Source organism: Nomascus leucogenys, chromosome 13 (assembly GCF_006542625.1).
Source record: "Nomascus leucogenys isolate Asia chromosome 13, Asia_NLE_v1, whole genome shotgun sequence".
NCBI lineage: Eukaryota > Metazoa > Chordata > Mammalia > Primates > Hylobatidae > Nomascus > Nomascus leucogenys.
In genome coordinates, this window is record NC_044393.1 from 33,472,116 (window position 1) to 33,539,541 (window position 67,426).

Sequence of the window (67,426 nt, forward strand, 5' to 3'; positions counted from 1 at the left end):
GCAGTGGCTCATGCCTGTAATCCCAGCACTTTGGGAGGCTAAGGCAGGTGGATCACAAGGTCAGGAGATTGAGACCACCCTGGCTAACACGGTGAAACCCCATCTCTACTAAAAATACAAAAAAAAAAAAAAAAATTAGCCAGGCGTGGCGGCATGTGCCTGTAGTCCCAGCTACTCGGGAGGCTGAGGCAGGAGGATGGCATGAACCTGGTAGGTGGAGCTTGCAGTGAGCCGAGATCGCGCCACTGCACTCCAGCTTGGGCAACAGAGCGAGACTCTGTCTCAAAAAAAAAAGAACTTTCAAGAGCTTACCAATCAGCCAGCCCTTGTTCATCCCTGAGCAGATGTGTGGTGGTATTGTGGTGGACCTTTACTGGACACTCTGCCAAATAACTGGATTGGCACTTGTGCTTTAGTCCAACTAGCTATCCCTTTTACCCTGGCATTTCATCAACCAGAGGAAGGAAAAATGAGACATCGTAAAGTGAGAGAAGCCCCTTACGGGTCTTTAGACTCTCACATCTATTTAGATGCAACTGGGGTCCCACGGGGAATACCAGATCAATTTAAAGCCTGGAATCAAATAGCTGCAGGATTTGAGTCAATATTTTGGTGGGTGACAATTAATAAAAATGTAGACTGGATGAACTACATCTATTATAACAGTGATTTATTAACTACACTAAAGATGCTGTTAAAGGAATAGCTGAGCAAGTAGGGGCTACTAGCCAGATGGCTTGGGAAAATAGGATAGCCTTAGACATGATATTAGCAGAAAGAGGAGGGGTTTGCATCATGATTAAAACTCAATGTTACACCTTTATCCCAAACAACATCGCCCCTAACGGAAGTATAACAAAGGCATTGCAAGGTCTGACTGCTCTATCCAATGAGTTAGCCAGCAACTCAAGGCTAAATGACCCCTTTACAGGATGGCAAGAAAAGTGGTTCGGTAAATGGAAAGGAATAATAGCCTCAATTCTTACCTCCCTCATAGCTGTAATAGGTGTATTTATTCTTGTTGCATGCTGTGTCATACCATGCATCCGTGGGTTGGTGCAGAGGCTCATAGAAACGGCACTTACTAAAACCTCCCTTAACTCTCCTCCCTTAACTATCCACCTTATCCAGAGAAGCTTCTTCTTTTGGAAAATCAAGCAGAACAACTAAGTCAAGACATGTTAAATAAGTTTGAAGAGAAAGCCGTAGGAAAAATGCAAGAGGAGGAAGTTGTTAAATATGAATTCTGAATTTCTCTTCAAATAATTAATATGTCAGTATGTTTAATTCTTTGCCTTCTACTTTTAAACTTAATTTCCTCCTAAAGCAACGTTTTTCGATTACTTACTCCACCCTGGTTCATTCCAATCACCTGCTCCACCCTGACTCATTCCGATTACCTGCTCCACCCTGACTCATTCCAATCACCTGCTCCACCCTGACTCATTCCGATTACCTGCTCCACCCTGACTCATTATTCTCCACCCTGCATAACCATTTTTTTCCCGCCATAGCACTGACCCCGTCACTCTCTTTAAATTAGCCAATCAGAATTAGTTTAGCCTGTGCGGTCTAACCCTAGCCAATAGGGGAATGACACAGCAGCAGGGGCCACGTGCTTCAGGGATAAGAACACCTTTCCCTCCCTTTTCCAGATGTGCACTAACCATTGCTCCATCTGTGAGGGTGCACCCATCTATAGAAGTACCTTTCCTTGCTGAGAATTAAAAAGAAAATTTTATATTCGAATGCTATTTATTTTGCGGCACTGAAACTTTATATATAACAATATAAACCCGAGACCTTGGCGGGCACACAAACAAGCAGCTGAATGTCAAGAGGAGCAGAGGTACGGAGTGGCAGAGAATGGCAGAGAGTGCTGGAGAGTGGCAGCGCAGCACGGCAGAGAGGGAGGGAAGAGGCGTCTGAACGTTGGAAGCCACCTTCACTGCTCAATAAAGTCTCCGCATGTATCACCTTTCAAACAGTTCATGTGACCTGATTAATCCAGGATGCCAGACAAGAATCTAGGGAAGTTAACATTCAGCCATCCCTGGATGGCAAGGCTGAAGGAGCACGCTGTAACATATGCCCACTTGGGCTCCAGCACCTGTCCATCTGCGTGCTCCCCCTTCCCTCAGGGGTTTGAGCAGTGGGGTGACCAAACAGGTGAGCCACACCCCCTGTTGCATGTCCTGCAAGGAGAATCAGGGAACTCTCCTGTTTCAGTTGGAAGAGCAAGTGTCCCTCTCTCTCTCGTGGTGGGGGGGCCACCTGTTCCTTCTGGGCTATCACAGCCACAACCTCACCAACCTACCTGACAAGGGGGGTCTGGCAGAACAAGGGCAAGGGCAGAGAGAAGCACCTCTAACTCTATTCCTGGATAATAATCAAGCCTCTAAAAGTCATCCTGGGGCCGGGCGCAGTGGCTCATGCCTGTAATCCCAGCACTTTGGGAGGCTGAGGCAGGTGGATCACCTGATGTCAGGAGTTCGAGACCAGCCTGGCCAACATGGTGAAGCCCTAACTCTACTAAAAATACAAAAAAAAATTAGCTAGGCATGGTGGCAGGTGCCTGTAATCCCACCTACTTGGGTGGCTGAGGCAGGAGAATCACTTGAACCTGGGAGGCTGAGGTTGCAATGAACTGAGATTGTGGCACTATGCTCCAGCCCAGGCAACAGAGTGAGACTCTGCCTCAAAATAAATAAATAAATAAATAAATAAATAAATAAAGTCATCCTCTAGGGCTTTGAGGCCATTTAAGCCCCTATTTTTTCCATCTCTGTGGATGAGCCTCTGTTAAATCTGATTGATTGTGGCTGAACAAGAGATAATGTTTCTAATAGATACAGGGACCAGTTATTCAGCTGTAAGTGTTTATTACAGCCCAATGTGCTAATCCTCCATTTCATTGTGGGTATTAATGATAAACTTCAACGGTGCTGTTTCACACCGCCACTCCCTTATAAAATGAAAGGCTATTCCTTTACCCTCTCTTTAGTCCTGCCAAGCTGCCCTGTTTCTTTTTTTTTTTTTTTTTTTTGAGATGGAGTCTCGCTGTCGCCCAGGCCGGAGTACAGTGGCGCGATCTCAGCTCACTGCAGTCTCCGCGCCCCAGATTCATGCCATTCTCCTGCCTCAGCCTCCTGAGTAGCTGGGACTACAGGTGACCGCCACCTCGCCCGGCTAATTTTTTGTATTTTTAGTAGAGACGGGGTTTCACCATGTTAGCCAGGATGGTCTCGATCTCCTGACCTCATGATCCACCCACCAAGGCCTCCCAAAGTGCTGAGATTACAGGCGTGAGCCACCGTGCCCGGCCTCTGTTTCTTTGTTAGGTCACAATTTACTCACAAAATTACAAGCGAATTTACAGTTAAGACCTCACCTTCTAGCTGTATTAACTCACACTTCACCAAAAAAGCTGCTGTGGTCTATAGAACATCACATTTTAAAACAAGTGCTGGCCAGGTGCAGTGGCTCATGCCTGTAATCCCAGCACTTTGGGAGGCTGAGGCGGGTGGATCACTTGAGGTCAAGAGTTCAAGACCAGCCTGGCCAATATGGTGAAACCCCGTCCCTACTAAAAATACAAAAATTAGCTGGGCGTGGTGGCACACACCTGTAATCCCAGCTACTCAGGAGGCTGAGGCAGGAGAATCACTTGAACTTGGGAATTGGAGGTTGTAGTGAGCCGAGATTGTGCCATTGCACTCCAGCCTGGGCATCACAATGAGACTCTGTCTCAAAAAAATAAATTAAAAAAAATTTTAAAGTGCCATTTGTGATTTAAAATACTTTTGTTCCTGGACATTCAAGATCAGCTGCTCCCATCGTCATTCAGCTTAAAAATGCCACTAAGATCGTGCCACTGCACTCCAGCCTGGGGGACAGAGCAAGACTCCGTCTCAAAAAACAAACAAAAAATGCCAATAAGTTCCCCAGAACCCCCAATATCCCTTGAAATCAGAAGCACAAAAAGAGTTAAAAGCCCCTAATAACATAATTTTTAACCCATTGATTATTGCACCATGCAACTCCTGCAACACTCCCATTTTATCTGTAAAGAAATAAGATGGGTCCTACTGACTAGTGCAGGACCTTAGAATTATTAATTAAGCTGTTAATCCTATTCATCCTATTGTCCCAAACCTTTATACCCTTTTAATACAGATTCCCTTCACCACAGCTTGGTTTATTGTACTTGATCTCAAGGACACCTTTTTCTGCATTTCTGTACACCCACATAGCCAATTTTTGTTCACTTTTGAATGGCAAGACCCAGATACTCAAATAACTCAACAGTTAACTTGGGACAATCATGCCCCAGGGATTCAGAGATAGCCCCCATTTTTCTGGGTACGCCCTAGCTGAAGACCTGTGCATCCTACACCTTCTCTCAGACAGCAATCTATTCCAGTACGTGGATGGCCTACTAATCTGTAGTCCTAACAAGGCTGTTTCAGACCAAAATACAGTATTAGTACTAAACAAACTTGCTGATGGTGGGTACAAAGTATCTCCTTCTAAGGCAGAAATATCTACACAATGGGTTCAATCTTGGGGTCTTATTTTAGCCCCCAATACAAATAGCCTCTCTAGTGCTCCTAAAGATCTTAAACATGACAACCCCAATAACCCCAATCATTTTGGTCCTTCTGGGGTGTGGCTGGATTTTGTAGAATATAGATTTATTCCTTTGAATAATAGCAAAACCTTTATATGAAACCCTCATGGGAACTGAGGAACAACCTCTGTCCTGGACTAATGATATGAAGTATGCTCTAAACAGTTTAAAACAGGCTTTAATCTTGGCCTTGGCCTTAGCTTTACCAAATCTGGCTAAACTGTTTTTTTTTTTTGGTATATACATGAACAAGGGGAAAAAGGCTTGGTAGTTTTAGCCCAAGATCTGGGGTCCTCTAAGTGCCCTAATGCATATTTTTCAAAAACTTTAGACCTAGTATCCCAGGAACGCACTCCATCCCACTCCCCTCACCACCTGCTTAAAGCCTTAGCAGCAGTGGCCCTCTTAGTCCAAGAAGCCTCAAGAATATATTACCTGCCCCTTCTGAACTCTTATGGCTTTTCAGCACTGCCAATAATTATTTAAACCCTTTTCGAGCTTTGGCCTTTTGCCACCTTGATAATTCTCTTCATTATGGTGATTGTACTCTGGGAATAATAGCTCTCACCCAAATCACTGTCTTGAACATAACTTCCAATCTATAATTCCATTCTAGAAGAAAATGGGCCCTAGGATTTATTGTGGCCATAGTTATGCAAACTATCACAACTCTTGCCCCTTGAGGAGGTTTTACTTACTATGAAACCACACTATGAGAACTTACCGCCTGTCTTGAGATATCCTTAGCAAAAACTGGCACGTCTATCAGCGCTAGAAAAGTCTTTAGTCTGTGAAAGGAAAATACATCTCGACCCCAAAATCACTAAGCCTAAAGGAAAAGACAAGCTGGGAACTGCATCGGGCAAACTGCCTCCCATTCTATGCCTAAATAAGATAGCTACAAAGATTTTAAAAAGCTACATACCTCCCTCACAGTGTTCCCACAAGGAAATTCCTTGTGGACATAGAACAGACAGAACTCAAAAGTCATCCCTCTGCTCATGGGAGACAAATGCATATCTGATGGCTTCCTTTGCCCTATTGTTTCACTAAGCCAGACTAAGGCATATGTGACTATTCCTGTAAATTGCATATTCAGTGAAATGTTAATCAGAAGCTCAAAAGAATGCAACCCTTTGTCTTTTATCTACTTATGATCTGGAAGCCCCCTCCCCACTTTGAATTGTCCCACCTTTCTGGACCAAACCTATATACATCTTATATATATTGATTGATGTCTCATATCTCCCTGAAATGTATGAAACCAAACTGTGCCCTGACCACATTGGGCCCATGTCATCAGCACCTCCTGAGACTGTGTCAAGGGTGTATTTATAACTCCGGCAAAATAAGCTGTCTAAATTGATTGAGACTTGTCTCAGATACTCCTGGTTTACAAATTGGCCATCCAAGGAAGGGACTCAGAGTGGATATGGCCCTGGCTTTTGACAAATCTATTGGTGCTTGGTGCTGGGTTGAGCCATCATTATGGCTCAAACCAATAGGACAACTGGCTGAGGCCTGGGAGCCCTCTCCAGATAATTCTTGATCTCCCCAAATTTGGTCAAGATATAAAGTTTATTTTGCTGTACAACTCTTTTTTCTTGAGTTTTATTTGCTTCCAACGAGGAAGGCAAGGTTTCCTGCCTCCATGATGATGGAAGGCAGGTAACTCCTTTCTGGAGTTTGAGCTTGCTTCCAAGAGGGAAGATGAGTTTGAGTTTTTCCTGCTTCTAGGATGGTAGAGAGCAGTCTTCAGCCTGAGACTCAACCCTAGGTAACTAGCTGAATTGGGAATTTTGTCTTGATAAAGTTAATATTAACAACCAGCTAGTCTTAATTTCTTCTTACCATTAGACTGCTCGGTAATCATATTGTTGGGTTTTTTTCTTGTTTGTTCTGTCTTTCTTCCATCAGATTTTAGCAAGTTTACCTGGCTTCATTGAATCTGAATGAGAATTTCAAATTTTGGGGAACAAGGCCTCTCTGAATTGGCTAAAATTCCTCACAGCTGGAAAAAAAAAAATAATCAACCACCATGAACTTGGTTTCTGTGTTTGCTTTCTGTCTTAAGAAAAAAAAAAATTGGCTGGGTGTAGTGACTCATGCCTGTAATCCCAGCACTTAGGGAGGCTGCGATGGGTAGACCACCTCAGGAGTCAAGAGTTAGAGAACAGCCTGGCCAACCTGGTGAAACCCCGTCTCTACTCAAAATACAAAAAAATTAGCTTGGCATGGTGATATGCACTTGCAATCCCAGCTACTCAGGAGGCTAAGGCAGGAGAATCACTTGAACCTGGGAGGTGGAGATTGCAGTGAGCCAAGATTGTGCCATTGCACTCCATCCCTGGCAACAAGAGTGAAACTCTGTCTCAAAAACAAAAAATTGTTCTTTTGTTTGCTTTTCTTTCACCCTGATTCCTCCTTCTCCCTTTGCCATCTTCAGTACCAAGCTACAAAGTTAGGGGTGGCTGAGAACAGTAAACAGAATGTGGTCTTAGCTGTTTTTTTCCCTCCTGGGAAGTTGTTGTTTAGGATCCTAATTCTAGTTCAGAGGTGCATTCTAAATCGTCTTCTCCATTGCCTTTCCCCCTAAAATTAATCTCACACATTGGCTTGTGTGTGCATTCACGTGAGGAACTGAACTGTCATTTTTGTAGATAAATAAGAGATTGAGTTTCCTCAGCTCCAGAGAGAAAGGGCATTTTGCTCCTCCCAGTAGAAAGGTACCCGAGTGACTGGAGGACCCTGTGGGAGTGTCTGGGGGGTTGAGCCCCTAGCGACATGAAGTGGTTCTGCAGGGAACTCACAACAAAATTAGTTTTAAAAAGGCTCATCCTTGAAGCACATATAGGAACTGGTCACTCTGAGTTTTGAACCCTCTTCGAGGTGCTAGACCTCCAGAGAAAACACCGAGACACCTAAGAGGGTGGTGGCAATGATTCAGTGGTGACACACTGTGGAGTCTCACCCACAACCACTACACTTTGACCTACTCCACAAAAACCCTAGGCCACAGCTCAGTTACTCCTTTAAAAAAAAGTGGGAAACAAATAATCTAAGAATAAGGAAAAACAAGGTGTTGACAAAAAGAGTTAAACTGTGTAAAATAGTTGAAGATATTTATTCTGAGCCAAATATTAGTGACCATGGCCTGTGACATAGCCTTTAGGAGGTCTTGAGAACATGTGCCCAAAGTGGTTGGGGTGCATCTTGGTTTTGTATATTTTAGGAAGTCATGAGACATCAATCAAATACATTTAAGAAATACATTGGTTTGATTCAGAAAGGCAGGACAATTCAAAGCAGGGGTCAGGGTGGGGGTGGCTTCCAGGCTATAGGCTATAGGTAAATTGGTAAATTTAAACTTTTTTGTTTTTGTTTTTGTTTTTTGTTTTGAGACAGAGACTCACTCTTTCACCCAGGCTGGAGTGAAGTGGCACAATCTCAACTCACTGCAACCTCTGCCCCTCCGTGTTCAAGTAATTCTCCTGCCTCAGCCTCCTGAGTAGCTGGGATTACAGGCACCCACCACCATGCCTGGCTAAATTTTTTATTTATAGTAGAGGCAGGGTTTCCCCATGTTGGCCAGAGTGATCTTGAACTCCTGACCTCAGGGGATCCACCTGCCTCAGCTTCTCAAAGTGCTAGGATTATGGGTGTGAGCCACCTTGCCTGGCCTAAATTTAAACATTTCTGATTGACAATTGATTGAGTTTGTCTAAAGACCTGGGATCAATAGAAAGTAAATGTTTAGGTTAAGATAAAAGATTGTGGAGTCCAAGGTTCTTTTGAAGTCTTATAGTGGCTGCCCTTAGAGATAATAGGTGACAAATGTTTCCTATTCAGTCCTTTAAAAAGGTGCTAGACTATTAGTTAATCTCTTCAGGATTGGGAGGGCCTAAAATAAAAAGCTCTAGCTTTGTTAATAGAGATTCTTTACAGTTGCAAATTTTCCCCCACAAAGGACAGCTTGACAGGACCATTTCAAAATATGGCAAAGAAACATGTTTTGGGGTAAAATAATTGACTTTCTTCTTGGTCATGTAGTGTTATGCCAGAGTCAGATTGGAAAGTAGTCATGATATATAACATTAAATAAAATCCATCTGATGAGAATTTATGATTTGTAGGGCATGACTCCCCAGACCCCTTAGATAGGAATTTAGGCAAGATAAAAAAAATCAGAGCTTAGTCTTCTCACAAGAGAATGACCCCCTTTTAGGCACCCCATTGGTTTTATGGCATCTCTACTTTGCAAGTGTGTGTATAAAATGGAGATATTATGGTCTCTTTGTGGACAATTATATCAAGGACATTTTAGAGCTTGAAGGTTGACCTCCAACTGTAAAGTTCCTACGTTCTCTATCTCTCTGCTTTCTTTTCTGCCTGTTTTATGTCTGCTATTATTTTTCATTTTTTTTGAGACAGAGTCTTGCTCTGTGCCCAGTGATGCATCTCAGCTCACTACAACCTCCACCTCCCAGGTTCAAGCAGTCCTCCCACCTCAGCCTCCTGAATAGCTGGGACTACAGGCATGTGCCACCACTCTTAGCTAATTTTTTTTTTTTTTGAGACAGAGTCTTGCTCTGTTGCCCAGGCTGGAGTGCAATGGCATGATCTCAGCAAACCAATGAGTTTGTATTAATATCTCATGGCTAGAGTTCTCAGGTAAAAGGTATAGGATCTTTGGTTGTATGAGTATGTATGTGTGTGTTTATGCATACATACACTTATTTCATTGTGTTTTCTAGCCACAAGGTACTGAATTGGTTTAAAGTTAAAGAATACTCATAAATTAAATAATAAGCCTAAATGCTTTTCAAGTTCACATGACTTAAGTAAAATCTTTAATAAGCTAGCTTTAAAATTATTGGTAAAGTTAATATTAGAAATGTCTTAAAAATTGTTAGCATAAATTTTTGTTTGCATTTATTGATCAAGGGATTTCATATACTGCCAAATACTATATGGTGTCAAAATTTGGCATAGGGTTATAAAACTACAAACCCAGCTCAAAACAGAATGATCTTTGCCTGTGTAATTTTTGATAAATAAGACATTGATATTGGTTTAATGAAAACAGCTAAATCATGAATTATTTAGTAAAATAACCATATATTTAATCTTCAGATTCTTACTTAGAAAACACCTGAAATTCACAGGCTATCAAATGGTTGACAGGGAAATAACTTTAAATGATGACTATCACAGTTTTCATAAATAATCTGGGTAAACTATTAAAATAAAATATTTAGGTAAATGTAATGGGATAAATACTTGTAGACAAACTTGTCATAATTTAGGATCTAAAGTTATGTTAAATTAAATAATAGATATTCCATTAACTGGGTATTTTTTAATTAAAAATATATTGTAGGAAATCATTTTTTTCTAAAAAATGTGTTCTTATTAAGAGGAGGATAATTTTTGTCTAATTCAAAGCTTATTTAAAGGTTATATGTAAAATAAGGTAAAAGAAACAAGAAAATAAATGTAAAGAAATTAAAAAAATAAAAAAGTATTTTTGGTAAGAAAGCTTAAAGAAAAATAATTTTACATGAGAAAGAATCTTGTATGGTACATTTTTGTCCTAGAATAAAATGACTGGTTGTTTAAGAAAGAGGAATGTTCATACAAACCAGAAAGTCCAAGCATGTGGTGAATGGTCTGTTTAAGTTATAATAAGAGCATTTATGAAAAAAACCCACAAACTTTTATATAATCAAGTTGTGTATAATTAAAGGGAAATTATTCATAACGATCTTTCGAGAGATTGAGTTTTGATATTAAAAAACACTTAGACACTAAAGAATTGGTTAGAACAACATTTTCTTAAGGTATTGCTTTACTTTTAATAAATTACAAGACTATATATATATATAATATTTTTTTCTGCAAAGTTCAACTTTTATTGCATCTCACTATTTTCAGCTTTCTCTCTCCTTTTAAAGCACCTGAAATAATAATTCTATCTTTCAACTCATTTTTAGCTCCTGTAAGTTTTTTATTTTCTCCTTTGGGTTCTAACTGTTATGGCCTGATGCTAATAAATGTTTTATCTTTGTGGTCTAAAGGAAACATTTCTTCCAACATAATATTCCCTGTAGGGAACAGCAGTTGAAATGCAGAAGGTCTTTTGTTTTCCCTTTGGGAAACTGGCCTAATAAACAGATTTTATGCTTTATTGAAATAATTCCTATGTCATTATTACTAAATTTTGGTTTGTTTAGAAAAAAACCTGAGATTAAATTTTTTTTAATTAAGATTATTACATCCATGTAACACTCTGTATGTGCTTTTAAAGTCCTTGTGCCATTAAGTTACAGAGCTCTGAGTCCTTGGTCTAAAAAGAACCCCAAGTCCTGCTAAATATTAAACACTGACAGCAGTTAAAATCTCATTTTCTGACCTGGTAGAAGATGCCAATCAAAATAAACTGTGTTCATGAGACAGAGGGCCAGAAATTAAAACTATTCAACTCCTGAAGGTCCAGAGACTATCACAGAAGAGGTGGGTGCATGAGATTGTAAGGGCCGATTTTGAGAGATCAAATGATTATAAGGCCAATTTTGAGAGATAAAATAATTGAGTTTCTCTATAAATTAACCATTAATCTCAAAAGCACACTGATGCAAGACTAGCATATGGGCTGCTGTGTCACATTAACAAGTTTTTCTTGGAGAATTAACCCACTCTTTAATAAAAGGTTATAAAGGTTATAAAAAGGCTTATGGAATGTTTATCTTGTGGTCAAGATGATTAAAATTTTATAGATTGTTTATAAATTTTGAAAAGCAAATTTAATTGGCCTCATGTTGTTTTTATTAGGGCTTGTTGTTTAGGAAATTAAGTCTTCTCTTTCAAAGAATCAAGGCTTTTGCCTTTTTTTTTTTTTTAAATCTTTGAGTTATCAAGTTGAGTAAATGAATGACTTATTTTACAATGACCTGATCTGTGATCCTATTTTGTGACATCAAGCATTTTATTTATTTATTTATTTATTTTTGAGATGGAGTCTTATTCTGTTGCCCAGGCTGGAGTGCAGTGGTGTGATCTTGACTCACTGCAACCTCCACCTCCTGGGTTCAAGCGATTCTCCTGCCTCAGCCTCCCGAGTAGCTGGGATTACAGGTGCCTGCCATCATGCCTGGCTAATTTTTGTATTTTTCATAGAGATGGTGTTTACCATGTTGTCCAGGCTAGTCTTGAACTCCTGACCTCAGGTGATCCACCCACCTTGGCCTCCCAAGTTTTGGGATTACAGGCATGAACCACTGCGCCCAGCCAAATCAAGCATTTTAAACTTTTTATTTTTATTTTTAAAATGTTAGTTTTTTGAGATGGAGTCTCTCTCTGTCACTCAGGCTGGAGTGCAGTGGTGCAATCTTGGCTCACTGCAACCTCTGCCTCCCAGGTTCAAGCAATTCTCATGTCTCAATCTCATGAATAGCTGGGATTACAGGCATGTGCCACCACACCCAGCTAATTTTTCTATTTTTAGTAGTGACAGGGTTTCATCATGTTGGCCAGGCTGGTCTTGAACTCCTGACCTCAGGTGATCCACTTGCCTTGGCCTCCCAAAGTGCTGAGATTACAGGTGTGAAAGGTGTTTGAAGGCCACTGTGCCTGGCCTTTAAACTTTTTATATTTGACAAACTTTCCAAAGTCAAATTCTAACTTGGTTCCTCAATGGTTTTTTGATATTAGTCCCCTGAAGTCCAAAAGAGACATAGTCAGCTTATTTGGTATAAAAATCATACAGGAAGCATTGTCAAATATGAAATAGTGTTTGGCTTTCTTCAAGCTGTATTTGTATAAATATGTTATTGGCATGTGTTCCAAAATTATGGGAAAATCCCATAATTCTGAATGACTTAGTATATGTTATTAATCATTATAATTATTATGTAAAATTGTTGTATGCTATGGAAGTAACCAAGTTTCTTTGTCAATTGTGTCTTTAAGTATGACTTTTCTAAAACTTTTGTCATCCACAGTTGTTTTACTTTTATACTTTTCAAAAGGATGGTTTTATAATCAGCATAGGACTCTGACAGTTGCTCTTGAATACAGGTTTTGGAGACTGTGACACTAAAATAGAGAAAAAAAATCCAATACTCCCATAAAGAGCTGAAATATTCATGAATATCGAGCAGAACAGGGGTTAACTGCATGGACTGAGCTAATAGAAGACTGAAATAATCCTTTTATGACTTTTTGCTTAAAATGTTGCTAATCCTTTCTTTGTTTTTCAGAGCCAAGAAAACATTTATTTTGAGCTTTTAAAAAATTTATGATTATAATTATTTACAAAAAAAAACTTTCTTTTTTTAAATTTTTTCTCTGCAAGGCAAGTTCTGTATTTACAGCTTTTAACAATTGAGGAAATTATACTCTACTCCTATAAACAAAATTTGGAGCATATTTCTCTCTACCTGGTTTCTCTAAAATTTGGAAACTAGTTGTGAGTATTCTTAACTTACAGCAATATATTTATCTGCACAAGTACAGGAAGACTCTGTTTTCTTTTGTAAGAGGACATAGTTGGAGACAGTGGTCATTTTACCAAGGTTTTGACTGGAAGAACATGCTGTCAGATGCAGACTGCTTTAAGGAATCAAAGTTGATTTACAGAGCTAATAAAAGCCCCTTGGGAAAGCTGGCCTTCTATCTTTTCTACACAGTCCCTGTACAGGTTCCTGACCTGTGGTAAGTAAAGAATGTCACTTTCTAACAGGCCCAGGAGCCCCAAGTCTTCCTGAGGTGAGGAATTCACCCAGTTAATACAGGTATTTGCAGGCACAGGCCGGGCTTAAGACATTAAAGTTGAATGTGAGATTACTTATGGAATAAAGTTCCAGCAAAGCCAATTAAAAAAAAAAAGCAGCCTATATGGCAAATAATTATTCTTGATGATTTTATGAAAATACTCCAGCCAAATATAATAAGACAGAAACTTATTTTGCAAATGAATTTTATCCTGTAATTTGTCCTCAGTGAAAGGGGACTGGAGAGAGAAAAAATTATGTTTCAAAATCACCTGTAGTATACCTGTTGTTAGATTTTAGTCTCGCTTAATGTTTTTAAATTTTTATTATTTTCTATAGTTTGGACTAAACTCTAAAATTTTTCCTGGCTACAAGTCTCCAAAATAATTATTTTCATTTTTTTCTTTTTTCCTTTCCTTTTTCCCCCATATTTTTTCCTGATTAGAAATCACTAAACATTAAACTATGCTTTCCTAAAGCCCTGTGAACTAAAGCTAGAAAATCTATTTACATACACAAGCTACTTTCGTACCTGCCTACTGATGTATGAACTTCAGAGTAATATGGTCTATATTGATTTTCCAGGATTGTTGTTGGTGTTGTTGTTTTCCTCCCTTCCTCCCCTATTTTCTCTTAGGACGTGAGACTTCACAACCTGCTAAAATGAGCTTTCCTAATAATGTGGAACCTACCTGTCTATGAATAAACTGTCCTAGTCATGAGAGATCAGACAAAACCTGAGACCAGAGACTAATTTTCTTCTAAAATGCTTTTAAAAAGAAAAAGGGGGAAATGTGAAAGGAAAATAAACTTCGGACCCTCAAATCACTAAGCCAAAATGAAAAGTCAAGCTGGAAAAGGCATCGGGCAAACCTGCCTCCCATTCTATTCCTAAATAAGATAGCTACGAAGATTTTAAAAAGCTACATACCTCTCTCACAATTTTCCCACAGGGAAATTCCTTGTGGACATAGAACAGGCAGAACTCAAAGTCATCCCTCTGCTCCCGGGAGACAAATGCATATCTGATGGCTTCCTTTGCCCTATTGTTTCACTAAGCCAGACTAAGGCCTAGGTGACTTACTCCTGTCAGTTGCATATTCAGTGGAGGGCTAATCAGAAACTCAAAAGAATATAACCATTTCTCCTTTATCTACCTATGACCTGGAAAACCCCTCCCCACTTTGGGTTGTCTCACCTTTCTGGACGGAATTGATGTACATCTTACATATATACTGATTGATGTCTCATGTCTCCCTAAAATGTATAAAACCTAGCTGTGCCCCAACCACCTTGGGCACATGTTATCAGGACCTCCTATGGCTGTGTCACTGGTGTGTCCTTGACCTTGGTAGAATACATTTTCTAAATTGATTGAGACTTGTCTCAGATAACTCTTGATTTGCAGTAAGTAGCATTTCTATACATCTCTGGAATGCATGCATATTGAAACTCATTATGCAACCCTTGCTGACATCAAGGCAGGAAAATGTCTACAAATGTAATCATTTAGCATGACCTATGTGGCTAATGTGGTCCAAATTATCCTTGAGCTCCTGCTTTAAGGTCCATAAATGCCTCTGAGGAAAAATCCACCTTGGCACTCTCCATCCTATCTTGCTGAGATGCTCCCCTGCACTCTTCTACAGAGTTCTTTCTTTCTAATAAAACTTTCCTGTTTTCAAACCAATGCTATCATCCATAAATTCTTCTTCTTCTTTTTTTGTTTTTTTTGAGATGGAATCTCACTTTGTTGCCAGGCTGGAGTGCAGTGGCGTGATCTTGGCTCACTGCAACCTCCGCCTCTGGGGCTCAAGCAAGTCTCCTGCCTCGGCATCCAGAGTAGCTGGGATTACAGATGTCCACCACCACGTCCAGCTAATTTTTGTATTTTTAGTAGAGACGAGGTTTCACCATGTTGGCCAGGCTGGTTTTGAACTCCTGACCTCAAATGATCCACCTGCCTTGGCTTCCCAAAGTGCTGGGATTATAGGTGTGAGCCACCATGCCCAGCAGTAAATTCTCCTTACTAATCCATGAGTGGACCACTTTCCAATGCTGAGGCTCTGACACCTCGCTAGGTAGCCACTTTTGATTATTTTGGGTTGTCAGGCCTCAGGGACACAAGAACTTGCTCCCTAGGGGAGCTGGAGGCCTGGTAGGGATTGCTTGTTCTCCATCAGGCCCCCAGTAGGGAGGCCTCTCCTGTCCCCAATCCCTGACTCCCAGAGATGCTCCCCTCCAAACCCCAGCAGGAAGTTCCCCCTTAGGTCTGACCCACAGCCCTGCTGCTGTGGTCTCACTGCAGGTCATATTCTCACAGCAGCCTCTTATATTATTTTAATTTTAATTTTAATTAAATTAAATTAATTTTTTTTTTTTAGATGAAGTCTTGCTCTTATCACCCAGGCTGGAGTGCAGTGGTGTGATCTTGGCTCACTGCAACTTCTGCCTCCCAGGTTCAAGTGATTCTCCTGCCTCAGCCACCTGAGTAGCTGGGATTACAGGCATCCGCCACCATGCCTGGCTAATTTTTGTATTTTTAGTAGAGACGGGGTTTTGCCATGTTGACCAGGCTGGTCTCAAACTCCTGGTCTCAAGTGTTCTGCCTGCCTCAGTCTCCCAAAGTGCTGGGATTACAGGTGTGAGCCACCATGCCTGGTCTTATATTATTTTAATTTTTAATTTAAGAATACATTCTTAACATCAACCTTCAAAGACTCCCTGTTGCTTATCAAGTTAAGAAAACTACTTGAACTTCACATATAATTCCTTTCTCAACTGGGACCAATAAACTGTGACAGCTTTATTGAAGGGGGCCAGCACCTCCACACCTGTGGGTATTTCTCGTCAGATGGGACGAGAGACTGAGAAAAGAAATAAGACACAAAGTATAGAGAAAGAACAGCGGGCCCAGGGGACCGGTGCTGAGCATACGGAGGACCCACACCGGCGCCAGCCTCTGAGTTCCCTCAGTATTTATTGATCATTATTTTTACTATCTTAGCAAGGGCAGTGTAGCAGGGCAACAGGTGGGGAGAAGGTCAGCAGGGAAACATGTGAGCAAAGGAATCTGTATCATGAGTAAGTTCAAGGAAAGGTACTGTGCCCGAATGTGCATGTAGGCTAGATTTATGTTTCATTTTACCCAAACATCTCAGTGTAGCAAAGAGTAACAGAGCAGTATTGCTGCCAGCATATCTCGCCTCCAGCCACAGGGCGGTTTTCTCCTATCTCAGAATAGAACGAATGGGAATGGTCGGCTTTACACCGAGACATTCCATTCTCAGTGACGAGCAGGAGAAGAAGCCTTCCTCTTATCTCAACTGCAGAGAGGCCTCCCTCTTTCACTCCTCCTCCTCAGCACAGACCCTTAACGGGTGTCGGGCTGGGGGATGGTAAGATCTTTCCTTTCCCACGAGGCCGTATCTCAGGCTGTCTCAGTGGGGGGAAGCCTTGGACAATACCCAGGCTTTCTTGGGCAGAGGCCCCTGCGGACATTGTGTCCAGTGCATTGTGTCCGTGGTTAATTGAGAATGGAGAATGGCGATGACTTTTGCCAGGCATACTGCCTGCAAACATATTGTTAACAAGGCACATCCTGCACAGCCCTAAATCCATTAAACTTTGATTCAATACAGCACATGTTTCTGTGAGCACAGGGTTGGGGCTAAAGTTACAAGTTAACAGCATCTCAAAGCAGAAACAATTTTTCTTAATACAGATCAAAATGGAGTTCTTATGTTTCCTTTTCTGCATAGACACAGTAACAATCTGATTTCTCTTTCTTTTCCTCACACTTTATCATGTGTTCTTTCTTTCTTTTCTTTTATTTTTTGAGATGGAGTCTCCCTCTGTTGCCCAGGCTGGAGTGCAGTGGCATAATATCAGCTCACTGCAACCTCTGCCTCCCAGGTTCAAGTGATTCTTGTGCCTCAGCCTCCTGAGCAGCTGGGATTATAGGCATGCACCATGACACCCAGCTAATTTTTGCATTTTCTGTAGAGACAGGTTTCTCCATCTTGGCCAGGCTGTTCTCCAACTCCCGACCTCAAGTGATCCACCCACCTCAGCCTCCCCAAATTACTGGGATCATATGCATGAGCCTCCATACCTGGCCCATGTGTTCTTTCTTGTACTTTAGGCTTTGCTACTTACAATCAGAACTGTTTACCATTCTGTCAGAGGTCTTCCAATCAGGGCAACTCCATCTTGAATAGGGGCTGGGTAAAATAAGGCTGAGATCCACTGGACTGATTTCCCAGGAGGTCAGATATTCTTAGTCATAGGATGGGATAGGAGTTTGGCAGGACTGGTATCACAAGTACAGGTCACAAAGACCCTGCTGATAAAACAGGATGCAGTAAAGAAGCTGGTCAAAATCCACCAAAACCACGATGAGGATGAAAGTGACTTGAGTCGTCCTCACTGCTCATTATATAGGAATTATAATGCATTAGCATGCTAAAAGACACTCCCACCAGCACCATGAGAGTTTACAAATGCCATGGCAATGTCAGGAAGTTACCCTACATGGTCTACAAAGGGGAGGAACCCTCAGTTCTGGGAATTGCCCATCCCTTTCCTGGTAAAACAATGAATAATCCACCCCTTGTTTAGCATATGATCAGGAAGTAACTATAAGTATATTCAGTTGAGCAGCCCATGCCGCTGCCCTGCCTATGGAGTAGTCATTATTTTATTCCTTTACTTTCTTAAATAAACTTGCTTTCACTTTACTCTATGGATTCACCCCAAATTCCTTCTTGCGTGAGGTCCAGAAACCCCGTCTTGGGGCCTGGGTTGGTACCGCTTTCTGTTAATAATTCTGTAAGTACATTTGAGCTACCAAAATTTCCATACAGATCCTTCCATTAGAATATCCTTTCTGCCTGTCTCTTTCTGGCAGGATCTGATCCATATTTCAAAGCCAGTCTCAAATGCCACCTTTTCCAAAGAAACCTGTCCTGATATCTTTATCTAATATAAACAGTATATATTGGGAGCCTAATAAATGCTTGCTGCATACATAAATGAATGAACCCAAAACCAATGTATTTCTCCCTTCCTTGTAATCTCCAGAAATTTTTATAACCTTTGTTGTTTATTTATTTGTTTTATTTTTATTTTTATTTTGAGATGGAGTTTTCTTCTTGTCACCCAGGCAGGAGTGCAATGGCCCCATCTCGGCTCACCGCAACCTCTGCCTCCCGGGTTCAAGTGACTCTCCTGTCTTAGCCTCCTGAGTAGCTGGGATTACAGGTGTGCACTACCACGCACAGCTAATTCTTGTAGTTTTAGTAGAAATGGGGTTTCACCATGTTGGTCAGGCTGGTCTCAAACTCCTGACCTCAGGTGATCCACCCGCCTTGGCCTCCCAAAGTGCTAGGATTACAGGCGTGAGCCACTGTGCCCGGCCTGTTGCTATTTATTTAATATACTTTATTTTTTGAGCGATTTTAAGTATTTATTTATTTATTTTTGAGACAGGGTCTCCTTGTCACCCAGGCTGGAGTGCAGTGGCACGATGTTAGCTCACTGCAACCTCTGCTTCCCAGGCTCAAGTGATCCTCCCACCTCAGCCTCCTGATTAGTCGGGACCACAGACGTGCACCACTATGCTGGGCTACTATTTTTGTATTTTTAGTGCAGACAAGGTTTTGCCATGTTGCTCAACCTGATCCTGAACTCCCGAGCTCAAGCAATCTGCCCGCCTTGGCATCCCGAAGTTCTGGGATTACACTGGTGAGCCACTGCGCCCGGCCTTAGGTTTACAGAACAGCATTCCACCCATGTTATTTATGCAGGGGAGCACACCACACACATCACTTTGCAGCTTCCTTTCTCCTCTTGTATGTCTTAAAGATCTTTCTGTGTTCTGTACATTGAGACATTCATTCACTGGCTTCACTCATTCATTTGAATTCATTCCTTTCTTCAACAGATATTTATCGTCAGCTCTATGTCAGGCACTATGAGAAGTGCTTGGGATATAAAACTGAACAAAATAGACAAAGTCCTTTCCATTGGAGAGATGACATTCTAGTGTAAGGAGATAGACAATAGATAATAAATACAGCAAATAAATACATGATTTAGTATGTTATAAGATGCTTTCTGTAGGAAAAAAGTGAGAGGGACCTGGAGTGGAGGGAGGACCAAGTGGGGACAGGTGCAGGGTGGGGGCAGCCAGTAGAGCCCCTCTGAGGAGGAGTGGATCACAGGAGGGGGACTGGCAAGACCTAGAGGTGGGAAGCTGTCTCTGGTGCTGGCTCTGAGAGCAGGATAGCTGGAGTAGAGTGAGGGAAAGATGAGGTCAGAGGTGAACCTGTAGGGCAGGTGGGGCTCCTTCTGCTAGCACATGGTGTTCCATTATCCAGATGCACCAGGACAAATGTCACCCATTGCCATTACTAGGTGCTTACCATGTGCCATCAAGAACAATACCGCAGGCCAGGCGCGGTGGCTCATGCCCATAATCCCAGCATTTTGGGAGGCCAAGATGGGTGGATCACTTCAGGTCAGGAGTTTGAGACCAGCCTGGCCAACATGCTGAAACCTGGTCTCTACTAAAAATCCAAAATTAGCCTAGCATGGAGTTGCACTCCTGTAAACCCAGATACTTGGGAGGCTGAGGCAGAAGAATCTATTGAACCCAGGAGGCAGAGGTTGCAGTGAGCCTAGATTTCGCCATTGCACTCCAACTGGGCAAGAGCAAAAATCTGTCTCAAAAAACAAACAAAAACAATACTGCAATAAACATTCTGTCAGTCTGTCATTTTGCCCATGGGCAGAATATCTGCAGAATTAATTCCCGGCAGTGAACTTGAGAGAGATCACCCGATTGCCCTCCACAGGAGCTGTGCCTGGACCACCAGTTTCAGCACAAAGTGCTGCTCCCTCCAACTTGTGGACTCTTCTGGCAGGTCACGGTGGAGCTCACATTCTAGCGGGAGAGTGTCCAGGGCAGAGATATTCCATTCCGTGTCTTTTCTCCCAGGGCTCACACAGAGGGTTCACGCGGTAGTCAGTAGGTGGGCATGCATTGATGGGTGGAGGGATTAAAGGATGAATGAATGGATTAGGGGCTGAGGGTGCCGCTGCAGTTACTCAAAGGAGCCACCAGGAGGCGCAGGGAGCCCACATTCTGGAGACAAATCTTTTAAAAAAAAGCATCTGGTGACTTAGGACCTTTTCACCAAGGGCTTGTGTGTGGGGCCTTAATGCTAGGGTGAGAAAAAGGTGGGAGACGGAAGAAAGGGGAGTGGTAAAAGGACATGTGGGAGAAGAAGGCAGAGAGAGGGCCTTCTGAGGGGGCCTCCACGCCAGGTAAGGACCATTTAGCTCCCCATAAGAGCCTGCAGCACTGATGCAGACCCCAGCAAAGCCAAAACCCCCTTATGCCCACGGTTGAGCCCAAGAGCCCAGAACAGAGGGGAAAAATAAATTTCAGGATAGGCCGGGTGAAGTGGTTCATGCCTGTAATCCCAAAACTTGGGGAGGCCAAGTGATCCCAAGTACTTTGGGAGGCTGACAGGGGAAACTCTATCTAAAAAAAACTAAGAAAAGGAATTTCCAGGATAAATATATACAGTATAATCCCATTTATGTGAAAAAAAAATCTCCACTAATAAATTCCTGTGTGTGTGTGTGTGTGTGACAGAGTCTTGGTCTGTCGCCCAGGCTGAAGTGCAGTGGCGCGTTCTCGGCTCACCGCAACCTCCGGCTCCCAGATTCAAGTGATTCTCCTGCCTCAGCCTCCTGAGTATCTGGGATTACAGGAGTGCAACACCACACCCAGCTAATTTTTGAATTTGTAGTAGAGACGGGGTTTCACCATGTTATTCAGGCTGGTCTCGAACTCCTGACCTCATGATCTGCCCGCCTCAGCCTCCCATAAATTCTACATATTAGTTTGGGGTGTGTGTATTTACCACATACACATCTGGGAAAATCTGGAAAGGTAAATGTCAAATTGACAACAGTGGTTACTTTTGTTATTGTGTGTATAGAGAGGGGCAGGGGACAAAAAGGAAAATGAGGAGTGATCAAAGGGGACTTTAATTTTCTTTTTATTTTTTCGAGACAGAGTCTCGGCTCACTGCAACCTCTGTCTCCCAGGTTCAAGTGATTCTCCTGCCTCAGGCTCCCAGGTAGCTGGGATTACAGGCGCCCGCCACCACGCCCAGCTATTTTTTGTATTTTATTTTAGTAGAGACAGGGTTTCACCATGTTGGTCAGGCTGGTCTCAAACTCCTGACCTCAGGTGATCCGCCTGCTGCGGCCTCCCGAAGTGCTGGGATTACAGGCATGAGCCACTGCACCTGGCCCCCAAAGGGGACTTTAGACTAAACTGAAACATTTTAACTTTTCAGGAGTCTGTAACCCTGCTATTCTATAACCACAAATTAAAAATTACTTTAAAAAATGAAAAAAAAAAAAGGCTGGGAGCAGTGGCTCACGCCTGTAATCCCAGCACTTTGGGAGGCTGAGGCAGGCAGATAACGAGGTCAGGGGTTTGAGACCAGCCTGGCCAACATGGTGAAACCCTGCCTCTACTAAAAATACAAAAATTAGCTGAGCGTGGTGGCACATGCCTGTAGTTCCAACTACTCAGGAGGCTGAGGCAGGAGAATCGCTTGAACTTGGGAGGCAGAGGTTGCAGTGAGCCTAGACTGCGCCATTGCACTCCAGCCTGGGCAACAGAGCAAGACTCTGGCTCAAATTTAAAAAAAAAAAGAGGAAAAGAGAAAAAAAAGGAACAACAACAAAAATAAACGCTATCTTGTGTTGCATCAATAGAAGTCTTACATGCAGCTCAAGGGAGGTGGCAGCCCCCTCTCCTCTGCTCAGACCACACCTGGGACCTCCTATCCTCTTCTTGGCCCTGTCCTGTGAGAAGAATAATGACAGCCTAAGGCATGCTGGGGGATGGAGGTGGCGGGAGGCTGGGGCCATCTGCACATGATACAGATCCAGGAACAGGCCCTTTACCCAGGCGGGAGAAACTGGGAAGGTAAGCAGCTTCCAGGTTTGTGGATGGAAAATGGAATCCAGACTTTAGGATAGGAATCCAGGGGTGCAGGGAATGGAAAGTCCAGCCCAGGATGGGGCAGAGTTTTCCCACCCAGCTAGGGAGGGCGGGTAGGGGCTACTCTGGAGTGTCAGGAGTGCCGAAGCCTGAGATAGGTGCAAGCCAGGCAGCATGCCAGCATCCTTCCAGAGGGTGTCGTGCAGCTGTGGAAAACAATAGCTGGGAGGCCCGCAGCGGCAGTGGTGGAGGAGACCAGAGCTCAATTCTAGGTGGGTCACAATAGCCTCATCTGTAGAATGAGTGAGGGGTGGGGCGTAGTTTCAGATTTTTTTTTTTTTTTTTTGAGACGGAGTTTCACTCTTGTTGCCCAGGCTGGAGTGCAATGGCGCGATCTTGGCTCACCGCAACCTCCGCCTCCCGGGTTCAAGCTATTCTCCTACCTCAGCCTCCCAAGTAGCTGGGATTACAGCCATGTTCCACCACGCCCGGCTAATTTTGTATTTTTAGTAGAGACGAGGTTTGTCCATGTTGGTCAGGCTGGTCTCGATCCTGATCTGCCCGCCTTGGCCTCCCAAAGTGCTGGGATTACAGGCGTCAGCCACCGCGCCCCACCAGTTTCTGATTTATTTAATTAATTAATTTATTTATTTTGAGGCGGAGTCTCGCTCTGTTGCCCAGGCTGAAGTGCAGTGGCGCGATCTCGGATCACTGCAAGCCCCGCCTCGCCGGTTCACGCCATTCCCGGGCCTCAGCCTCCCTAATAAATAGCTGGGACTGTAGGCGCCTGCCGCCACGCGAGTTGTTTTTTTTTTTTTTTTTTTTGTATTTTTAGTAGAGACGGGGCTTCACCGTGTTAGCCAGGACGGTCTCGATCTCCTGACCGCATGATCCGCTCGCCTCGGCCTCCCAAAGTGCCGGGATTACAGGCGTGAGCTACCGCGCCCGGCTCAGTTTCTGATTTAAAGCAGCTGGCGGGATCTTGTTTTTGGTCCTTTAAGGCCCGCAACCTGAGGGATTGCAGTTTAAAAATTCGCCAGCAGAGGTCGCCTTCTGACGGATTTGACCAAAAAATCCATTCCGGTGGGAAAGGGGAACCTGAGCCTGGGATTCTCTTCGTCTCTTGCCTTATTTCTCTTTCTCTCTTTCTCTTTCTCTTTCTCTCTCCCTCCCTCCCTCCCTCTCCCCCCTCTCCCCCTCTCCCCTCTCTACCTCTCCCCCTCCCTCCCTCCGTTCCTCCCTCTCTGTCTCTTTCTTTCTTTGAGACAAAGTTTCACTCTGTCACTCAGGCTGGAGTGCAGTGGCATGATCTCCACTCACTAGCAACCTCTGCCTCCTGGGTTCAAGTGATTCTCGTGCCTCAGCCTCCCAAGTAGCTGGGATTACAGGCACCTGCCAACACGCCTGGCTAATTTTTGTATTTTTAGTAGAGATGGGGTTTTGCCATGTTGGCCAGGCTGGCCTCTAACTCCTGACCTCAAGTGATCTGCCTGCCTCGGCCTCCCAAACTAAGACTCATTTGTTGACTGAGTGAATAAAAGAGGAGACATTGAAGAGGGGGACCTGACTGGATTTGGGGGTGAAGGTGGAGTTGAGAGTGACTTTGAGGCTTCTGCTTGAGCAATGGGTGGAGGGTTCCTCTCCTGAGCTGGGGAGACTGGGGCAGCACTGATGGAGGGGACACAGCTACAGAGGGGAGAACCCTCTCCTGCCAGGGCTGCGGGTTACAGCCTGCACTGCGATTCCCTCATCTCAGGGACCTCAGACTTCTGGGGCCCTGTCCCCTACCTCTGTGTATGACCCTGGCTGGCTGAGGGCTGAAGGCTTGCTGTTGGCTCTTTCTGTGCCCTCAGCCTTCTCCTTCCTCTTCCCTCTGCAGGACTGTGTCCTGGGTCCTTAGGAAGAGTCCAGGCCCCAGGACAGGGAAGTTGGGACAGGCCTGGACCTCAGTTTCCCTGCCTGTCCCATGAGGTGGACAGTGAGAGGACAGATGCCTGGACTCAGATCCAAGGGGGTGGAAACAGCTGATGAAAGGTGGCTGGGCCCTCTGCCCCCTCCCGAGCCTAGACACTGGCAGAGTGGCTAGGCCTCCCAGGGCCTGGGGAGAGCTAAGCTGTTGGACTCCTCCCTGGCCCCAAACCCAAGAGCAGATGTACCGGAGAAGAGCTTCTCAGAGCACCAGGTGCCAGGGCTGCGATGGAGAATCAGGGGGGCCCAGGGGAAGGGGCTGCAGATGGGGGAAGAGATAGATGCACAGGGCCTGTGTGCCTCCCAAATACAGGGCCGGCTTTCCCAGCCCAGAAGTTTCTTTCTGCCTTTCCCAGTCTTCTTGCATTCTCATTTCATGTTCACACTTTTGGCCATACCCAGGGTCAGTCAGCCATGAAGATTTTTCTCACAATGTTTTCTTTCTTTCTTTCTTTTCTTTTCTTTTCTTTTCTTTTCTTTCTTTCTTTCTTTCTTTCTTTCTTTCTTTCTTTTCTTTCTTCTTTCTTTCTTTCTTTCTTTCTTTCTTTCTTTCTTCTTTCTTTCTTTCTTTCTCTCTCTCTCTTCCTTCCTTCCTTTTCTTTCTTTTTTCTTTCTTTCTCTCTCTTTCTTTCTCTCTCTCTCTTTCTCTCTCTCTCTTTCTCTCTCTTTCTCTCTCTCTCTCTTTCTCTCCTTCCTTCCTTCCTTCCTTCCTTCCTTCCTTCCTTCCTTCCATTCTTTTTTTGAAACAGAGTCTCACTATGTCACCCAGGCTGTAGTGCAGTGGCACGATCACTGCTCACTGCAGCCTTGACCTCCTGGGCTCAAGTGATCCTCTCGCCTCAGCCTCCTGAGTAGCTGGGACCACAGGTATGCACCACCATGCCCAGCTGATTTTTTAATTTTTTGTAGAGATGGGGGTCTCACTGTGTTGCTCTGGTTGGTTTCAAACTGCTGGGCTCAAGTGATCCTCCCACCTTGGCCTTCCAGAGTGTTGGGATTGCAAGCATGAGGCAGCACACCTGGCCAATGTTTTATTTAAATCAACTCACTTAGATTGAATTAGAATAATTTTAGACACACAGAAGAGTGTGTCTACATAATTTTGAATTATATAACCAACACTTAGATATAACATTAGCATTTTGCCATATTTGCTTCATCTATTTCTTTCTGAAATATTTTAATGTAAATTACAGATATCATGAATTTTCATCCCCAAATACTTCAGTCTGCATCAGTCAAAGATATCTAATATTTAATCCACAATGGATTTCCCCAGTGGCAATTCCCCTAAATTGTGTTTTACAGTTGACAGTGGATTTATTGTAAAAGGAAACTTGATATACCAAATGACAAGCAAGTTATCTTCTGTTATAAATAGAAAGGATCCCTGGAAATGGACACGGTGCCAGGCCCAGAGCTGTGGGTGGAGACCTGCTCTCTATTTGACATAAATAGGAGATCAGTGGCTACTAAATCTGAAGACAGGGCAGCAGCAAAGAACATTTTTTCACTGATGTGATGAGACTTGAAAGGGACTCAGAAAGGGGGTCACTTTCTCCAGGTTGGGGTAACTGTTATTTAAGCCAGGGTTCATCTGCAGGGTGGGGAGCCAGAGGGTGGCCCCTTCCTTAGGTGACGGAGGTGGCTGAGGCTCCAGAAGTTTCCAGAGAAAGATCTGGTGTTCCTACAAGGCCAGAGGCAGGGGGAAGGGCACTAGACAGTGGGGCTGGAGGGTGTGGGCCTGTCCCTGCTCTGATTTTGGGCACTGTATTTTTGCCTGTAAGAAGGGGATATGTGAGGCCAGGACAGGGTCTCCTACTCTGTCCCCACTCCCACACCAAACAGGGCCTTGAGGACTCTCGCGACCTCCATGACCCAGCTTCCCTCCTACCCCAGCCCCACGCCTCTTTTTGTTCCCTCCCTCCCTCCTGCTTGATCTCTGAGCCTCAGCCAGGATGTTACCTCCTCCTAGAAGCCTGCCTTGGCCCCTGGAATGGATTAAGGGACTCTCTCCTGGGCCCCACAGCTGCCCAGGATCACTCAGCACTGTAGTGCCCTGTTGGCCTTTGCCTCCCTCCAGCTGTGGACGTACAAAGCAGAGAGCGAGTCTGTCTTGCTTACCATTGTACCCCCAGCCCCTACTGCAGCACCTGGCACATAGTAGGAGTGCGGCATACTTGTTGAATGAACAAGGGATCATTACTACTACACTTCCCACTCATAAATGTCTGCCTCTTCAGGGGGCTCAGAATGCACATTTGGTCCTTCATTAACTCACTTACTCACAATTTTTTTTTTTTTTTTTTTTTTTTGAGACGGAGTTTCACCCTTGTCACCCAGGCTGGAGTGGAATGGTGCGATCTCGGCTCACTGCAACCTCCACCTCTCAGGTTCAAGCGATTGTCTTGCCTCAGCCTCCCGAGTAGCTGGGATTACAGGCGCTAGCCACCATGCCTGGCTAATTTTTGTATTTTTAGTAGAGATGGGGTTTCACCATGTTGGCCAGGCTGGTCTCGAACACCTGACCTCAGGTGATCCACCCGCCTCGGCCTCCCAAAGTGCTGGGATTATAGGTGTGAACCACCGTGCTTGGCTCATTTACTCACAAATATTTACTGAGCACCTACTATGTCTCAAGCAGTATTCTAGGCACTGGAAATGGGGCAAGGCTGCTGCTTCTGTGGAACTTACACTGGGGTGTGGGAGGCAAAGAAAAACAAGCAAACATACATATGAAATAATTTAAGACGTCACTCGTGGTGGGAGGGACTGACAGGAGCTGCTGTGGAAGAGAGCATTAGGAGGGCCTTGCTGAGGGGTGACTTTATTTCAGCTGAGAGTTGGATGAGAAGGCACCTGCAGGGGAAGAACCAGGGGAAGGGTGTTCCCGATGGAGGAACAGCCTGTGCTAAGGCCCGGAAGTGAGCACCAGCTGGGCGCTGAGGGACAGAACCAGGCACAGGGTTGGCTAGAGGAGGTCTGAGGACCCAGAGGAGACAAGATAGGGGAAGGACGGGAGGGCAGGCCTGAGCCGCAGAAGGCCAGTGGAAGGTTCCGGGTGGGAAGAGGGTGGGATAGGAGTTATATTCTGAAAGGTCCGCCTGTGCTGGGTGGAGGATGGGTGGAGACAGGCAGGAGCAGCCCAGGCTCTGATGCAGCCTCCAGGCAGAGATGGACCAGGGGAGCCTATTTCATGTCCGGCCCCTGTGGAGGGTCTGAGGGTGTTGAGCAGACAGGCCCCAGCTTTGGAAGTCTGGGGTGTCTGGACCCGCCTGCCTGTGGGCCCCAGCAGAGAGGAAGGGAGGCGGGGCTCCCAGTGCCTGTTGACTCATTTGCATCTGATTTGCATGTGAAGCAGAGAGTCAAGTTGAAAGCTGGGAAGGCCTGTGCCAGCCCTGGGTAGAGGGTCTTGGGTGTTAGTTCCCACAAAGACTCTGTCCCCAGGCCATGACCTTCCTGTTCAGGAGGGGCTCTGCCTTCCCTTGCCTCCAACGCCCCTCTGGCCTGGCCCTGCCATCTGGGGCTGGGGAGGGGCCATGGGGACAAGGTCATTTCCTTTTAGGAGAGGTCTGCATGCTATGAGGACAAAGGCCAAACCCCCACCCTTGGGAACCTCCTTCCCCAGCAAAATCCCATCTGTCAGGCTCAGCCTCTGACCTTCGACCTCTCTGTCAGCACAGGCTGCAGCATTGGGGAGGGGAGGGTGCCCACCCCCAACCCTAGGGGAGACCCAAGCCTCTCCCCCCAGCCTTCTCCATCTGTCCTCTTCGGCTTCTGCCACCTGCTCCGTGTGATCCAGGCCAGGTCACCTCCGCTTTCTGGGCCTTGGTTCCCCCACGTGTCCAATGTGGCTTTCCCAAATACCAGTGACTTGTATCCGTCCCACTTTTATAATTGTAGCCATCTCCACTTACTATTTCTTAAGTGAACTTACTCTCCTTCACCTAAATATATTTAATTTAAAAAGAAATTTTATACCAGCTCTGTCAATGGAAAACCAGTTTCATTTGCCACAAGTAGAAACACAATAGGAAAAAATAATGAAATGGAAATAAAACAATGTTATTCTAGTCTAGCCTCAAGTGAAAAAAGTCAGACACAAAAGGTTACATTTATATGATTGTCTAGAAAACGGCAAAACTAGAGAGAAAGAAAACAGACCGCTGGTTGCCAGGGTTGGGGAGAGGGAGCTGACAATATCAAGGGGTGCAGAAACTTTTTAGGGTGATCCAAACGGTTTTTTGATGATGGTGGTGGTTACAGATTGTATACATTTGCCAAAAATCACCAAAGTGTACATTTAAAGTTGGTGAGTTTTATTTTATGTATAAACCACCTCAAAAAGACAAATTTTAGAGAAGAAAACAAAGAAAAATGCCAGTTTAGCCCCAAGTCTGAGGCTTCCTCTCTGTTAAACAAATTAGCAAATAGAAGGCCAGGCATGGTGGCTCATGCCTGTAATCCCAGCACTTTGGGAGGCTGAGGCAGGAGGATCACTTGAGGTCAGGAGTTCAAGACCAGCCATGGCCAACATGGTGAAACCCTGTCTCTACAAAAAATACAAAAATTAGCTGGGCGTGGTGGCACATGCTTGTAATTCCAGCTACTCAGGAGGCTGAGGCAGGAGAATTGCTTGAACCTGGGAGGCGGTTGCAGTGAGCCGAGATCGCACCACTGCACTCCAGCCTGAGTTACAGAGCAAGAGACTCCATCTCAAAAACAAACAAACAAGGAAGAGCAAGAAGGATTTCTCTCTCTCTCTCTCACCAACTCTCTAACCCTCCCTAGTTCCATGCACCAAGGAAAAGCCATGTGAGGACATAGGAGAAGGTGGCCAGCCACAGGCCAAGAAGACAGCCTTCACCAGGGACTGAATCAGCTGGCACCTCCATCTGGTAACTCTAGGCTCCAGAGCTGTGAGGAATAGATGTGTGCTGTTTGAGCTACATAGTCTCTGGTATATTGTTTTGGCAGCTGGAGCAGACTCATGCCCTCTGATATCATCATTAGCATAATGCCTGTTTATAGAACCATGCTCTGGGCAGGCTCTGTGCTAAAAGCTTTGCCAGCATCATCTCAGAGACTTGATGTGACATCTTACATCGTAGGGGAAATTATCGTTCCCATTAAAGATGGGCCCACAGTGTGGCTGAGCCAGTGGGGCATGTCCTCAAACCTGGAATGCTCCCATAAGAAGCTGGGCCCTATTCTTTCTGAAGGTGTGACCTGCAGGCAGTGATGGTGGTTTGAGAGGCATGGGCTGTGGGGAACTGGATACTGAGGGCAGTCCCTGTGTCCCAGGGGAAACACTCTGTGCTTTCAAGGGGGGCACTGGCAGAGAAAGAAGTGTCCCTCATCACATCCTGGTGACCCACCCTCTGGAGACGGTGTTTTCATGATTTCTTTTCTTTCTTTTTTTTTTTTTTTAGACAGGGTCTCACTCTGTCATCCAGGCTAGAGTGCAGTGGCACGATCTCAGCTCACTGCAATCTCTGCCTTCTAGGTTCAAGTAATTCTCCTACCTCAGCCTCCTGAGTAGCTGGGATTACAGTCACCTGCCACCACGCCCAGCTCATTTTTTTTTTCTTTTGTATTTTTAGTAGAGACAGGGTTTCACCACGTTGGCCAGGCTGGTGTCAAACTCCTGACCTCAAATGATCTGCCTGCTTTGGCCTCCCAAAGTACTGGGATTACAGGCATGAGCCACCATGTCTGGCCATGTTTTCAGTATTTCTACGGACCGTTTCCTAAGTGTTGTGTGGACATAGGGCTCCAGGGTTAAATGTGTTTGGGAAATGTGGTATAAGCAAAGAGAAAGAAGTTTCCACTCTAGTACTTCTCAGAGACTGTAATGTGGAGATAGGCATGGCGAATCTCTCACTGCAGGATAAGTGGGCAAGAGAAGTGTGGATGCTGCCTTCTGGGCACTCACAGTTGGTGGAGGAGACAGCCAACATGCAAGCACGGGACACCACGTGTCTGGAAGCTGGAACACTGTGCAGAGAGACCATAGGAACCGTGGGGGAAGTGGGGAGGGATCTCCCAGAGGAGATGACATTTGAACAAAGATGCAAAGGAAGTGTGGAAGGAGGTAAGGGAGAGCTGTATGACCGTCTGGGGGAAGAGAAACCCAAGCAGAGGGAACAGCAAGCACAAAGGCCCTGAGGCCCAAGGTAGTTTGGTGCATTTGAGAAGCAGACCAGGGCCCTTGGCTGGTGGGCTGAGTGGGAGGGTGATAATGGATGAGGTTGACCAGGGTCAGCAACCAAAGGCCATGGAATTCAGAGCATACTGGAGAGCCCTTAGCGGGTTTGGACAGACAGTGATACCTTGGAACACACAGCCTCATGAGCTCATACTGATCAAACAAACCCCCCAAAATAGCAGCAGAAACAACAGCCACAGGGTGCCGAGGGTCATCCAGGGTGCCTCTCACAAGCCTGGAAAGTAGGCATGTGATATGGTTTGGCTGTGTCCCCACCCAAATCTCATCTTGATTTGTAACTGCTTTAATTCCCTTGTGTTGTGGGAGGAGCCCGGTAGGGTGTGATTGAACTATGGGGGCAGGTCTTTCCTGCGCTGTTCTTGCGATGGTGAAAATGAGTCTCACGAGATCTGATGGTTATAAAAATTGGAGTTTCCCTGCACAGGCTCTCTTTTTTGCCTGCCGCCATCCACATAAGATGTGACTTGCTCCTCCTTGCCTTCGGTGATGATTGTGAGGCTCCACAGCCTTGTGGAAGTCCATTCAACTTCTTTCATTTGTAAATTGCCCGGTCTCAGGTATGTTTTTATCAGCAGCGTGAAAACGAACTAATACAGCACGGTTAACTCCCATTTTACAGGTGAGGAAGCTGAAGCTTAGAAAGATAAAAGAATTTGCTTGTGACCCCAAACGTTCCCCCTGGCTGATGCATTGTTCCTACCTGCTCTGTTTCCTTGTTTATGAAGCTTGCAGGCTCCATGGTCCTCAACCCTGGCTACTACACACTGGAATATCCTGGGGTGGCAGAGTGCGTCTCCCCAGGATGGCCACACCAATACATCTCACATCCCACATGCTTGGCCAATAGCATATGACAGATGTGACAGTAGGTTACTTCTAAAGCTAGGCCATAATAGCCATCACAACCCCCACCGTGATCTCTGGGATTGCTAGTTCTGAGGGAAGCCAGCTGCCATGTCCTGAGGTTACTCAAGAAGTCCTGTGGAGTAGGCCATTTGGGGAGGGACTGAGGCCCCCAGGCGACATCTGTACCAACTTGCCAGTCATGTTAGTGTTAACTACCCTTGTCCAGCCTTCAGATGACACCTCATGAGAGGCCCTGAAAGAGTCTTATTGTCCCATTCACCATTCCTGTTGCCCTGTAGCCAGCTAGTTAGCTTGTGGTGGTTTTCTTTTCTTTTCTTTTCCTTTTTTTTTTTTGCCATTAATAGCAATGCCAGGCTGGGCTCAGTGGCTCATGCCTGTAATCCCAGCACTTTGGGAGGCCGAGGTGGGTGGATCACCTGAGGTCAGGAGTTTGAGACCAGCCTGGCTAACATGGTGAAACCCCGTCTCTACTAAAAATACAAAAATTGGCCAGGTGTGGTGGTGCGCGCCTGTAATCCTAGCTACTTAGGAGGCTGAGGCATGAGAATCACTTGAACCCGGGAGGTTGAGGCTGCAGTGAGCCATGTTTGTGCCACTGCACTCCAGCCTGGGCGACAGAGTGAGACTATCTTAAAAAAAAAAAAAAGTAGCAATGCCATAGTAAATATTCTTCTAATTAAGTCCTTCTGAATCAGCTTAATTATTTGCTTAGGGTCAATTTCTAAATTCACAGTTGCTGGATCAGAGTACAAGTCCATTGATACAGCATTTAATTTTTTCAAAGAATTGTGACTGGGCCGGGCATGGTGGCTCACGCCTGTAATCCTAGCACGTTGGGAGGCCGAGGCAGGCGGATCACCTGAGGTTGGGAGTTGGAGACCAGCCTGACCAACATGGAGAAACCCTGTCTCTACTAAAAATACCAAATTAGCTGGGCATGGTAGTGCATGCGTGTAATCCCAGCTAACTGGGAGGCTGAGGCAGGAGAATTGCTTGAACCCGGGAGGCGGAGGTTGTGGTGAGCTGAGAGGGCGCCATTGCACTGCAGCCTGGGCAACAAGAGTGAACTCCGTCTCAAAAAGAAAAAAAAAGAATTGTGACTATAGCTGGCCATGGTGGCTCATGCCTGTAATCCCAGCACTTTGGGAGGCGAGATGGTCAGATTGCTTGAGTCAAGGAGTTTCAGACCAGCCTGGGAAACATGGCAAAACCCTTTCTCTACAGAAAAAGCAGCTGGACATGGGGGCAGACACCTGTAGTCCCAGCTACAGGGGAGGCTGAGGTGGGAGCATCACCTGAGCCTGGGAAGTCGAGGTTGTAGTGAGCTGTGTTTGCACCACCGCACTCCAGCCTGGGCAACAGAGGCCTTGTCTCAAAAAAATTAAAAAAATAAATAAATGTAACTATATTCTCCTTCAGTAGCAACATCTCAATTTACCTTCTCATGCAGTGTTTGGAAGGACATATTTTGCGATGCGTTTTCTTTTACTTCACTACCTTATTTTGTTCTCTCATAGAATGCCTTTAAAATGTTACTTTAAAAAAATAGCTAATACCTTTAGAAGGTACAAAATCCAAAAGGCATAAAAATATTTTCTTTTTTTTTTTTGGAGATGGAGTTTCGCTCTTGTCGCCCAGGCTGGAGTGCAACGGTGCAATCTTGGCTCGCTGAAACCTCCGCCTCCTGGGTTTAGGTGATTCTCCTGCCTCAGCCTCCCAAGTAGCTGGGATTACAGGCACCCACCACCACACCCTGCTAATTTTTGTATTATTAGTAGAGATGGGGTTTCACCATGTTGGCCAGGCTGGTTTTGACCTCCTGACTTCAGGTGATCCACCCGCCTTGGCCTCCCAAAGCGCTGGGTTTACAGGTGTGAGCCACCGTGCCCGGCCAAAAATATTTCATAAAAGTCTTTCCTCCACCCCTTTCCCCTCAGTCAGCACAAGTAGCCATCACTGGGACCAGTTTCTGGTGGATGAATCCAGAAAAGTTCAGGTGCAAGTAAACACGTAGAGAGAGAACACCGTTTAAATTAAATGAAACTAAAGAAAACAGAGCCACAGGTGCACAGGAGACAGAAAGCTGACATCTGGGGCTGATTTCATCTTGGTTTCAAGCTGAGTGGCAAAAACACTGCTAAGGTCAACGTTCTGAAGGAGGCAAAACCCACACATGGAACCAGCCATAGGCCTGTCAACAGGGCGAGATGTTATCATCACTCACGTGCCGTGCTGGGTCAGGATAAGGCCATACGGACGGCCCAGTTCTCTCTGATCTGGGTGTAGTTAATGACAGTTTATCCACCTTTTTCTTCTCTCTCACCACCACTCCCCATGGTGGGGGAGGGGAAGGACTGGGTGGTCTTATGCCCACAGTTCTAGAATCTGAGTGTGCCCAGATGATCTCTCTTTACATGGCCTAATCTGGGATCCTGACAAAGTTCCTTCTGCCCTCTGCCTCACTTTCTCAATCTAGGAATGGGCCTCTCAGTTTTTGTTTTGTCTCATTTTAAGCTCTGGGGCGTGCATGGCAGAGGCAAACTTGAAGATGCAAGGGTCAGTGAACAGGGCCTTTATCCAGGCATCTCAAATATCTCCCAACCCCTGATTAAAGTTACATATCTCAGAGAAGAGTTTGGTCAACACCATTGTTGTCATTCCCAGTTAATAACAGGGAAGTTGAGGTCCGGGAAGCACCCTAGTGATGTGTTCACATGGCCATGTGCTTCTGTAAAATTTACCAACATAAGGCATCTTAACCTCATTCTGTTAAAACCACTATCTCCTTTCATTCCAACTTCCCTTTGCATCAGATGATGTTGGGGTTGGTGTGAGCAGTTTGGGCATCTTGCTAAAAGGACCTGAACATTTACTTTGGGTTTAGTGGGATATATTTATATTGTTTCCAGTCACTTTTGTGAAAAATTATTATTAACTGACCTGGTATTGAAATAGCTTCCAGTAATATCCATACCGAGCATACTGAGCCGACTCAACTTGTTGTGACATAAAGATTCAGGATCAGAGGTTATATCTCGAGACATATGAATGGTCCTACAACACTCAATTCCACAAGAATGTGAAGGAGAGGTTTGAATGTATACATGGAGCCAGCAGCTAGTTTATGGAAAGTATTACAGATGTGTTTGTGAGACAGGTAGTTAATAAAAAGAATGTTATTTTTCTGGGTTTTGTAATGTTTGTGCAATTTGTCTGTTTTTTTTTTTTTTTGAGACAGGGTCTTGCTCTGTCGCCTAGGCTGGAATGCAGTGGTGAAATCACGGCTTACTGCAGCCTCAACCTCCTGGTCTCAAGCAATCCTCCCTCTCAGCCTCCTGAGTAGCTGGGACTATAGGCACGTGCCACCATGCCTGACTAATTTCTTTTTTCCTTTTTTTTTTTTTTTGAGACGGAGTCTCACTGTCGTCCAGCTTGGAGTGTAGTGGCGCAATCTTGACTCATTGCAACCTCTGCCTCCCAGATTCAAGTGATTCTCCTGCCTGAGCCTCCCAAGTAGCTGGGACTACAGGTGCCCACTACCACGTCCAGCTAATTTTTTGTATTTTTAGTAGAGATGAGGTTCTGCCATGTTGTCTAGATTGGTCTGAAACTCCTGAGCTCAGGTGATCCACCAGCCTCGGCCTCCCAAAGTGCTAGGATTACAGGTATGAGCCGCTGTGCCTGGCCAGCTAATTTCTTTTTAAAATTTTTTGTAGAGCTGGGGGTCTCGCTTTGTTGCCCAGGCTGGTCTGAAGCCCCTGGGCTCAGGAAATCCTTCCACCTCAACCTCCCAAAGTGGTGGGATTACAGGCATGAGCCACCTTATTGTGGTTTCTTGTCTCTTTCTAACCAAATCTTCACTTTATTACTTAATTTCATATGTAATTTTTTCTTAAACTGGTCTCCCTAGGGCCGGACGCGGTGGCTCACACCTGTAATCCCAGCACTTTGGGAGGCCAAGGTGGGTGGATCACCTGAGGTCAGGAGTTTGAGACCAGCCTGACCAATATACTGAAACCCTGTTTCTACTAAAAATACAAAAAATTAGCGGGTATGGTGGCAGGCACCTGTAATCCCAGCTACTCAGGAGGCTAAGACAGGAGAATCACTTGAACTCGGGAGGCAGAGGTTGCAGGGAGCTGAGATCGTGCCATTGCATTCCAGCCTGGGTGATAAGAGTGAAACTCTGTCTCAAAAAAAAAAAAAAAAGAAGAAGTCTCCCTAGGCTGAAGCCACCTGCTCAATTTTCTCTTGTGTCTTACAGGATCACAGGATCCTCCTTGTCTTTCCTCACTGTTACTCCCAAACAGTTCTCACATGTTTACAAGGGAATGTAACAGAGTGGATCAGAGAATTCACTCTGGATCCAGACCGACCTTAGTTTTCTCATCTATATAATGGGAATAATAGCAGGATCTCTCACCTTAGATAGTCATGAAGTCCAATGAGATGATGTGTATAAAGCCCTAACACAATGTAGCAGAGGGCACAGGGCCAGATTTGATATTTAGCTGGTCCTCACAGATACAGCAGACTCCCTGTTTATGACAGTGGTTGGCTCTGATTTGGTTAGTGTCCATGCCAGAGTGTACAATCATTATTAGCTATTGATATATTATTAGCTCCCTCCCCTGCACACCCAGGGGTTTACGCAGTAAGTTCTCAATTATTGGCAATCCAAACAAAGAATAAAAGACACCAGCTGGAATAAAACAGAGAAGCTGGTTCCAAATTGAGCAATTCAGACTGACTGCTATAAAATTTCCTTACCTTTAAGTCCCTTAGAGTTAATTCGTTCTAATCCCCCTAAAAATATACTTTTTTGACCTGTTCAAGTATTGGAAATTTGGAAAAATCACAAAAACACAAAGAAGAAATTAACTGCTGTGATTATAGATGATTATACACATATACATATATATTTAATACATATTTATGCTGTACATAGTGTTTTGAAGCATACTGTACTTCAAAAAAATTTGGGAGGGGTGCATTAGCTCATGCCTATAATCCTAGCAACTCAGGAGGCCAAAGCAGGAGGATCACTTGAGGCCAGGAATTCTAGACTGGCCTGGGGCAACATAGCAAGACCCGTAGCTTGACATGGTGATGTGGGCCTGTAGTCCTAGTTACTCTGGAGGCTGAGGTGTGAGGATTGCTTCAATCTAGGATACAGTGAGCTGTGATTGCGCCACTGCACTCCACCCTGGGCGACAGAGCTAGACCCTTTCTCTAAAAAACATAAATAAACCAATGTTTAATACTTAGCATTTCCCCCTATCTTTAAATGTCTTTTAGCTACTTCACTCTTATTTTTATTTTTTTGAGGTGATCTGTTGCCCAGGTTGGGGTGCAGTGGCATGATCTCAGCTCACTGCATCCCCCACATCCCAGGTTTGATCTATTCTCCTGCCTCAGCCTCCCGAGTAGCTGGGATTACAGGCATGTGGCACCATGCCTGGCTAATTTTTGTATTTTTAGTAGAGACGAGGTTTCAACAAGTTGGCCAGGCTGGTCTTGAACTCCTGACTTCAGGTGATCTGATCGCCTCAGCCTCCCAAAGTGCTGGGATTACAGGCGTGAGCCACTGCTCCTGGTGGCTACTTCACTTTTAATGGCTGCATAATATTCCTCATCAGAAAGTGGGAATAATTAGGCTAGGTGGCGTGGCTCATGCCTGTAATCCTAGTACTTTGGGAGGCTGAGTTGGTAGAATTGCTAGAGCTCAGGAGTTTAAGACCAGTCTGGGCAACATGGCAAAACCCCGTCTCTACAAAATATACAGAAAATACTGGGTGTGGTGGTGCACACCTGTAGTCCCAGCTACTCGGGAGGCTGAGGTGGGAAGACTGCTTGATCCCAGGAGATTGAGGCTGCTGTGAGCTGAGATCCTGCCACTGCACTCCAGCCTGAGAGACAGAGTGAGACTTCATCTCAAAAAAAAAAAAAAAAAAAAAAAGAAAGAAAAAGAAAAAGAAATAAAGAAAGTGTTAATAATTAAAAGTACTTTTAGAGGGTTATGTCTTGACAAGAGTTGTTCTGTAAAGCTAGCTGGCATGTAAAAAGCTCAATTAAGTTAGCTCTTCCACAGGATGGAATTATATAACCAATCCCTTTCAAGAGGCATTGAAGTTGTTTCCATTATTTTGCTGTGATGAATAAGACTGAGCAATATTAATCTTTGCTCATATCTTTGGTCATTTCCTTTGTAAATTTCGGGACTGCTGGGTATGCACATTTTAAAATTAACTCACTCATCATCATGCAGTTAGGAGAACAGAGAAAGGAAGGGGCTTGCACCGGGTCAGATAGGGAGTTAGCATCAAAGTCAGGACTAGGAACCAGCCAGGGTCCTCTAACTGGAGCTCTTCCAGCTGGGGTCCTAGAGGAAGTCCCAGCTGGAAGCGGGACGGAGGAGGAGGAAGGGAAAGAACCAGGCGCCAGGGCTGAAGCGGAGGCAGGAAGAAGGTGGGGCCGGCTGGGAGGAGGGGGCGGAGCTGCTGAGCAGCACCGCTCTTTGGGGCGGCAGAAGCTAAGCGGTCGCCTGGCAACCCCGGCGGCGCGCCGTTCGAACGGAAGCGAGGAACCAATCAGGAAGTCCGGGGCGAACCATTCTGGTGTGAAGGGGGGCGGCGTGCTCACTTCCCTTTCCACGGCGCCCCAGGGACTTTCCCTGCGGTGGGGGCCTTCGACAGTCAGGGCCACCCGCTCAGTTCGACTGCGAAGGGCAGCTCCAAAGGGGACCCCAAAGGTGCCCACGCGGGGCTGGGGCCTGCTGGGCGTCGTTGGGAGCGGCCACTACCGGCCCGGGTCCGAGCTGTCAGCCTCTCCAAAGACTGCGCGAGAGGAGCTGGGACACGCCTAGCGCGGGCTCCAGGTGAGGGCGCGGGTGGTTCGGGGTGCGACCCCGGGTCTAGGGGTCTCCGTTCCCCGAGCGTCTGCTGTCTGTTTTCTCCCCGCGTCGTACCTGCGTGTCATTTCACAGATGAGGACTCTGAGGCTCAGAGAGGCAAGTGTCCCGGCCGGGCGAGCTCTGGCGGAGAATCCAGTTCAAGTCTTTCTGCTCCACCTCGCAGCCCCTAGTCTAGTCACATCTAGACTTGCCTTGAGAGGCCCAGACGGGCAACTGGTGGTCATTTTCCCAGCGTTTTGTCGGCAGGGACACGGCCTATAGACCCCTGGCTGGATCACATATCCCCGCGCCCCACGCTGTCCTCGGGATACCCCTTTTGGGCGTCTGTCTTTCCTTCTCCGCAGTCCAGGGTTGGACTCGGCTCATTTGGCGCCCTTCTGTCTACGGGGCTCTGAACAGACGACCACTCTTTGGGGATCGGACGGGACTGACATTTCTGGGCTGGATGCAGGGGCAGCAGATTCTCCAGCCCCCAGAGTCGCTGCTGGCCTCTTGGGAATCATCCCCAGTTTGGGGAAGGGAATAGAGCCAGTCCCTATACCAAAGCCACTATTCACCAGAGACTTTGAAATTAGGAGTGGGGCCGGAATCCCCCCAGGTGGAGCATCTGACCTAGGCCAGACCCTGCTCTGTCTCCTGGGGACACCCCCTGCCCCCTAGGTTGCTGTTGTCAGTCTCCTTTTGTAGGTGGGGAAACCGAGGTTCTAAGAAGTTAAGCCCCTTTTTGAAGTCACAGTCAGACAATGCAGTGGTTAGCTCCTAGTCCCTCTGGCTTCAATCTTAGAATCCTTGACACACAGAATCATGCATTTTAAGAGTCTTGAATCTCTTCATAAGGGAGTTACATGTCCTCTCTCCTCTGGAGCCTCCCCCTGGCTTTGGGGGACAGGATCTCCGAGGACTCAGAAAGAAAACAAGCCTTTCCTTTATTCTTTCAACAAATATTATTTATTGACTTCATAAACCCTGTTCTGGTTCTTGCATGTTTTGTTTTTCTCAATAGCATTTACTCCACCTTATGTCCTATATATTTTACTTATTAGCAAATTTATCATCTTCCACTGTGATGCAAGGCAGGGGCTGAGGCAATTGAGGTCCTCACCACCAGTGCAAAATTTAGGGATGCCCAAAACCTCAGTAATCAAGATAACTGAAACTAACGTTCATGGACCATTTGTGTGTTCTGCAGGCAGGAGGTTAACTCACACAGCCTTCATGAAGTGCAGTCCTCCCATCTCTCTCTCTCTCTCCCTCTCTCTCTATGTATATATATATATATACACACACACACACATATATTTATATATATGTATATGTGTATATATGTACATATATGTGTATATATATGTATATTTATAAATCATGAAACCACTGCCCTGTCCTTGACTTGCTCTGTGACATTGAGTAAGTTTCTTCAGTCTCTGGGCTGAGCTAAGAAGTCATGATGGTGCACTCAGGCCTGGGCAGAGGGCAGTCTAGGATAGGAAGTGGGCTTGGCTTTGGATCTGCCTCCCCCTCACCTTTCTAATCCTGCTTGCCAGGCCCTTCCCCAAGACCTTGCTTGTGTTAATCTTTCATTCCGCCCCCACTGCAAAATTCTTCGTCCCCATTTTGCAACCTCAAGTGCAGATCTAGGCCTAGAAGATCAACTTGGTATCAGTGGGCCTAGATGTCCACATCCACACCCATTCCACAGCCTACTCCCTTCTCCCTTCCTAATGTTAGTGCAAGGCCACCCTGAGCAAGGCTGACTCCTGGGCAGGCCAGGGCACCAGCGTCTGGGAGGCCTCCAGAAATAGCTCAGGGCCTGGTGTGGCTCTGGAGGCGGCCTAGCTGGGTGTCCCTGACCTGGACAGCTGGGCTGAAATTGAGCTGGGGCTGCCCTGCTGGCTGGCCCCTTGCCACTGCCTGGAGCCTTCCTGATCTCCTCTGGGGCAGGCAAGGGCCTCCCCAAATCTAGGCCAGGCTTCTGCTGAAGGGAAAGAAAGAAGCAGGTGGGAGGAAGGGGGCGGGTTGGGTGTAGAATGTCATGAAAATTATAACCGTTGGAAACCACACCTCCCACCCCCTCACCAAAGAATAAAAATCACTAACACCTCTTGAGCATTTACTGTGTTCTAAGTACTTTACAAGTATGAACTCATTTAATTCCCTCAACTCTGTGATATAAGGTAATTACTGCTGTTCTTATTTCCATTTTGCAGAGGGGAAACTGAGCACAAGAGAGGTTTAATAATTTGCATAAGATAACCTAGAGGTGGAATTTGAACCCAGAGAGTCTGGCTCTAAATTTTACATTTTTGGGGGGGGTGGGTGGGGCGGTGAGTGAATTAAAATGTATATAAAATAAAATTTACCATTATAACCACTTTTAAGTATACAGTTCAGTGGCATTAAGTACATTCACGCTGTTGTGTAACCATCACCACCATCCATCTTCAGAATGTTTTCATCTTCCCAAACTGAAACTCCATACCCAATAAACAGTTCCCCATTGCCTCTCCCCCCAGTGCCTGGCAATCACCATTCTACTTTCTGTTTGAGTGAATTTGACTACTTTGGGTACCTCTAGGTATTATAAATGGAATCATACAGTATTTGTCTTGTTGTGTCTGGCTTATTTCACTTAGCATAATGCCTTTAAGTTTCACTCATGTTGTTGTATGTGTTAGAATTTCCTTTTTAAGGCGGAATAGTATTCTAATATTCTATGTATATGCCACATTCTGTTTATCCATTCATTCCTTGATGGACACTTGGATTGCTTTTGTCTGTTGTGACTAATGCTGCTTTGAGCATGGATGTACAAATATGTTTGAGTTCCTGTTTTTAATTGTTTTGGGTATACACCCAGAAGTGGAATTGCTGGGTGATCCTATGGTAATTCTGTTTAATTTTTTGAGGAACTACTTTACTGCGTTTCACAGTGACTGCACCGTTTTATGTGTCCATGAGCAGTGCACAAAGTGCTAATTTCTCAACATCTTCACCAATACTTGTTATTTTCTGTTTGTATTTATTCTTGATAATGGCCATCTTCAGTGGTGTGATGTGGTATCTCTTTGTGGTTTTAATTTACATTTCCCTAATGACTAATGGTGTTGAGCATCTTTTCCTGTGCCTATTGGCCATTTGTATATTTTTGGAGAAAGGTCTATTCAAGTGACTCTGTATTCTTTTTTTTTTTTTTTGGGACAGAATTTTACTCTGTCGCCCAGGCTGGAGTGCAGTGGCGCCATCTCGGCTCACTGCAACCTCTGTGTCCTGGGTTCAGGTGATTCTCCTGCTTCAGCCTCCTAAGTAGCTGGGATTACAGGCCCCTGCCACCATGCTGGGCTAATTTTTGTATTTTTAGTAGAGACAGGGTTTCACCATCTTGGCCATTCTGGTCTTGAACTCCTGACTTTGTGATCCACCTGCCTCGGCCTCCCAAACTGCTGGGATTACAGGCATGAGCCACCGCACCCTGCCATGACTCTGCATTCTTAATCATTACCTGTGCTTCTCTTAGATTTGTAACCTCTGAGAATAGTGGATCAGCACTCTGGGCTGATGAAGGCCTCCTTCAGGAGCTGGGCACTGGATGATCTATTTGGTTGAATAGTTATCATAGCCCATACTTTGGTGGCATTTGTCATGCATGGACCTCATGCAGAGAGGGAGGCACTGTTGTGAGTCCTGTTTTGCAGTTAGGGAAAATGAGATATGGAGAAGTTGAGTATTTTATCCAAGGTCTCATAGCTAATCATCGGTGGAGCTGGGATTTGAATGGGTTCTGGAGTCCATGCTATACCTTACAGATACGGCCAGGGGAATGAAGTGGCAAAGACCACTGCAGGCAGCAGAACCAGTGTGTGCAGAGGTTTGTATATAGTGGCTTTGGAGAAAGAACAGGACTTGGGTAGAAGTGGTCAGAGCCCAGCTTGAATGGGGGAGACTTGAAATTGGAGGAAGAGTAGGACAGGTCTGGAAAGGCCAGGAGCAGGGGGTCAGGGTTTGGGGAGGAGGCTTGGTGCTTAGGGACCCTGGCCTTTTTTTTTCTTCTCACAGTATATTTATTAATTACAAAGGGAAAATAACTTTCCCTTTGTACAGTGGAGAAATTTGGCAGATACTGCCTTAACCAAGGAATTGGCTGATCACTAAGATTAAGACAAACTGTTGTTATGAGTGGGTGTGGTAATGTACCTATAGTCCCAGCCACTCAGGAGGCTGAGGTGGCAGGATTGCTTGAGCCCATCTATCTGAGGCTGCAGTGAGCTATGGAGTGCACTCCAACCTGGGCAACACAATGAGACCTCATCTCTAAAAAAAGAAAAAAGAAGCCTCCTGATACCATGTACTAAGAAGGACACAACATCACTTTTGTGTTATTCTTGACAGATATGTTTAACTTTCTCTCCTTTCTTTCTTCTCTCTTTCTTACTGATATAAGAAAAAGCTTTATACATTTAATACATACCTCTTGATGAGTGGCCTTGGCCTTTGAGGTGGCCTAGGTCCAGAACAGCCAGTTGTTCAATGGTATTTCCTCCTGTGTTTGGTCCCTGAAGGAAGAAAACTGGAAGGGTGTGATGGAGCTCATGGTCCAGTGGGAGAGATAGGAAACGAGTTATATTTCCTATCCTAGATAAAAAGCATCTAAAATGACAGGATGTAATGAGTGCTCAGAAGGGAATAAAATGGGTGAAATTGCTGAGGGGGTCTCTTGGAGGAGATGACATTTGAAGTGAGATCTGAAGGGGGTGAGGGAAGAGGTTCCAGACAGAGAACAGCTGGTGCAAAAGCCCTGAGGCAGGAAAGACCTTGTGTTCAGGAACAGCAGGGAGGGCTTTGTGGCCAGGGCAGGAAAGAGGATGGAGATAAGATGGGAGATTTGGACAAGGACTGAGTCCTGGAAGGCCTGAGGGCCAAGTGGGGGGCTTGGATTTTTCTTTTTTTTTTTTGAGACAGAGTCTCGCTCTGTTGCCCAGGCTGGAGTGCAGTGGCTCAATCTCGGCTCACTGCAGGGAGCTTGGATTTTATTGTAAGGGAGCCACAGGAGGGTTTAAACACAGCAGTAATGAGACTTTATTTCTGCTGGGAAAACATTGCCATTATTGCCCCCATTTTACAGCAGAGGAAACCGAGACTCAGAACCATAACCAGGGAGTGCTTCCTAAGGTGGTTTCTCCCTCTGGGGTCCAGCCGACGAGGCAGTAGATTCTTCGGGAGTTCCTTGGGGGGCACATCTGATGAGTGGCCAAAGCCCAACACTGAAAACACTGTCTCTTCCACCTCCCCTCCCCAGACGTGAGCCTGGGTTCCAATCCTGGCTCTACCATTAATCAGCTGTGTAATTTTGGGCAAGTGGCCTTACCTCTTGGAGCCTCAGTTTTCTCATCTGAAAATGGGCATGATAATAGTAGCCCTCACAGGGTAGGTGTGAGGATTAAATTAGTTAACATTTTGTAAAGAGCTTAGAACAGTGTCTGGTACAAAGAAAGTGCTCAGATGAGATTTGTTCTTTTCTTTTTTGGCTGGAAGTTTATTCAGTGTGAAATAATCCTCTCCAATTTTACTGAGGTGGCTGACCACGTCCACGACCACATCTGCCGCTAAACTGGAATTCGGTTGCTGACCCAGCCCCAGCCTCGGCTTTCTTGTCGGCACCAGGGGGCACAGAACACTGTCTGTAGGTATCTCTGTCGGCTTCCCCTCTTGTGAGTCTTGCAGGTTGCTTACCCTCCAGACCTTGAGGCCGAGGCCTGCCACTCTCTGGTCGGCTGTGGTGTAGGGTGGCAGGAACAATCTCGGGGGGCAGATGTAGGGTGGCAGGAACAATCTCTGGGGGCAGATGAAGGTAATCACGGAGATACTGGATACCCTCATTGGTAAGGTACCAGTAGAAATGTCTCCAGGCAAACTGTTCCTTCACGTAGCCTCAGGACTTGAGAGACTGCATGGCCTTCGTGATATGAAGGTTGGGCATATTCTTGTCTGCCAGCTCCGGGTGCTTAGGCATGTGGACATCCTTCTTGGCCACCATGACTCCCTCCTTAAAAAGGAGTTCATAAATGGCAATCCGGTTCTTCTTAGGCATCAGCATCTTGGCAGCTGTAGGGTCCGGGGCTGGGGCTGGAAATGAAGGACTGTTCTTTTCTTTGCTATTATGAAAATCATTATTGTTGCTTTGCTGTTACTACTATTAGTGCCTGAAGAAGCCTTCCCTCCCCATCCCCCATTTCTGCCTCAGTGGAGGGCTGGGCAGGGCTCAGCAGGCCATTTGGAGGATGATGGACTTGTTGCCCCATCCCCTGGAAAGTCAGGGACTGGAGGAGGCTGCAGTGCTGAGGGGGAAGGAAAGCTGATGTGAATCACTGCTGGCCTCCTCATGCCCTATACCCTAGTCCTGGCCCAGCTCCCACAGGCACAGACATGGAACAGGAGCCTCTTCAGCCTGAGCAGGGCAGAGGGCTGAGGCTGAGGCCTGGGGGACAGCTCCTTCTCTGGGCCTCAGGATTGCCGTGAAAAAATGGCCTATCAAATGTTCCTACCTGCAGTGAGTTATAGGACTTGGGCTGGAAGAGGTGACAGTTACCTCCCTCCAGGAATTCCTTCCTGCAGGGCTGCAGTCTCATGGGATTAAATGAGGGGGCTCTGGGGATTTAAATGAGTATGGTGCCTGGCACCCAAAAATTCTAGTTATTGTTGTTACTATGACGGCTGTTGTTACCGACGTTAACAGTTTTCACAAGGTGGCTAAGGCATCCTCAGGCTCAGCCTGTTCCAGAGGGATGGACTCTACACGTGACAGAATGGAGCACCAGGAGGGTCCCGCAGCCTGGTCAGGGACACACAACTAGAAAGTGGTGGCGTTAAGGCTTGGTCTGGAGGGAAAGTGTGCAGGCTGGACTCCCCAAAGTGATTTTGGGCTAGTAACAGCCTCTCCCAGCCTCAGTTTACCATTAGTCAAATGGGGTAACAATAGAACTCACCAGATAGTGATTGTTGGGAAGATTAAAATGGGTTACCCGATACCAAGAAAAACACTTTCCCGTGCCTGGCACAGTGAACATTACCTGGCGGTCGTTCTGAGTGTCAGGGAGGGGGGCTCAGTTTGTCCATCTCTAAGATGGGTGCGCTTGCCTGCCAGAGCCACGGAGACTCCGCGCGCCAGGTGTGCGGTGGGCGGGTCTCGGCTCCCGGAAGAAATTCCCTGGGTGGTCCTGGAGTGGGTCGGACCCAGTTCCTGAGCCAGGCCAGCTGCCAGCGGCTGGAGCTCGGGTTCCGGCCCCTGCCTGGCTTTCCGTACCCTTTTCGGGTAATACCTGGACCAGCGGGTTCACTTGCCCGCGGCCGCCGGAAGTTGCGCAAACTCAGGTTGCCGGAGCCCCAGGTGGGCCGGGCCGGAGGAGCGCAGGCCAGCGGCGCGGGCGCAGCCAGGTAAGTGCGCACCGGGGCGGGGGTCGGGGGGCGCCCAGCCGGGGTAGGGGTCGGCCCGAGCACCCCTCCACCCCAGGACGGCGGGAACGGGGCGGGGATCTACCTTTCGGCTTCAAGAGGACCGCGGGGATCGTGCCGCCCTCTCTCTCATTTGAGAGCCAGGCCAACTCGGACTCAGAGGGGCAGCGAGTGGCAAGGGTCACACAGCGCCCTGCTAGCCGTCCCCCCATCCCCCGCCACCGGGAGTCCTCAAGCTTTTCCGGAATTGAGGGAGAGCAAAAGTCAGACTGGGGATCTGAGTTTCCCCCAACCCTGCCCCGCGGCCTCTGGAGGCTGACGCTTGGGAGCTGGTGGGGAGGGGCCCAGGTGGGGATGCGTGCCCCCGGGATGCAAACCAGAAGGGCCGGCGGTTGGGGGCATTCATGGGAGGCATTTGAATCCGTGGGTGGGGCATTGGGCGGTGAGAGGAGGCCTCAGAGGGGACATTGAGTCCCGCTTGGGGACTTGGGACCCTGGCTTCACCTGGCAGGAGCCGCTGCACCCCCGTTTTGCCCACCCGTGACATGGGGCTGTTGAGGTCAGCTCACTGATCAGCCTCTGTCTCGGGCCTGCTTTGTCCGCGGTGTGGGCTGGGAAAGACCCTCGTGGGGCTTGCTTAGAGACCCCTGCGTGGGGGTGGTCTGTGGACTTGGTTAGTCAAAATCTTCTTAATGACCAGGAGCCTGGTTCGTGGCTCCGCCTTTTTGCCAGATGCTGAGGAAAGCCCTCGACCTGTTTGATCTCTCCATCCTTATCGTGACCTGGAGGCTCAGGAAGGTCTATTTTTAACCTCATTTCACGGATAAGGTAACCGAGTCTGTAAAGAGGCGAAGCTGCTTGCGCAAGGCGCGCAGCGGGCGGGTGGGCGAGCCGAAGGCCGGCGGGCCCGCGGCTCCAATCCCGGGGTTGGCTCTCGCATCTGTCCCGGCCCTGCCAGAGGGGACCCCAGGGCCAGCAGATCGGGCCAGAGGGGCTGGGGACCCGATCGGGGTCGTGCACGGGACTTCTGCCCGGGCTCCGCCCGTCTGACCTCCTTCTCCCTCTTTATCCGGATGGTGCCCGCAAGGGAACTGCCACTGCGGACGGGTTGGACTGGTTTGGGAGGTGGCGGCCTGGGGGTGGGGCAGAGTTTGGCTGCCTCTACTATGCTCCTTTCCTGTCAGGTCCTTCCCACCTGAGGTCTCCTGGGTTCGGCCCTGGTGGAGCCAGGCTTCCTTTCCCATCCACTCCATCTCTTCTGCCTTGGGAGCAGCACCCAAGGATCTATTCCCAACTTATGGCTGCTGCAGAGGTCTCCAGCTGGTGGTTGGGGGCCAGATGGAGGAGGAGGGGACAGATATGTTTGCAGACATATTTTGTTTGCTGCATATGCAATGTTTTAATCATTATTATTGAATATACTGACAGTTAAGAATCTAGAGTTTTTATGTACTCCTGGATTTCCAGCTTCCTGGAACAATACACCTACCACCTTGGACCCATATGCCTGCAGCAGGCAGGGTACCTAGATGTCTCTAGTTCATCCCTGATCACCCAGTTCACATCTGGCTCTCATAAATATTTCAGTTCAATAAATTTTTATTGAATATTCTGCCTTAGTATGTGTCTAGGGCAATATCTTGAAACTGGGGTATAGTGAACAAAATAGCCAACCCCCCTCCCACACACACACACCCCTGCCCTCATGGAGCTGATATTTTAGGGGGATGGGGACAACAGAGTAAAATAACCATACACAAATAGAGTACTTGTGCAGGTGATAAGGAGAAAAGGAATAGTGCCGGGAGGGGGTCAGGAGCGCCAGGGAGAAACAGGATGTGGTATTGAAATCAGTGCCTTAGTTATCTATTCTGGGACCTGGAAAAGTCACTTCTCTGACTCTCAGTTTCTCCATCTGCACAACGACCCACAGGCTTGTGGGAGGTTATAGGGAGGATGGCACCCAGCAGAGATCCCTGCCTTCCCACCCCAATCCAGACTCGCTCCCTTCTGGATTTTTGGATGTCTAGGTAGGGCTGTCCAATGTAGCTTCCTACCATGGATGGAAATGCTCTACTCTGTGCTGCCAAATACAGTGGCAACTGGCCACATGTGGCTATTGAGAACTTGAAATACCACTCGTGTGGCTCAGGAACTGAATTTTATGTTTTTATTTCATTTAAATTTAAAGTTAAGGTTGAATAGCCACATGTGGCTGCTGGCTATTGAGCTGGACAGCACAGGTCTACATGGCTTGAACTGCAAGCCTTCTTGGGAAGCACCCAGATTAAGTACCTGCCCCCTCCATTTTACAGATGAGAATGTTTGGGACTTGGTGTATGGGTTTTCTTCTGTCCCATCTCCAAGGGGCCTTGTGGGGTAACTCTGTGGGCTTGGCCCTTCCTTGGAAACAGGGTCAGGGTTGGCTTGATGTCTGGGGCATCAGGCCCTGACACTTGGGTGACCACGTAGACACTTGTGCATCCAGGTGTATGCCCTCCTCCCAGGTGAGTGCCCATTCCATGGCTGCAGGCAGATCGAGGGTCTGCCGGATGCCTCCATGCAGGGCTGTGTGATTTTGGACATTTCCAGCTTCTCTCAGCACAGCATAGCTCAGGGCTGACGTTTCCACGTGACAGGCATTTGTGGATCACCGTGGGCCATCCAGTTCCATACAGGAAGTTGTCTGGACTCCACTGGGGCAGGGGTGGAGATTTTCTTTGCTCCTTCCCTATAAGCTCTGCCCTTTGCCTGGGGCCTGGCATGTCTAGGCGGGTGGATGGCACAGGGCAGCTTCCTGCCTGGATGGGTGAGGGGTAGAGGTGGTACCAGGCTCCCTGTGGGGAGTCCAGGTGGGGTGTGGGCTGGAGCACTTTTTCTTGGTCATTTAACCCTACACCCCTATGCCAGCATCTTCCTTTTTGGTGGTAAGGGGCAGAGCCACCTACTCGCTGGGTTAACTTGAGCAAGTTGGTTGCCTCTCTGGGCTTCAGTTTCTCCATCCAAAAAATGGGGCTGTTGAGAGGACCTGAGGTTGAGTTGACTGGTGCTTAGCACAGAGCCTGGAGCCTCCCTTGCTCCCTTTAGCGCGTGCCTTGCCCTGTCTTTTCTGCTCAGGTTGCCCAGGTCTTTCTTCTCTAGCACCCTTTTTCCTCTCTTGGCCTCAGCTGGGCCTGGTTCCCCCGGGGCAGGAGGGAGGGGGTGTGGGTGGGGCCTGAGGCCCCGCAGCTGTTGCCTTGTGCCTGCTGATTGGCTCCTTATGGAGGGGCGTGGTCTCTACCTTATAATAGGGAAGGCGTCTTATCCTCTCTCAGCGGTGGCTGAGCCTCTTTGTCTGAGCGCGCTCGGCTTTTCTTTTTTTTCTCTCCTTCACTGCAGCAGTTGCCGGTGTCCAGCTGCCTACTTTCTGCCCGGATCTCTGGCTCCTCATTTCTCCAGTCTCCTCAGACTAAAGCCCTCGGGATATGCAGCAGCCATGCCTGTGGACACGCTGAGCCCTGGAGCCCCGTCTGCCCCCGCCCTACCTTGCCGCCTGCGGACCAAGGTCCCTGGCTACCTGCTACGGAGGCCGGCAGATGGTGGAGTCCGGAAACCGAGTGCTGTGGAGCGCCTGGAGGCCGACAAGGCCAAGTACGTCAAGAGCCTGCATGTGGCCAACACCCGCCAGGAACCTGTGCAGCCCCTGCTGTCCAAACAGCCACTCTTTAGCCCTGAGACTCGCCGCACAGTGCTCACGCCCAGCCGCCGAGCCCTGCCTGGCCCCTGCCGACGGCCCCAGCTGGACCTGGACATCCTCAGCAGCCTCATCAACTTGTGTGATAGTCCCGTGTCCCCTGCCGAGGCCAGCCGTACCCCTGGACGGGCAGAGGGAGCCGGCCATCCTCCCCCAGCCACCCCTCCACGACCGCCGCCCAGTACCTCTGCGGTCCGCCGAGTGGACGTCCGCCCCCTGCCTGCCTCGCCTGCCCGTCCCTGCCCATCACCGGGCCCTGCCGCCGCCTCCAGCCCAGCCCGGCCGCCGGGTTTGCAACGCTCTAAGTCGGACGTGAGCGAGCGCTTTTCTAGGGCAGCCGCTGACCTTGAGCGCTTTTTTAACTTCTGCGGCCTGGACCCGGAGGAGGCAAGAGGGTTGGGTGTGGCCCACCTGGCACGGGCCAGCTCGGATATCGTGTCCCTGGCAGGGCCCAGTGCTGGGCCGGGCAGCTCTGAAGGGGGCTGCTCCCGCCGCAGCTCGGTTACTATTGAGGAGCGGGCCCGGGAGCGCGTTCCCTATGGCGTGTCGGTGGTGGAGCGCAATGCCCGCGTGATCAAGTGGCTGTATGGGTTAAGGCAGGCACGGGAGAGCCCAGCAGCTGAAGGCTAGGCACCACTGGGCCTGGAATTCGCCACAGGACAGATCTTACAGAGGCAAGTGGTCCCTGGACCTCTCTTGCATCCATTCTCTGGATGGCCATGTCAGAGGCTCCACCCTGGTGTGAACTTGGTATGGAGGCAAAGGCTTAGAGACTGGACCAGCATTCTTGGGCAAGGACTGACTCTCCGAGGGTTTTGCTCTTGACTTTGGACACCTGAGAACCCCCTCCCGCCTCCCCCAATACAAAGTTTTTGACATGAGTGTACTCCTGCTTAGTTCCTCTTGTGGGGCTGCATTTGGGATGCTTTGCCCTCCCCACTGAGAGTGAGGGGCCAAGGGATCTCCTCAATCCTGTCTCCCAAGCGGCTCTGTTTCCTCCTTCCTTCCTTGGCCTCTGTCCTTTGCTGACTTCCTCTTCCTTACCCAGCAGAACTCACCCTGGGGTCAGGGCAGTGGGGAGGGGCCTATCCACTGCTCTTCCTAGTCCTTGGCAGCTGGCCTAGGTGGGCAGACTATAGGAGGGACTGGTTAGGAGTCTGCATTGCTTTGACTTCCCTCTCCTTGGTCAATAAACACAAATGCTTGTTTCTCAAGGGCTGGGCCTTCAGACTCTTCTGTGTTCACAAGAGAAGGGGTGAGAGAAGTCTTGGGGTGGGGCCATCAAAACAGTAATTGTTCACTCCGAGATCTAGTGGTGGGGCATGATGATAGCGGCTGGCCTGGCTGGAGACGTGTCCCCGTGGTGGGTTCTCATAACTCTCCTGGAAGGCTAGCAGGCCTGCCTCATCGAGGAGGAAACTGAGATCCAGCCATGAGTGAGCTGGAATGGAGCTGGGAGTAGGAATGGGGTCTTTCCCCTGCACCAGGAAGGGAGCCTGCAGGGGAAAGGCCGATGGGGTGCATAGACTCTCCCCAACCATGAGTGTTCCATCCAAGCCCTGCCCAGTTCTCAAGGGGGCAGGAAGCTCGGAGAGGGCAAATCCTGAACTTGAGGTCACACAGACCAGAGAGTGAGGATGGGAAGTGGGAGTTTTTGGAGGAAGAGAGACTTGGGGTGGACGGCACAAAATGAGTGGCCTTGCCTGGTGATCTTGGACAAGCCAGTCTCCCTCTGGGCCTCAGTGGGAGAGTTAGGCGGCACAGTCCTCCTTGGGTTGGGGCGCTGGTGCATTCTGGGCCCTTCATGCTATATTCCAATACCTGGGGAGAGGGGAAGGAAGGGGCTGGCACTGGGCTTCAAGGCCTCAGCTTCTTCCAGTGTCCCTCCAGGTCAGTTACCTACTAGGAGACCCCACCTTGGCTAGTGGAGCAGCTAGGGCTAGGGCTGGGCCTACAAAGGGCGAAAGCGGGGGTGGCCTCTCTGGTGCCCCATGGTGGGAGTGGAGAGGGGGTGGGTGGCGCTTCCTTTCACAGGCTGCCTTGGCTGCAGCACTCAGAAACAGGAAGCTCTAATGGGGGCCCTGGTGACAGGTTTGATGTAGGTTTTATTTTAAGCATAAAGAGGAGATTTCCGTTGGACTGTTGACAAACATCCAGGTCAGCCCAGCTGTCCATCTCTCTGTCTGTCTGCCTGTCTACAACTAGCCCCCAGGGACCTGGGATGGGCCTGGGCAGTTTGGGGAAAGAAGGGAAAATTGGGTTCTAGAAGAGGATGATGTTCCAGCTCATGACACTGGAGCTCGTGATACAGGTGGGGAGACAAGCATGAGGAGGGTGGTGACCTACCCACAACCCCCCATGGTGCCCAGCAGTTTTGACAATGCAGGAATTGGGCCTCCAGGGTCCCCATGCTGAAGGAGTGATGGTGTCAGGAGAGAGAATCCAGGCAGGATCTGCAGATGTGGTGCCCTTTGAGGTGTCAGAGACTAGATTTCCTAGGCAACACTGCTAGAATTCAGGGCTAGTCATTGTCCCTTGCTGTGACCTGGCAGCCTCCGAGTAACCCAAGAAGGTGGGTGGGCTGGCTGCATTTTACATGTGAAGAAATTGAGGTTCAGGTCACAGGACTGGTGGGTGACACCTTGTTTCTGAAGGAGGGTTCAGTGCTTGAATCCTCAAGGTAGCCTTTTGAGGACCAGATATATTGACAGGGCGGGATGTTGAGCTCAGGGAAGGATAGCGACTTGTAGACTGTCACATAGCAGGTCTGCAGGACAGCCTGGGGTCACACTCTTGCCTGCCAGACACATCACAGTCTGGATTCCTGGTTCTCCCAACATGTACCCCACCACTCTTCCTCATCTTGGCAGCCTTTTCTTCTGGTCACTTTATTACTGAGCATCTACTGGGTGCCCAGCAGTGGATAAGACAGACATGGCCCCTGTCCTAGTCTGGAGAAGAGAATGGACAACTAAACATTCAGCACATAAATAATCATAGAATGTAAAGCAGATATACTCAGGGACTTCTGCCCTAAAACCAGAGCTGTTCCCAGGAGCTGGGCCAGGGGATAGCTGAAAAGAGAATGCCTTTCCATAAATCCATTGGGAGGGTCTGTTGGGGAGAGAGCAGGGAGGGATTCTTGGAAGTGGGGAAGGTGCCAGATTGAGTCTTCTCCAATGGTTATGGCTTGGTCTTGGGAGGGCTCCCCCTGTTCCAGGATTCTGGAGCCTCCTGCCTTCCCTGCAGGCCTCTGTGGAGGGAGCAGGGTGGGGGGCTTTTGCACTCCTCCCTCCCCCAACCCTGCAGCCTCTGGGATCTGTGGAAACAGCCCCTCTATTGTTCTGCCTCCAGTTGGAGTGTGAGCCCTCGGAGGGCCTGCAGCTGCTGCCCTGTCTCCTGGGGCTGCCCAGCCCTTGGAAGCAGCTCCCCCAGGCCAGCCTGGCCCCAGCTGCCTAGCCCCTAATTAGGCAGAGATGAGATCTGCTCCCTGATCCATTTCCCACCAGCTAATTATATACACGTGGATTTGGGAACCAGGCAACCTGGCTGCTCACTTCTATCATGAAGGTGGATGGGCCCTGGGAAAGGCAGCCCCCCCACGGACCTCAGCTTACCTTTTTGGCAGAGGATGGAGTGTAGCTGCAGAGGCCTGTTCCTGTCCTTGGTTAAATAGTTCTGTTCCTGCTACTGAAACATTCAAGGAGACCCCCCACCCCCCATCTTACCTGATAACCTGTGTACAGGGGACCAGGAAAGGGCTGAGGAATTTGGCTATAGGTCCTTGACTCTAGGACCCCAGGGTAGGGTCATAGGATGTAGGTGAGAGTGTGGCTGCAGCTGGCCGCCAATTAGATGTGCATGTAGGAGGGCTTACAGTTGTGCTGGTCCATCCAGGCTGGTCCATCTGGGTGGGCTGAACACCCGGCCGGGTGTGGTGGCTCACACCTGTAATCCCAGCACTTTGGGAGGCCAAGGCGGGCTGATCACTTGAGGCCAGGAGTTTGAGACCAGCCTGGACAATGTGGCGAAATCCCGTCTCTACTAAAAATACAAAAATTAGCCAGGCATGGTGGCGGACACCTATAATCCTGGCTACTTGGGAGGCTGAGGCATGAGATTCGCTTGAACCCTGGAGGTGGAGGTTGCAGTGAGCCAAGATCGCACCACTGCCCTCTAGCCTGGGTGACAAAGCAAAACTCCCTCTCAAAAAAAAAAAAAAAAAAAAAAAAAAAAAAGGAGTGAACACCCTATCCAGGTTTTTAAAAAGATAATATTGGTTGATGGGTACAGCAAACCACCATGGCACATACATACCTATGTAACAAGCCTGCACATTCTGCACATGTATCTCAGAACTTAAAGTAGAATAAAAATAAAAAAATAAAGGTAATATTATTTTTCAGATAATTCACTCATATATTTCTTCCAACATTTTATTAAGAAAAATTTCAAACATAGAGTTGAAAGAATTATACAGTGAACATTCATATACCCACCTACTAATGCACACTTGTTAATATTTCACTATATTTGCTCTATCAGGAATCTACCCATCTCTCCATCCATTAATACAACTCATTTTTTAATAAAGCTTTTAAAAGTAAGTTGCAAATATCAGTATACTTCCCTTAAAGTCACTTTAGTATGCATGCCATTAGCTAGAATTCAATATTTGTTTGTTTTGTTCCTCTGTAGGTAAGATTTACATGGAATGAAATGCACAGATCTTAAAAGTACCATTTGCTGAATTTAGACAAATGCATACTGTACCCCAAACCCCTATCAGGGTATCAAGCATTATCACCTCAGAAAGTTTTCTTGCATCGCTCTCCTGCTGATTCCTGCCTGCCCACCATGGACATATTTTTATATCCATATATATCAGTACTAACAAGCAGCTTTCCTCTACATCAGCCTTGCTCGCCAAAAGCAACCACTTACAACTTCTTAAACTATTTCTTCTGGTACTTTCCTCCATATTTTTAAATAACTTGCTTTTCCTGCTGTTTTCTTGATGAATTTTAGGCATATATATATATATATATATTTATTTTTTGAGACAGAGTCTTGCTCTGTTGCCCCAGCTGGAGTGCAGTGGTGTGATCTTGGCTCACTGTAACCCCTGCCTCCCAGGTTCAAGTGATTCTCCTGCCTCAGCCACCTAAGTAGCTGGGACTACAGGTGCGCGCCACCACGCCTGGCTAATTTTTGTATTTTTTATAGAGACGGGGTTTCACCATGTTGACCAGGCTGGTCTTGAATTCCTGACCTCAAGTGATCCACCCACCTTGGCTTCCCAAAGTGCTGGGATTACAGGCGTGAGCCAGTGTGTCCGACCAATTTTAGGCACATATTGACTGACTTTCTGGTCTGATGTTTTCATAGTGTGGCCTCCACTGCCTGGCTGCCTGGCTTTGGATCCCAGCCCTTCCTCTTTCTGGCTGTATTACCTTGGGCAGTAACTTAACCTCCTTGGGCCTCAGTTTTCTCATTTGTAAAATGAGGGTGATAATAATAGTGCTGAGGTTATTGGATTGTTATAAGGATTCAAGATGTAAAAGGCTTAGAATAATGAACATCACCCAGTGAGTAGTCAAACTTTTTCTTCTCATAATCATTATTATCAAGAAAGATTTAGCTTTTGGTTCCCCCCTTTCAATTGGCATTTATCACAATTTTTTGTGAAGTGGATTTTAGTGTTATTTCTATTATGACTATATAAATACTGTTTCCTTTCAAGCCAAGTCACATATTTTGGTTACATTTCCTTTCTTGTACAACTCTTTGTTCTTCTTGGAGTTACTACTCGCTTTGCTTTTTTTCATTTGCTCAGTTTCCTCTTAACCCATCCTTAATTCTCTTAATTCTTTGACACTCTCAGTCTCCCCATAGTTAACATTACACATCCTGAAACTCTTCAAGTGCTTTTAAAGAAGCATCCCTGTCCATTTAAAAAAAATTGGAGCCAATTTTAAAAATAGAATCTCAAATACAATCTGTAAAATAAAGATTTGTGAGCATCCACTATGTGCCAGGAGCTGTGCTGGGCAGAGTAGGAAGGTAGCCAAATAGGTGATATCCCTGCCCATGTGGGTTTCCAAGAGGGATGATAACTGAAGCTCCACAACCCCAGCCTCTGCATTAACCTGGGAACACCTCAGCACCTCTAGGAATCTCAGGACCTCAGGGAGCCCAGATTTACTTATTTGTAAAATGAGGATCATTTTGTCATTCTGCAATCACTCCTTAACCATGTTGTCTGGGGCTGTGTTGTGGGTGCTGGGTACATAGCAATGATCTCCCCATCCTTTGAGGGGCTCACAAGAGCTGTGGGATAGAGTGGAGGCTGTGGATGGCAGCGGAGCAAGGGGAGCTAGGGAGTGGGTTTCCCAGAGCAAGTACCATAGGAGGAAGAGGGTCTCGGTGGGTAAGGGTAGTAAACGGCTGTTATGTTCCAAGGGCGTGAGAAGAACTTCCATGTATTATCCCATCAAATCCTCCCAAAGACCCATTGAAAGGGGTCATATTTTTATCACAATTTCACAGATGGGGAAACTAAGGCCAAGAGAGTCCAAGGCTAGGGTCACACAGCTAATAAGTGGCAGAGGCAGTATTCGAACCCATGCAGTTGGGTTCTTAACCACACCCTGCACAGTCTCTCACATCCAGATGCCCAGCTCCTGTCCCCACCCCATCCTGTAGCTGCCAGATCCTCTCCTGTCTACCCACTGGTGGTAACCTCTGGCTCATTCCATGCCCTTCGCTTTATTCATCCATTCATTCAACACAAATCTACTGGGTGCCTTTTCCACTCCCAGCCCTGGGCTGGGCAGTGCCAGCGACATAGAGCTTGGGCAGTATTGACTCACCCATTCCCAGTTAGGCGTTGACATTGACATGCAAGCAGCCAGGAAAGTTGTCTAAATAAAGGGGTGTTTGGGGTTGAGTGATGGCTGTGTGTGTGTGTGTGTGTGTGTGGTCTGCAAGGGGTGTGTGAGTGTCTGTGTGGCGGCAACAGACTTTCTATGGAGGCCATTTATGAAGGCACATCTGTGTACTCTTGAGAGTGTGTTGTCTGCAGAGGGTGTGTCCACCAGGTATGTGGATCAGTGAGGCTTTGCTGCATAACAAACCACTCTAAGCCCAGAAGCCTAAAACCACTTATTGGCCCGTGTGAAGTGGCAGTCTGGCCTGGGCTTAGCTGGGCAGTTCTGGTTTTACCTGGGTTCACTTGCCTTGCTGAAGTCAGCTGAGGGTGGGGGATCTGGGAGGGCTTCACTCACATACCTAGCAGTTGGCAGGCTGTTCGCTGGGGTGCCTCCACTTGTTTTGATGAGGCTGGCTTGGGCGCATTCTTATGGTGACCTCAGGGTTCCACATTCAGCAAGAGAAGATAAGCTCCAATGCACAGTGCATTTTGAGCCTCTACTTGTGTCAAGATTATAAATGTCCTATAGCCCAAGTGACATGCCAAGTCAGATTCAAAGGATAGAGAAATAGACTGTCTCTCTCTCTCTCTCGTTTTTGTTTTTGTTTTTTGAAAAGAAGTCTGGCTTGTCTGGCTCCATCTCCCAGGCTGGAGTGCAGTGGTGCGATCTTGGCTCAGTGAAACCTCCGCCTCCCGGTTCAAGCAATTTTCCTGCCTCAGCCTCCTGAGTAACTGGGACTACAGGTGCGCGCCACCATGCCCAGCTAATTTTTGTATTTTTAGTAGACACGGGGTTTCACCATGTTGGCCAGATGGGTCTCGATCTCTTGACCTCGTGATCTGCCTGCTTTGGCCTCCCAAAGTGCTGGGATTACAGGCGTAAGCCACCACGCCTGGCCTAGAATCCATCTTTTAGTCACATTACACAGGGCATGAGTACAGATATGGAGGAATTATTGTAGCTGATTTTCAAACAACTTACCTATGTGTGCAGGTAAAGAACTAGGGAAAGTTCTCAGTTTTGGAAATAAAAAAAAATCTGGGCTGCAGTCCTGGCTCTTCCATCCTTGCTGTCTGACCTTAGTCAAGTTGCCTCGTTCTCTGAGCTTCTGTAAATTGGATAAAATTGAATGAAACGAGATGATCTTTATAAAGTGTTTGTGCTACTCGTTTGTTTACAAATGCAGCACATATTTATTGAGGCCTCCTATGTGCCAACTACTTGTCCCACCCTGAGGATATTGCAGTGAACAAAATGGACCAAAACACCTACCCTTGGGAAGCTCACAGCCTAGGTTGTGGACAGACGTTAATTGATCATCCTAATAATTTTATGACCATTGAGGGTAGATTCTGGAAGGAGAGATTGCTGACCTGGCCGGGTTGATCTGAGAAGCCAAAGATATTTAAGCTGAGATGTGAAGGATAGGTAGGAGACAATGAGGAGAAGAAAGATAGGAGTGGAAAATGATTCTAGATGGAGGGCATGTGCAAAGGCCCTGTGGTGGGAGGAGTAGATTCCAGGAACAGAGAGAAGGTGGGTGGGGCTGGGCCTGAAGCACCAGGGCCAGATGGTGTGGGGCTGCTGGAGCCTTTCAACAATGTGAGGGTCTGTCTTGCCAGACAGCCTGAAATAAAACCCAAAGGCCTAACTCCTCCACAAGGCCCTCATGATCTGGGACTCTGTTACTCCTCCAGTCTCCCCTTTACCTACTCTGCTGCAGCTATGCTGCCTCCTTCCTGTTCCAGGAACACCTCGGACACATTCCTACCTCAGGGCCTTTGCACTTGCCATTGCCTTTACTAGTATCGATCCTACCCAGATATTCTGACGACTCATTCTGTCACTTCATTTCCGTCTCTGCCTCTTCAGAGGGGCCTTCCCTACCCACCCACCACAACCCCCCTGCCCCTCCAGCTAAGCAGTCAGCATCCAACAGTCTCTACTTCCCTGGTCTGGTTTATTTCTCTTCCTAGCACATATCACCTCCTGGCTTATATTAACCAGAGGCCACATTGTCTGTTTCTCTTCTGGATCTCTCACTAGAGTGCAGCTCAGCAGGCAGGGACTTGGCCTTGCTCTATGCTGTGTCCTCAGTCTCAGGGGAAGAGTAGGTGTTCCATAAACATTTGTGAATAAAGAAGTGAGTGAAAATGAGTGAGTGAATGCTGGAAAGAACTAGCTCTTGGAAATTAGGAGGTCTGGGTTCAAGTTCTAGCTGGGCGATCCTTTCTGTTCCTTAGTTTCTCCAGTTGAGCTGTGAAGCATTTGTGGTCTCTAGGGAGGTTCTAGGACAGGAAAGGAGTACTCCAGGCTGTGGAGGGGGCAGGGCCTATGTGGGAAGAAGGGAGCTGGGGCCTTCTCTTTGGCCTTCTGGCGTTTGAAAATAGCCTAGCCCAGCCCCTAGCTTGGGCCCCTACCCTCCCTGGGGCACCGAGCTGGAGCCAGGGGGCTCTGTCTGGAGTCTGCCAGCCTGGTTCTGGGCTGGGATCAAGGCCACTTGACAGCTGGGCCAGGCAGTCCTGGAAGGTTCTTAAGGGCAAACAGGGCCTGCTGGATGTCCCAGACCTCCCTCCCCACCTATCGTCCCTCCTCCCTCAGTGTCCACCGGCAGGATAAATCCCTTAATCCTCTACAGGCCTGCAGCCCTTGCAGCTTGCAAATCTTTTTCTTGGTTTGTTTCTAATTTCACCCCTGCTCAGTAGCTACTTTACTGGTGGGGACACTGAGGCTCAGAGATGACAACTGCCTCACTGAGATTACATTGCAGTTATGATTCAAGCCCAAGTCTTGCCCAGCCCTGTCCTGTCACCGCGTGCACGTGTGTGTGTGTGTGTGTGTGTGTGTGTGTGTGTGTGTGGTCTCACTATCAAACAGTGCCCTCCCTTAACCACCGGTGCCCCAGGTCTCTGATAAGGTGTGATGATTATGAGCACCTGGAGCCAGGTTACCTGGGTTCAAATCCCACCTTTGCTACTTCTGCACTGGGTGGATTGTTGGGCCACCCCCACCTCAGTGTCTGCTAATAGGACAAATCCCTTAATCCTGGGCACTGGGGCACTATCAGGACTAGCATTGAATACACTGCACAGGTTTTTAAAAATGTAATTTGTAGGCCGGGCTCACACCTGTAATCCCAGCACTTTGGGAGGCCGAGGTGGGTGGATCATGAGGTCAGGAGTTCAAGACCAGCCTGGCCAACATGGTGAAACCCTGTCACTACTAAAAATCCAAAAATTCGCCAGGCGTAGTGGCGGGCGCCCGTAGTCCCAGCTACTCGGGAGGCTGAGGCAGGAGAATCTCTTGAGCCCAGGAGCTGAGGTTGCACTAAGCCGAGATTGTGCCACTGCACTCCAGCCTGGGCAATAGAGCAAGACTGTGTCTCAAAAAAAAGGTAATTTGTTGTCAATATTTACACATTTAAACCATTGGAAGAATAATGTATATATAAACCAGCTAGTGAACACCTACCAAGCCCCAAGCACCAACTGTGTGTCCAGTACAGAGCCAGCTGCTCCAGGGGAGTTTGTTCCTGGGAGGGGGCGTCATGGTGAAGTGGGCACGGTTCCCATTTCCTCCAGCATAGTCTCAGAAGGGGGAAGCCATGTGACTGAGGTTACAGCCAGGGAGGGCAGAGGCCCCCGGCACTCACCCCTCTGATTTTGAATCATGTGAATGTGTTATCTGTGCAGAAAAAATAAAAATACACTTGAAGTAAAGTGAAAGTAGACAAGAAACCTGAAACAGAGACAGACAAGCAAGCCTGCAGGCCCAGCCAGCTACCACCCCTGGACAACCTCATGCCACATTGTGGGCTCTGCCCAGCTTGGTTTTGTGGCTCCACCCTCTACGGTCATATTTGGGTTTCCACACACACAGCACCCAAAGGAAATCCCAGCTAATGCACATCAGGTTCTGGGCTGGGCCACCCGCCAAGGTGGTTGGTGGGCATGGCGTTGTCCAAATGCCTGAGCAATGACACGGCCCCAGATGGAATGATGCTGCTGCCCACAGTCTCACAGGCCCTCCCATCTCGCCTTTGTTCTGCACCCTCCAGGTGGGTGTATGGACACTCCAAAACAGCCATCCCTGTCAATGAATCGGCCTGCAGGGACTGAATTCATTCCTTCATTCATCAATATCCACTGAGCACCTACTGTGTGCCAAACACTCTTCTAGGAATTGAAGATGCAACAGAAAACAAAACAGATAAAAATCCCTGCCCTCGAGGAGCTGACATTCCAGAGGGGACACAGACAACACTTGCCAGAGTGAAAATGCTAAGGAGGAAAACGAAGCAGGGAAGGATGGGAAACTAGAGATTTTTTTTTCCTTTTTTTATTGAGGTTTAATTGATAAACAATAAAATTGGCCCATTTTAGGTGTACAGTTGGATGCATTTTGACAGTTGTATGGCACTACAAACAAGTGCTAGAATTCCTGTATCATCCCACCATGTTCCTTCATGCCCCCTCACAGTCAACCCCTGACTCCCACCCGCTCCCACCCAAAGAAACTACAGATCAGTTTTCTTTCACTGTAGATCAGCTTTGCCTTTTCCAGAGTTCATGCAAATGGAGTCTGGCTTCTCTCAGTCAGCATCATGGACTTGGTTGAGATTCACCCGTGTTGCTGAGTGTATCTGTAGCTTGTTCCTTTTTACTGACGAATAGTATTCCACAGTGTGGATACACAATATTTTGTTTATTCATTCAACTTGTTGATGGACATACAGGTTGTTCCCATTTCTTGGCTATTACAAATAAAGCTACTATAAACATTTGTGAACAACTCTTTGTGTGGATGCATATTTTCATTTCTCTTGGGTAACTACCACGGAGTGGAATTGCTGGAGCTCGTGGTAAGGGTAACTTTATTAGAAGCAGATCTCATGCTTTTAAACAGGGTGGTCAGAGCAGGCTTCACCGACTAGGTGATATTTCAGGAGAGGCCAGAAGGAGGTAGGGGGTGTCTGCAGGGAAGAGTGTTCTGGGCTGAGGAAACAGAGTCAGTATGTGCCTGGAGTGTTTGAGGAACAGCATGGAGGCCATCAAGGAGGGAGTGAAGGCCGTGAGGGGAGAGGGCTAGGAGGTGTGCTCCGTGTGGAATGAGGCTAGATGGTATAGGGTCACATACATCATGGTGAGGACATTGGTTTTTTTTCCTTTTGACATGGAGTCTCGCTCTGTCACCCAGGCTGGAGTGCAATGGCACAATCTTGGCTCACTGCAACCTCCGCCTCCTGGATTCAAGTAATTCCCTTGCTTCAGCCTCCCAAGCAGCTGGGACTACAGGCATGTGCCCCCATGCCCATTGTATTTTTGTAGAGACGGGGTTTTGCCATGTCTCTACGGGGTGTTGCCATGTTGGCTAGGCTGGTTTCAAATGCCTGACGTCAGGTGATCTGCCCACCTCAGCCTCCTGAAGCGTTGGGATTACAGGTATGAGCCACTGCACCTGGCCGAGGACATTGGTTTTTCCTCTGAGAACCCGTGGGAGGAATCTGAGCAGAGGTGGGACAGGATCAGACTTGCATTTTAACACCTTCCCCCAACTCCAGCTACCAAGTGGAGAATGGGCTGCAAGGCTGCAGGGAGGAGGCCACTGTAATAGTCCTGGCAGGAGATGAAGGAGTTGGACTGGGGTAGAGGCGGTGGGGGCTGAGGGGTGTGGGATTCTGGATCTTTCTGGATCTACCCTGAATGTAGAGTGAACAGGGGATGTATTGGATGTGGGATGTGGGGGAAGTAGGGACACGAAAGAAGGCTAGGACCCGAGGTGACCTCTAGGAACTGAGAGTGGCCCCCCAGCTCCCAGCTGGCAAGGAAACATGCGCCTCAGACCAGCAACCACAAGAAGCTGAACTGTGCTGACAACCAAAGGAACTTAGAGTGGACCCTGAGCTGCACAAAGGATCACAGCCCAGCTGACATGGTGATTTCAGCCTGGTGAGACCCTAAGCAGAGAAGCCAATCATTTCATGCCAAGACTTCTGACCTGCAGAAACTGTGAGAAAATAAATGGGTGGTAAGTCACTAAGTTTGTGATAATTTGTTACGTAGCAATAGATGACTAATATGGGCATACTAGAATCCTACATTGTCAGAGCTAAAAGAGTGCTTAGCAACCACTAAGCCCACCGCCCCCCCATGTACATATGGGGAAACTGAGGCTCAGAGAGCACAGAGGACTTGAAGCCTGGTTCCTGCAGGGAGGCAACATCAGGCAGAAACTGTCCCAGCTCTGGAGGTCCCACGAGTCCCAGCCTCTCCTCTCTTAGGAGGCTGCAGTACCTGCCCCTCTGCCAACCCCTGCTCATCAGGACTCCCAGAGAGCCAGCTCCTGGCTACCCACTATCTACCCTCAGCTCCCCAAGCAGCGAGTTCAGGCAGGCTCCCCACTGGTGCAGGCCCTCACCCCCACGGCAGAGTATGGGCCAAGGGTGCAGGAGCCAGGCCTGAATCTGAGACCCCAGGGAAGACAGGAAAAATCACAACCTTAGGCCTGGCTAGAATCCCAGCTCTGCCACTCACCAGCTATGTGACCCTGGTTGAGGGACTCCCCTTTGCTGAGCTGCAGTGTCCACATGTATAAGATGGGAGGAGGGATGCTTTCCTCCAATGGTCAATGAGCTAATGAAGGTGAAACTCTTGGCGGGAGCACTGTAAATGTACGTATCCAACTTCTTCCTCTGCATGGGCCCCAGCTGCCCCATCTGCTAAATGGTCCTGTGTTCTAGATGTGTTTGGCGGGGGGCCCTTGCAGCTCTAACTATATTAGGATTCAAATTCTGGCTCTGCTTCTCACTAGCTGTGCGACCTTGAAATATGTTACTCAAGCTCTCTGAGCCCCAGTTTTCTCACCCATAAAATGGGGCTACCAACAATACCTCCTATTACAGGAGAGATGCAGGTCAGATACCTAGTAGAGTGACTCAAAAAATGTTAGCTAGATGTGTTATCATCATCATGATCACCATTTCTAGTGTGTGAGTTTGGTTGTGCCTGCTGGAAGGCGCAACAGGGCTGAGCCTCCCAGGAAGGAAGTTTGGTTTTCTTAGAGACGAATGTTTGTAGGCTGAGCAAGGCTTGCATGCATTTCTGGGAAAACAAAATTAGTTCATTTCCCTCCAAATCCCTGCCTGTGAAACCACCTAAAGCCAGGCTCTGAGTATCACAGTGCTTATAAGTGTTAAACCCACAGGAAGGTTTGTGAAAATGAAAATATGCATTTATTTCTGTTCCCAGTTCTGAGAACTACTTCCTGTTTCCCTCTAGAGGAAGGCAATGGCTTGTGCACATACATGGAGGTGGGAATGTGTGTCATGGACACAAACTGGGGTGGTTATCACTGTGGTGTTCCCACTGGCCATGTCTGAATTGTGCACGCAATCCTCTGACCATAGCTGATTCACTGGTGTTAACAGACCCTGACTGCAGGCTGGGCAGTCAGCAGTCTCTATTGGAAATTTGAAACTTGAATGGGGCACACAGACAGAGAGTGGCTGGAGATGCATCATTCCTGGCCAGCGCCCTAGAGAGGAAAGCCACAGGCCCTGCCCCTGAGCTCCCCAGAGATGTCTTTTCCTGTTCTTCCCACAAGATTACTCGTTTTGGGGGTTTGCTCTTCCCTCATCCTGGGAATGCCTTTCAATAAATCCACTGCTGGTCTCCTTGGTTAGTCAGTTTTTTGGTGTTTGCCACCCAGTTCACCTTGGCCAATGTGGTGGCTAGGGAGACAGCATTGTTGGGGGTTAAGGGGAGACTGTGCAATGGAGCAGTGGCCCTCTGTGTAGTAGTTCTGTGGCAGCTGTGGAGTAGTTCTGGGCAGAAAGAGCACTGGACCCAGAGTCTGGCTCTTCATGATGTACTGCTGTGTGACCTTGGGCAAATCACTTAACTTCTCTGTCTGGGATGGAACCAGGGGACACCTCAGTAAGCAGATGGGACACTAAGGATCAGAGAGAGGAAGGGCTTTACTTAAAGCCACATAACAGGTTTAGGACAGACCCAGGAGAGCTGGGACCTGCAAATCCCAGCCCTTAGAGGGAAAATTTCCTGGGTTAGGAAGCTTATTTCTAATTATCACCAGGACCTGTTTACCCCAGATGAACAGGGTCCGTCCCCAGGCACTTGGCAGATCACAAATTTCTTCCCCAACCAATTGTCACATTTGGCCCTGGTAACAGCATCAATGGCCCAGGAGGGGGCTGAGTAAACTGAGCCCAGAGAGGGACAGAGTCTTGTGCAGGGTCACCCCACAAGTTCATGGCAGAACTAGAGTCTGGGCCAGATCTAAAAAACTGTTGCTTTTTTCTCTAAATTTAAGGAGGGTGAATTGGGGGTAGTGGCTAATGAGTTCTCCAAAGGAATTTTTAAACTGTTTGCTTTCATTTTGATGATAATCCTAAAAATGTAACTCAAGCATATCATGAATCATCTGCAGAGCCACAGGTAAGTCCTACGTGAGCTTGCGTTTGGACTTGGGATCACACTGGCAGCAAAGAATAGCATTTGTTGAGAACTAACTATGGCCCAGGCACTACGCTTTGCATTTGTTATCTATTTTTTAAAATTTTATTTAACCTTCACAACAACCCTATAAGATAAATGCCATCAGCGTCCCCATTTCACAGATCAGGCAGTCAAGGCGCAGAGAGGTTAAGGTTAAGTAACTTGAAGCAATGTCAACAGCGAGCCTGTGGTCTTGCCCACTACGCTTTACCATTGTAATCGGAGGAGAAAATGGCAGAGGTGGCTTTGATATGTAAAGATGAATTCCTGCTAAGTGAAGGCCAGTGATGCAGAAGTACAGGGTGGGGAGAAATTTCACCATGGGTGAAACGGTGCCAAATGGTGGGAGAACAAAGCCATCAGCAGCACGCAGAGTTGGGTGGAAGTGCGTGACAAACCCAAACAAAATGGCATCGCAATTGAGTGTCCCACATTCACACTGCTGGTGGCGACTCCTGTTTAGCAAAGCAACATCAACCATATCATTAATTAATTAATATTGTTACACTGATGATATGGCAGCATAGCTTAATGCTTAGGGCTACAGGCTTAAGACTCATAATTTCTGACTTCAAATGTGTCTTCCTCTCAGCCTAGTCCTCAGACTATGGGCAAATCACTCAACCTCTCTAAGCCTCAGTTTTGCTCGTCTTTAAAATGGAATTGTAATAGCAACTGATAGACTGCTGATTGCCTATGCAATTCCCTTCTTTTCCTGTTTTTTGTTGACCAAACCCTGATTTTATTCCTGATGGTGATATATCCAGCTAAGTAAGACTTTATTCCCAGCCTCTCTTACAGCTACTGGTGGCCAGTGAGTGGAAGTTATTCAGTGAGAGACTTCTGAGGACTACCCCTAGAGGGGGCCAGTGCATCTGGGAGGAAAGCCCATTTGCTCTTCTTTCTCCTTCTTCCTACATGGAACTCAGGCATTATGGCAGGAACCCCAGCAGCCATCCTAGATCAAGAAGTGACCTTGAGGATGAAGACACATGATAAGGATGAAGCAACATGAGGCTGGAAGGAACCTGAAACATTGATGATACCATAGAGACTGCAGCAGCACTGGGCTGACTCTTCCCTGACTTTTTTTTTTTTTTTTAAAGTAAGCCTTTTATTTTAGGACAGTTTTGGATGTAAGAATCATTGAAAAGATAGTACAGAGAGTGCCTGCATACCCCACACCCAGTTTCTCCTATTATTAACATCTTATAGGCCAGGCGAGGTGGCTTACACCTGTAATCCCAGCACTTTGGGAGGCCGAGGTAGGAGGATCACTTAAGGCCAAGAGTTTGAGACCAGCCTGGGCAACAGAGCAAGGCCCTGTTTCTACAAAAATAAAAATAAAAAATTTAGCTGGGTGTCATGGCATACCAGTAGTCCTAGTTACTCAGGAGGCTGAGGTGGAAGGATTACTTGAGCCCAGGAGTTTGGGGCTTCAGTGAGCTATGATTGTGCCACTGTACTCCAGTGTGGGTGACAGAGCAAGACCCTGTCTGTAAAAACAACCCAAAAACAAAACCAAAAAATCTTATATTAGGGCATAATACATATTAAAACCAAAAAATCTTATATTAGAGCATGGTACATATGTCACAATGAATGAGCCATACTGTTATTTTTAACCAAAAAGCCCATACTTCATTCAGATTTCCTCAGTTTCTCCCTAATATCCCTTTTCTGTTCCAGGATCCCATCCAGGATCCCACATCACATTTAGTTGTGTCTCCTTAGGCTCCACCTGGTTGTGACGGTTTCAAAGACTTTCTTTGTTTTTGATGAACCTGATAGTTTTGAGGACAACTGGTCAGGTATTTTGTAACATGTTCCTCAATAGGGATTTTTCTGGGAATTTCTTGTGATTAGACAGGGGTGATGTGTTTAGGGAGGAAGACTGCAGAGGTGAAGTGCCAATGTCATCACTTTAGATGGGGGGACATACTATCAATACGACTTCTCACTGTGGATGTTGATCTTGGTCGCTGGCACATTTCTCCACTGCAAAGCCACTCTTTCTTTCCTCCATTCCGTGCCATACTCTTTGGAAGAAAGTCACTCCATGCAGCCCATGCTTAAGGAGTGGGAGTTATGTTCCACCTCCTGAAGGGTGGTGCACTTAAGCTACTTAAGCTACTAAGTTTTGGGGTATTTTTTATGTAGCAAAGCTAACAGATAAACAAACCCCTTTGTTTTGTAGATCTGTGTTATTTCGGTTTTCTATTACATGCAGTCAAACCCTATTTTAAATGGATGCAGAATTTATTTCTCAGGGAGGTTGTGATAATTGAATCAGAGAGGCGGGGACAGTACATACGGCAGTGTTTGGGTGAATAAACAGTAACAATAATCATTGTTGGCCAGGTGTGGTAGCTCATGCCTATAATCCCAGCCCTTTG

The 67,426-nt window shown here is 47.3% G+C and overlaps 2 protein-coding genes across 3 annotated transcripts; one reads left to right on the forward strand and one right to left on the reverse strand.

Annotated features, from left to right (window-relative positions):
- The first annotated feature begins 38,140 nt into the window (after positions 1-38,140).
- On the forward strand, positions 38,141-50,801 carry FAM110A (family with sequence similarity 110 member A). Of its 2 annotated transcripts, none has more exons than XM_030826550.1 (2): positions 38,141-38,373; positions 49,231-50,801. In XM_030826550.1, the coding sequence occupies exon 2, from the start codon at positions 49,328-49,330 to the stop codon at positions 50,213-50,215; it is 888 nt and encodes a 295-aa protein (XP_030682410.1). In that variant the 5' UTR covers positions 38,141-38,373; positions 49,231-49,327; the 3' UTR covers positions 50,216-50,801. The 2 variants fall into 2 exon arrangements, with proteins under 2 accessions (XP_030682410.1, XP_012367180.2); XM_012511726.2 differs by lacking the exon at positions 38,141-38,373 and adding an exon at positions 45,799-45,834.
- On the reverse strand, positions 43,967-44,497 carry LOC100600311 (putative 40S ribosomal protein S10-like). The gene is given in 1 exon segment (XM_012511727.1): positions 43,967-44,497. A coding segment is annotated over 1 exon segment (531 nt).
- Positions 50,802-67,426: the final 16,625 nt, after the last annotated feature.

What these genes read in the sequence shown, in the direction of transcription:
- FAM110A (XM_030826550.1), top strand. Translation starts at nt 49,328, where the DNA reads ATGCCTGTGGACACGCTGAGCCCTGGAGCCCCGTCTGCCCCCGCCCTA.